Source organism: Apium graveolens, chromosome 11 (assembly GCF_009905375.1).
Source record: "Apium graveolens cultivar Ventura chromosome 11, ASM990537v1, whole genome shotgun sequence".
Lineage (NCBI taxonomy): Eukaryota > Viridiplantae > Streptophyta > Magnoliopsida > Apiales > Apiaceae > Apium > Apium graveolens.
In genome coordinates, this window is record NC_133657.1 from 108,712,410 (window position 1) to 108,784,498 (window position 72,089).

The window sequence follows — 72,089 nt, forward strand, 5'->3', positions numbered from 1 at the left end:
AAATGGGGGTACATTTCTAGCATTGCGCTCTCTAGTTCCCAAGTTGACTCCTCCAAATTATGATTATGCCATAACACTCTCACTAGCTTGATTACCTTATTCCGAAGCACTTGCTCTTTTTTATCCATAATCTTCACCGGTTATACATGGATTCATGCTTTTATTCACAACAAAAATATTCTTATTTGACCGTGCAATGAATGAGGTCCACAAAAGACTTATACAATAATACCCATGTAGCGAGCGTTAGGTTAGTGGATCCCGGACTATAAAAGCGTTAGGTGAATATGCATAAAGTCCCCTAAGAACTTAATAACTCGAGTATTAAAGAGCCCACTCATGATCAATTATGCATAACACACATTTTTTCTATATTTTATTGTTTTTTTATTCTTTTTTTCTTCATAATTTCTGAACGATTGCGTTTCGCTCCATCTCGTTCAACCCTAGACTACTCATATAAAATGAGCCGGCTACTAGCCAATTGACACCTAGCCACAATAACTAGCAATGAAATCCAATGTTTTTCTCCAATTTTTAAATATCCATGTTATTTTATCATTAAGAGAATATCCTAAATTCTAAATATAAACAAGTGATTAAACCTCGACAAACAAACAAACCATGACCATGATCTAGCCCTCAAGCAACCTATAAGACTTAGTGAAATTACAATTGTCTCTAGCATGCAAATCAGCTCGATAGGACTTAATATCACAAACACGACATCACTACACTAGCATCAATATCACAAATCAACCGGAAAAATTATCTAAGGGATCATGTTAAATTGCAAATGCATGAAACTATATGCAACAACCTATAACACAAAAATAATAAAAAAACTACTACATGAAAAATATGCAACTATATGCACTAAACTATCATGAATAAAAAAAACTACTACATGGAAAATCTGCAACTATATGCACTAAACTATCATGAATATGCAACTATATGAGACTCACACATAACATATAATCCTTAACTACTACCGCCAAACATGAAATATTCACTGTCCTCAGTGAAGGTAATAGTAAGGAATCAGGCATACCTACTCAGAATCAGGGTCATCACCCTCAACGGGTGGTGTGTCCGGAGTGTCTGGAGGCGGGTATAGAGAGTCCTCACCGAATACTAGCCACTGGATGTCAACTCCCATGGCTCTGAATGCAGTCCCCAATGCCTGGGTAAGGTCATGTGCAAACCAACTATGGATGTTATGCATCACATCCATCCTCCTTATCAAGCGCCTATACTATGCTAAACTCATACCAGCACTGCCATGTGCTTCCTCCTGCTGGTGTGAACCCGAAGGACCGACCTCCTCACCCAACTGAGCCCTCCAAGCTGCTCTACGGGCCTGCGAAGAACCTCCAACATACGTCTAATCAGCTGGCCTTCCACTTGGCAGATGGTGATATGAATATCCAAGCCCCTTAGGATCGGGCTTCGCACCATACCACTCCTGCATACTCAACAGTGTCGAACTATCAATCGGGGCACTCGGGAGCTGCAGCTACTCGTGTGCGAGCCAATGACCTCCAACCACCATACACAGATTCATCACAATGGACACATAGGGTATAGAACTCGTAGTACTCCCTCGCAAGAACCTCAGAATACCCTGATATATCACCATCCCAAGATCCACATAGTCTCCCTGAAGAATTCCCTACAATAAATGTGCATGCTCCATAGTAACATCATGCACGTGAGAAGATGACATGATGTTGGAATGAATAAAAGAATTCCATGCACGTGCAAACCTATTCATGCATGAGGCAGGGAAAGTGGCATACTCGTTCGTGCCCTTCTTGAACTTCCAGTGAGTCTCAGGCACACACAGGGTAGCAACGATCAAATCCAAGTTAAAATCATCCCTCGTCTTCTTGTTCCAGTTCTCCTGCTCTGGCCTCCTCTCGGGCTGCTCAATCGCCCTACGAATCACCTCAGCACTATAGTCCACCATCATTCCCCTCACCACAGTGAAACCGTTCTTCTCAGCCTTTGCATTCACGTAGAACTCGCGAACCACACTCATAGGCACCGCAGCTGGCGCCTCACAAAAAGCTATCCACCCCATCTCCCGATCATCTCCAACAACCTACCATCTTTCTCCGATGGCAGAAAACCTCGCTCCTTAGCTATAGGCTTCGAAAGCATCCTCGTATACTTCGCCTCAGCCTCCAAAGTTGTAAACCTAGGCCTCATACCACCCACACTCGAAGAATCAGTGCTGCTACTGCTAACTTGGGTTCGTTGTCTTTTAGGTGCCATTGAAATTGAATAAGAGAGAATAAGAGATGTGTGTATAAGAGAGATTTGTGTTTGAGAATTTGAGAAGTGATGGAGAATTTTGTATATAAGTGTGTGTATATATAGGAATTTGGAGAGAATTAGTTATGGAAAAGAAGTGGAAATTGATTATGGGAATAATGGAAATAATGGGGTGATGGAATGTGATTTGGAGAGAGAAATATGGGATGTGGGAGAGTAAAAATCGGGTTTGAATTGATATTGTAATGAAGTCCCCGATTTTCTGTATATTTTGCTGACTTTTTTTTACTAAAGGGACTCAGCGTGGCCGCCTCACCTGGCAGCGCGGGTGTGCCGTGCTTTTGGAATTCCAGCACGGTCGCCCCGCTTGCTAGCGCGGGTGCGGGCAGTTACTGACTTTTCAACGCAACCGCCCCGCTCTTCTGCGCGGGCGCACCGTGCTTTTGTAGTTGAACTTGAATTTTTTTCTTTTTCTGATTTTTTTGTGTTTTTCTCCTTGCTTTCTTATTCCTCTATCTACTAATGTACAACAAACTTGGGTTGCCTCCCAAGAAGCGCTTGGTTAACATTGTTAGCTTGACATAAAAACTCGAGACCAGGTAGACAATAAAACGGCACTAACCACCTCACGGTTTTCTGTATCCCCATAGTAAAGCTTCAACCTCTGTCCATTCACCTTGAACACTTGGCCTGGATCATTCTCAAAAATCTCCACCGCTCCATGTGATAACACAGTTTTGATAATAAACGGCCCTGACCACCTCGACTTCAACTTTCCAGGAAAAAGACAGATACGAGAGTTGAACAAAAGTACTTGTTGCCCTGGCACAAATGATTTGAGCACTAGACCCCTATCGTGCCAGCTCTTGACTTTCTCCTTATACATTTTGTTGTTCTCATATGCTTGAATTTGAAACTCGTCGAGTTCATTCAATTGAAGCATTATTTTCTTACTAGCTGCATCCAAATCAAGGTTCAACTTCTTTAAAGCCCAATACGCTTTGTGCTCGAGCTCCACAAGCAAGTGACAACCTTTACCATAAACCAACTAAAACGGCGACATGCCAAGTGGAGTCTTGTATGCTGTTCTATACGCCCAAATAGCTTCATCAAACTTTAAAGACCAATCCTTCCTTGATGGACATACAACTTTCTCTATAATATACTTGATCTCTCTGTTAGATACCTCAGCTTGACCATTTTTCTGAGGATGATAGGCTGTAGCGATGCGATGATTCATAGTATACCTTTGCATCATAGTAGTGAACTTGCAATTACAAAAATGCGAACCCTCGTCATTGATTATGACTCTTGAAGTCCCAAACCTCGTGAATATCTGCTTATGAAGAATATTAAGCACTACCTTCGCATCATTTGTCGACAAAGCCTTGACTTCAACCCATTTCGAGAAATAATCAACTGTCAACAAGATATACCAATTATTTCAAGACGAGACAAATGGCCCCATGAAGTCGATTCCCAAAACATCGAAGACTTCAACCTCGAGAAGCACATTAAGAGGCATCTCATCCCTCTTAGACATATTACCCACACGCTGGCATCGATCACACTTCAAAACAAATTGATGCGCATCTTTAAACAATATAGGCCAGAAAAATCCTACTTGAAGGATATGAACTACTGTCTTTTCTCCACCATAGTGGCCTCCATCCGCAGTTGAATGACAATCTCGCAAGATCCCCCCCCCCCCCGTTTCGTTGTACGGAATACATCTCCTGATGATTTGGTCAGCTCCTTGCCTAAACAAATATGGCTCATCCCACATGTACCACTTCACCTCATGAAGAAACTTCTTTCTTTGAGCATAAGATCTTGAGGCATGATATTACTCACTAGGTAGTTCACAATGTCTGCGAAGCACGGTTCCTCTTCTTGCACCCTAAACAGCTGCTCATCGGGAAAGGTCTCATTTATCAATATCTTATCCTGTGAAGTTGCACTTGGATCTTCCAAACTAGAGAGATGATCAGCGACTTGATTTTCAGTAGCTTTTCTGTCCTTGATCTCTAACTCAAATTCCTGAAGTAAAAGAACCCATCGAATCAATCTAGGCTTCGAGTCCTTCTTCGAGACGAGATAGCGAATAGCAGCGTGATCAGTAAAAACTGTCACCTTCGTCCCAAGCAAATAAGATCGAAACTACTCAAAACTGTAGATGATGGCTAAGAGCTCTTTCTCAGTAGTAGTATAATGCATTTGAGCACCATTGAGGGTCTTACTAGCATAATAGACCACATGAAATATGTTGTTCTTTCTCTGCCCAAGAACTGCTCCAACTGCATAGTCACTTGCATCGTACATCATCTCAAAAGGTTCATCCCAATTAGGTGCAGTTATGACAGGTGCCGTGATTAAACTCTTCTTCAAGAACTCAAAAGCAGCTAGGAACTCATCATCAAACTTGAACGGGACATTTTTCTCTAGAAGATTGCACAAGGGTTTGGAGATTTTAGAGAAGTCCTTGATGAACTGCCGATAGAAACCCGCATGACCAAGAAAGCTGCGAACTCCCTTAACAGAAATTGGTGAAGGAAGGTTTTCGATAACCCCCACCTTGGCTTTGTCCACCTCAAGTCCTTTATCAGAGACCTTGTGCCCAAGAATAATGCCCTATTGCACCATAAAATGACATTTCTCCCAGTTGAGAACCAGATTGGTCTCAACACACCTTTTAAGAACTGTGCCAAGATTCTGCAAGAACTCATCAAAAGAATCACCAAACATAGAGAAATCATCCATAAACACCTCCAAATTCTGACCAATCATATCAGAGAAGATAGCCATCATGCATCTCTGAAATGTGGCAGGTGTGCCACACAACCCAAAAGAGACTCTTCTAAAGGCAAAAGTTCCAAACAGACAAGTGAAAGTAGTCTTTTCCTGATCTTTTGGAGCGATACAAATCTGATTATAACCCGAATAACCATCCAGAAGACAATAATACTCATGCCCAGCCAATCTGTCAAGCAACTGATCAATCAAAAAAGAGGGAAGTGATCCTTTCTCGTTGCCTTGTTTAGCTTTTTGTAATCCATGCAAACTCTCCACCCCGTGACTGTTCTCGTAAGAATGAGCTCATTCTTCTCATTAACAACAACTGTGATACCTCCCTTCTTCGGTACACACTGAACTGGACTCACCCAAGAACTGTCAGAAATGGGATAGATGATCCCTGCATCTAGCCATTTGAGAATTTCCTTCTTCACAACTTCTTTCATGATTGGATTAAGGCTTTTCTGTTGCTCAACAGTAGGCTTGCTACCTTCCTCTAGCAGAATTTTTTGCATGCAATAAGAAGGGTTGATTCCCTTAATATCTGCTATAGTCCATCCAATTGCTGTTTTGAACTCTCTCAGAATTCTTAAGAGCTTTTCCTCATCACTACCTAAAAGGTCAGATGCAATAATAACAAGAAAAGTAGATACATCACCTAAAAAATCATATCTTAAGTGTTCAGGAAATGGTTTAAGCTCAAGTGTAGGAGCTTCCTCAATAGATAGCTTGAGGCGCTTTGGAGATTTGTTTAGCTCCTCCATTCCAAGGGATTCAAAAGGCATATACAGCCTTCACTTCCAGGAGAAGCATTCAGATACTGCAACTGCACATCCCCTTCGTCATCTTCACTATCTAAATTCCCCAATAAGGCCTTCTCTAAGGCATCAGACCTTAGCATTTCATCAAGTTCTGAAGTAACCACAGAATCAACGAACTCTACTTTTAAGCACTCCTAGTTTTTAGTCGGGAATTTCATGGCATTAAAAAAATTGAACGTCACATCCTGATCTAGCACTCGCATAGTAAGCTCACCCTTCTGTACATCAATCAAGTTTTGGCCAGAAGCCAAGAATGGTCTTACCAAGATTATGTGAATCTTCCTATCCTACTCAAAATCAAGAACTACAAAATCAGCAGGAAAGATGAGTTTATCCACCTTGACCAAGACATCCTCCACAATGCCTCATGGATATGGAATAGAACGATCGGCCAACTACAAGGTCATATAAGTAGGCTTTGGATCAAGTCAGTCCAATTTCTTGAAGATTGACAAGGGCATCAGATTGATGCTAGCTCCCAAGTCACATAAGCATTTGTCAAATGACACTTTTCTGATGGTACAAGGAATAGTGAAGCTTTCAGGATCTTTAAGCTTTGGAGGTAACTTCTGTTGCAGCACATTCATTCCTACATGAGAGCAACTGTCTCTAAGTAATTAAGCTTCACCTTCTGAGAGAGAATACCTTTCATAAACTTTGCGTAACTAGGCATATGTTCAATAGCTTCAATGAAAGATATGTTGATATGAAGTTTCTTAAACACCTCCAGAAACTTCTCAAACTGCTTATCGAGTTTTTTCTTCTGCAGCCTCTTAGGAAAATGAGGTGGATATAGATCTGTTTCTCCCCTGTATTATCCTCAGGAGAAGTGTGTTCAACAGTAGTCTTCCTTGGTTCTACTTCTGCTTTCTTTTGTACTTCTTCTTCAACCACAGCTTCTTCTTCTGAAACTTGAGAGTGTTCGGAATTTGCAACCTTCCCAGACCTCAATGTAATTGCTTTAATCTGCTCCTCAGCTTCCCTCTTTCCTGGAACTTCAGTGTCACTAGGGAGTGTACCAGGTTGATGATTTAGCAAGGCATTGGCAATTTGACAAATTTGATTTTCCAAGGTCTTGATAGAAATTGCTTGACTCTTGCACATGAACCTCAACTCCTCCAATTCATATTTTTCATTAGGCTGTTGCAGCTGGAGTTGTTGTCTTGGTATATATTGCAGTTGCTGAAAACTAGGAGGGTTATATTTCTTTGCTGCATACTGCTTCTAAGGCTGCTGAACCGCATTCTGAGTATTACTCCAGATGAAGTTAGGATGATTGTGGTTGTTGGGATGATAGGTGGCTAGAACATGCTGCTGCGACCTCTGAAAGTTGCTCACGAACTGAGCTGATTCACTAGAAATAGCACACTGCTCCGTCTCATGGGAACCAGCAAAACGCTCACAGATACTAGTGATCTGATTAACTCCATAATTAGCCAAAGAATCTAACTTCATTGTCAAAGCCTTAAGCTGAGCAGCTATCCAGAATTCCTGCTACCTTTCCTTGAGGTAGTCTCTGAGTAGGATTCCGGTATTCATTAGCAGGCATCAATTCGATTAATTTATAAGCTTCATCATAGATTTTAGCCCACAAGGCTCCTCCCCATGCTGCATCGAGCATGGGTCTAGAAGTAGCACCCAAACCATTATAGAAGCAGTTAATGATCATTCAGTCAGGCATCCCATGATGTGGGCACTTCCTAAGCATCTGCTTATAGCGATCCCAAGCCTCACATAAAGATTCTCCAAATTGCTGAGCACATTGAGTAAGTGTGTTTCTGATTGCCGGAGTCTTCGCCATACGAAAGAATTTAGTTAAGAAATTTTGAGCAAGTTCCTCCCCTTTGGTGATAGACCCTGGTGGTAGAGAATGTAACTAGCACATAGCTTTATCCCGTAAAGAGAATGGGAAAAGCCTCAACTTAATAGCATCTTCAGAAACTCCATTGTACTTGAAAGTGTCGCTAATCTCGATGAAATCTCTGATGTGCATGTTAGGGTCTTCTATCGGAAGAACCCCCAAACTGAACTGAGTTATGTATCATCGGAATCGTGCTCGACTTGATCCCAAAGGTGTTAGCTGAGATGGCTGGTCGGACAATGCTAGACTGAATATCATTAATCTTCGGTTGAGAGTAATCCATCAAAGCCTTCGGATTCGCTTCTGGTTCTCCCATTGCAATAAGTGCTTCTTCTTCATTTCTCCTCGACAAGAACTTCCTCGAAAACTTCCTTAGCTACTACAACTTCTTCCGCAGCTTGATTCAGTATTCTCTGACGAGACCGAGAACGCGTATGCATACACGCTCGCTAGAGTACCTGAAACACGACAAGGAAATAGGTAAGTAACAATGTCCGAGTCAATGAACTTTAACGACCACTGATGATAAACACATAAACTAAAAATTAACCCCAAGTCCCCGGCAGCGGCGCCAAAAACTTGTTAGGACGAAAACACACGCTAATATTCACGCAAGTATACGTGATCACAAGTAATATAGAATTATTTCTAGTTCGTTCCCACAGAGACTGGTTTAGGTTAATTTCAATCAATGTACTTATGCAACAATTGTATGGTTATTATCCAATGCTAAGATGATTAACAAATTGAGATTGTTTATAACTATGATTAACTAAGAGATTATACTAAAGAACATTAACTAACAGATTTTAAGAGATTGATTACTATATGACACAAACATAGGATTCTAGTTTCATTACAACTTCATTCAATAGCCTCTTTGTTCTTAACCTTAGCATGCAATCATGATGACACTAATCAGATAACACGGAACTGATAAATGCCAAATTTCGTTGTACGAATACCATACTACCAGACATTCACAAAAGAGATAGAAGCTGAATAGACACCAATTATATTGAGACCCCATATGTCTATAGAATTTGACAATATAACGGTTAAATGCACAAGTTATCTATCATGATTACATAGGGAAAGTAAGATGGTTAGAATTACCTACGAATCATGGATATCAATTACATGAACCTATGCTAGCATGGCAAGTTTTAACCCCTTAAGTTCATTTTTGCTTCATTAGAGATTAACACGCTATCTTATGCTAAGACGATTAATAAATTGAGATTGTTTATAACTATGATTAACTAAGAGATTATACTAAAGAACATTAACTAAAAGATTTTAAGAGATTCATTACTATTTGACACAAACATGGGATTCTAGTTTCATTACTACTTCATTCAATAGCCTCTTTGTTCTTAACCTTAGCATGCAATCATGATGACACTAATCAGATAACAAGGAACTGATAAACGCCAAATTTTTTTGTACGAATACCATACTACCAGACATCCACAAAAGAGATAGAAGCTGAATAGACACCAATTATATTGAGACCCCATATGTCTATAGAATTTGACAACACAACGGTTTAGTGCACAAGTTATCTACATGATTACATAGGGCAAGTAAGATGGTTAGAATTACCTACGAATCATGGATATCAATTACATGAACCTATGCTAGCATGGCAAGTTCTAAACCCCTAAGTTCATTTTCGCTTCATTAGAGATTAACACGCTATCTTATAAGTTTGCGATGCTCATAAGACGAATAAGCACAACCAATACTAGGCTATCATACAATCACCACATACTAAGGCATCGAAACAAATTGAATAAAAAAATCCATAAGTAAATATGCTAGAACCCCACGATAAGGATTAGCCCATAATCGGACTCATCATCAACGTGGGTTCCGATGAAAGCATGGTATAATAAACGTAGTCTTTATACTGAATAAATAATAAAACTAAGTACGTTACACAAGAGTATAGGTTCACAAATAAGAAAACTAGCATCCAAGATTACAACTTAAAACAAAAAATCACAAGAATAAAATAGATCCTTTTCGCCTTGGTTGAATTATGTTATACGGTCTTCTTACGCCTTCTTCTTAAGCTCTGGTATGTCTTGCTATTAAAAACGATCATAAGTTATGTTAATATAGCAGCCCATGCAGATTAGAAGTCCAGCTGATCAAAATTAGAGTAGAATCAGGATTCTGTGATCCCGACCTGGCGCGGCCGCGCGCTTCACCAGCGCGGGCGCGCTGCAAATCTGCATCATGGCGCGGTCGCGCGCTACTACAGCACAGGAGCGCTGACCTTCTATAAAAAAATTTTTTTCTTATTTTCTTGGCTGGTTTGAGTTGACGATCCATGAGCTTTTATTCAAGACACCATCCTAATACCAATTTAGCATCAAAACAATGTTAAATCACCTGAATCCCTGATATAAGCCTGCAATGCAAAAACACTAAAAAACACATCAAAAACACAAATAACTTGATTACAAAATATCAATTCAAGCCTTTATAGAGCATCCCAAGTGGACATAAATGTCATTTAACACCTTTCCTCTGATTGAAATTTGGAAACTTCCCTGCCGGGGACTGTCCTTCACTTCGCTCAAACTTCCTCTTCTTACTATCCCTCTCCTTCTGAGACATTTCACTTTCTGTCTCCGCAATCATAGCTTTCTGCACAACTCCCGCATACGTGTCTAATTCAAATATGGCCACCTTCTCTCAGATTCATGGCTTAAGACCTTGATGAAACCTCCTAGTTTCTTCCTATTAGTGTCCACATATGATAGTACAAACCTTGACAACTCCTTAAACTTACTTTCATAATCTGTCACTGACATATTTCCCTGCTTGAGCTCCAGAAATTTCAATTCCATTTGATCTTGAACAAACTGAGGGAAATACTTTTCTAAAAATAACTCTTTAAATCTATCCCACATAATATCATCTGTACCTTCCAACATCTTAACAGTTTCCCACCAGTAGGTGGCTTCATTCTTTAGATAATTACTCACAAACTCAGTAATCTGCTCTTCTCTCACCTTGACTAAGGCAAATACCTTCTGAATTTCCTTCAACCAGACTCTTGCCTCAATAGGATTTACAGAACCTTTAAATTTTGGTGGATTCACCGCCTAAAAGGTCTTAAAGGTTACCTGAGGATTGGTCTGCCTTTGTTGTTGTTGAGTCAGGTGGACTGTCGGTTGGGCCAAGATCTGAAGAATCTGGGCTACAGTTGGGTCTATGGGACCTGGATTCACATTCTGGTTATTGTTGTTGTTATTGGTTTCTTCATTCTGGTTGGTAGCACGGGTATTTCTTCTAGGAGGCATTTTCTGTAAATAATCAAACAACTTATTTAGCTTTTAAATCAAAACTCTCTTTATGAAAAGATTTTTTAAAATAAAAATATCTCTTTTTGAAAACATTTTCAATCATTGAACTAAGTAAATTGCATGCTTCTTTACCGAATGTAAACAGTTAGGGGAAAAAGGGTACATGTTATCACAACAGTTTTTAACTGGTGCAATAAAATAAAACAGGTATAGTAAAGTAATGACAATGTTGGAAAAGGAAAGGTACTGATATATATATGTCAAATTTTGGTAGTAAAAGCGCAAAATGTTTTATTAAAGGCAAAGGTACAACAGGCATATCCATTATTCAGCAAGTCTAGTTTATTTATATACCCACCAAAAGTCTGATAAAACACATTACACACTATTACACATATATCAGCTGTCGCATTATTTCTTATTGTCTAGTTTCAGAGAAACTCTCCAAGCCTCCAATACCTCTCTGGCCCACCCCATAAGAGCATCTAGGGCTGCATACTCACAAGTAGCCCCATGAAGTCTGGCCTCAAGTATTCTCCGGGTCACCTGAATCTCATTTCAAAGCTCCCCCACATTCCTGTCAACATCTATAGTCCTGATAATGTGTTGTAGCTCTTGAATCTGTGCCAACAGGGCTTCTCGTTCTAAAAGAAGAGCCTCATACTTATGATATGGAACAGGGTATGGAGTAAACTGGAAAGATGCACCCGCCACTGAATGTCCAGTAGAGTCAGAATCAGCAGATGGGGGTCCTCGAATAGGTGGTCTCACTCCAGATGTGGAATAGCTTACACCGGTGCAACCGTCACAACTGGTATTATAGCTGATACTGGTGGAAGAGCAGGATGTGGATCTGATGACGGTCTTCCGACTAAAGGCTCTGAGTGATCAAATGATATCGGGATAAAGGAATCTGCCATCGCCGCTATCTGAAAATCATGTTACTAAATAAGAATTTCGAATCTTATCACGAATCATACCAAAATCTACTATTTAGTCACACTCAACCTCTCGACGTTGTATTTCTTTATTTTCTAATACTATCTTAACCCTCTACCCATTCCCGACAATCTAGGCATGTGGCAGTGACTTTTAAACTATAGCTCTGATGTCAAACCTGTAGCGCTCTCCAAACTCGGGTCAGAAGTTTGGGGTCCACAACAAACAAACACCATATATAACTTGTTTGTGAATATAATAATATATATGCAATGACCCTACTTACCATATTCCACGGATCGAAGCAGTTTAAAGTATGCCCACAAGACACAACCTTATTTATATTATAAACGTTCCAAATCCCAGTTCATTTATCTTAGAACTAAAGTAAACTTTATCACAAACTATTAACACAGACTAGTACGAACATCTTCTACTAGCTTATTCTATTTCAACCTGGAAACCTAGCTCGCACACTTGTCTGGGGATCCTTGCCACCGCCAATTTCCTTTTTCACTGGAAAAGAATATAAACAGATTTGCAAAAGTGAGCTAACTAGCTCAGCAAGTCATAATGACAACACTAAGATTAAATAATGATCAATTGAAATGATGTAAGGAATCAAGTTTTCCTAATAAGTGATGATTAGAATTGGATATTCACTTTTATTTTAAAAACCAAGGTTAGGCTGCTGATCAGTCACACACTAACCCCGAGCAAGGCTCCTAGCTTTGCTCTATATACTATATCCATGGCACACATTAGCCTATTATGACCACAAATCTGGTTCGACCACGAATCTGGTCCATATTTAAAAACAATCCAATTCTATGATATCGATATGATAAGCAATGTAAATCAATAAGCTGAATCATAAATAACATTTATCTCAAAGCATAAGGTGATTCATAATATCATGAAGGTATAACAAAGAAATCATAAAGATTGACTTTCAATCAAGGAAAGAATCAGAAAGTAGAAGAACAAGGGTTGAAGGGTTACAAGAATTAGTCTTCTGTTATACAAGACATAAGATTTGGTATGTTAAGCAATTTCGTATCAAGAATCCGTATGTGATAGATATGTATTTGTGGAGTAGTATCGTATAGGTGTGGTATGTATCCAAGAATTCAACAATTAATAGTTTACAAGAAATCAGGCTTGCGACTCAAGATCAATAAGAATCAGGGTTTAGGTTAAGTACTTCAAAGTACTTGCATTATAGAACAAGTACTATTAGGAATACTTGCAATTATATTACAAGGAAGAGGCAAAACACTTGCATTAACAATCCGCTTTTAGTTTACTCGTACTTATCAATTGGTTCCCACTCACTGACTACTTGCTTTTCCTTTCTACATCTCGCTTCCTCTGTTAAACATCACATGTATGTATTAATACTAATTCTCATCTCATTCTACACATTACGAGCTTCTATCTACCCTTTGTTTCACCCAAATCTGACGTACGGATTGAAAGTTATGATACAAATCGTCAAACAATGTACATACAGTCATATTATACAGCAATCAGATCACATATAACACCTAGCACGCAAGATATTCAATCAAAATAATTTTTCAAAGAAGATTCGGGGTTAAAATGATTTTCCAGGTATTTAATACGAATTTTTGAACATTTTTCGGAATTAAAATGGGTCTCCGAATCATTTTATAATTAAATAACAAAGTTCAAATACCCGAATTTGACTTTAAGAAGATTTAATATTAGTTATCGAGCTTTGAGAATAATTTTAAAGAATATTTGAAAGCTCGAAACTATTTTTGGGAATTTTTAAACCCAAATAAATAATTAAATTTAATTAAATAATCAATTTAAATTAATTAATAACTAATTAAATTAATCAATAAATTAATATTTAAATTAATTGACTAATTAAATAATTAATTATCAACTAATATTAATTAATTAAATAATTAAGATTTATTTTAGAATCAAAAATAATTTTCAGAACTAAAAATATTGATTTTTGAATTTAAAATAATAAAAATCTAATTTCTGAAAATTAAATAAAGATAAAAATAAATTTTTAAAATAACAATCTTTTTTTTGTATGTTTTTAAAATAAAAGTATGAAATTTGTAAACGAAGAAAACCATCAGGGGTCAAATTGCAATTTTCCCCTTCTGGTCGTCTTCTCCGGTGGCCGGCCGCCAATACGGCGGCCACCAACCTTTTCCGGTGACTGAAAAGTTGCCCATAATTTCTTCAAAATATCAACGAACATTCTCTGTGATGTCAGGAACATCTCTGCAAGCATAATTTAGACGAACAACACGGGGTTCGACTTGAAAACTTGGTCGAAGTTTCCGTCGCCGTCGCGGTCAACTTTCTGGCGAGGTCGATACAGGCAGCCAACACAGAAATCAAACACATAAATCGGTTCATTTCAGGACGTTCTATCAGCTGGTACCAGTCGATTTAACCCAAAATCAATAGAATTAAAAATCCCAAATTTGATAAAGAATATTAAAGAGCATAAACCCTAATTTTATGATTCAGAGAATTAAACCTTAATTTCTATATGTTATTAAACTCCAAAATAGTCGTATAATATACCAAAATGACCAGGATAAAATTATGTACAAGATTAAGCCATCAAATCATATCAAGAATATCAAGAACAAAAATTCATATTTTAATTAATAAATAATTCGAATTAAAATAAATAAATAAGATCAAAAGCTTGATTTCTGCACCAAAAGTGATAATTGATTCAGATAGAACTTTTCGAGAGCTTTGATTTGATATATGGCACGCTTGATTCCGAATTCGATAACGCCTTCATTTGTGAGTTTGATTTTCAAGAACGCATCCATTAATTAGGGTTTTCTCTGTAAATTATATATGTTTATTGATTGATTATCATTATACGAATAAAATGAAATAAGAAAATGACTATTTATATTTATGGAATATTAGTACGTATTGGATTGATAAATTAGATGTTTAGCCGCTAAGTAACTGCAAAAATGATCCAATTTGATACCCGTATTGGATAATTATCCAAACCGGGCTTTTAATAAAACACTTTACACGATTATAATGTAATATTATCCCGTCTTTCGAGAATGCGGGTTTTTTTGGTTTATCAAAATGATTATTGTATCGAAAATTTTGTGTCGGGACGCTTACGGGTCAAACCGTAATCCGGATTGAAAAAGTCAAAACACGGAAAATGTTCAGAATGATCAAGTTAAGTTAGGAAGGAGTTTTTCGAAGAGTTTCGGGTTGTAAAAATGTAAAAACGGTTGAGGTTAGACGATTCCCGGTTTTATAAAATAGTTTTGTAATTATTCAGAAATAATTATTAAATCTATAAATCACTTATAAATCATATAACGATCCAAAAATTATCAGAAAAATATCACAATTATCTATATTACATTCTGGACATAATAAAATTCACATAATTATATATTATCATATATAAACATCTAAATATCAATATCAATCAACAGATAATTCACCAAAAATCACATAAGAATCATATAACAATCATTTATTGATAAAATAATTACATGCGATATCCCGGATATTACAATAAGTAATGCGATATTAATTACGCAACCATGGTTTATTTTACTCCCTATTATTTGTTCTCCAACTTCTGGGAAATCGTAAAATATTTCACATAAGTTAAGTTCATTTGTTCCCTTACAGGGTATCGTTTTTAACGCAAAGTGTGGAGCGACCCATACATTTACAACGATTTGCTTTATTCAAAGTTTCGGGATACCTTCTGGAATTTTCATATTTATTTACGGGAATTTTCCTTATTTTCCAGGAATTTTCCTTAATTTTTTGGAATTTTTTAATTTCCAGGAATTTTCTAAGATTTTCCCTAATTTTAAGAAAAATTTATAATTTTTCTGAGACTTTCTTCAATTTTTTAGGAAACTTTTCTAGAATTTCTCATTTTTCTGCATTTTTCCAGAAAATTTCCTTTCATTTCCTCTTTTTTTTATAATTTCGACCAGAAATACCCTTCGACCAGGATCCTGGTCGAATTATGGACCAGTTGCTTTTGGTCGTGGCCATTTCGGTCTGGGTTCATTTCGATCTGAATCCTGACTGAATTCGGTCAAGATTTTTGGTTTGACTTGCGTTCTTACCGAATTAAGGTCCTCAATACCCTGGTCATGATTATTTCAGTTAGGAAGATCTCCGGTCGGAATCCTGACCGAATTTGGTCAGGATTCTTGGTTTGACTTGTCTTCTGACCGAATTAGACACCCATTATCTCTGGTCGTGATGTTTTTGATCAGGAACTTTTTCGGTCAGAATCTAGACCGAATTTGGTCAGAATTTTTGGTTTGACTCAATTCTTGTCCGAATTAGACTTCCAAATATTCCGATCATGGGTTTTTCGGTCAGGAATGTTTCGACCAGGATCCTGACCGAATTTCGGTCTGGATTTCCCTTGGTCTTGATTCTTGCCCGATTTTAGGTCCCAAAAGTTCTGGTCGTTGGTTTTTTGACCTGGGTGTACTCTTGACGGAATTTGGTAAGAATTTTGGCTTTCGACTTGATTTTTGACTGAATTAAGGTCCAATATCTCCTGGTCATGAGTTTTTCGACTAGGAATTTTTCGACCAAGATCCTGACCTATTTTTGGTCAGGATTTCTCCAAATTTTTTAACTTAACCTTTACCAGGCTTCTGCTAACTGGCATTTATGACACTTTATAACGCTCCATTAAGCTTTGAATTGGTGTTTTTTTACTCAAGTTATTGGTGTTTTAATGTGTTTTCTAGTGTTTTTTCATTTCAAGCATTTATCAGGAATTCGGGTGAACTAGCATTGATTTGATGCTAAAATGGTGTTAGGATGGTGTCCAAGGAATAAAGGCTCGTGAAGACCAACTCATTGCAGCAAGAAAAGAAGAAAACAAAGTTTTCACCAAAAGGTCGGCGCGCCCGCGCTGTCATAGCGCCCACCCGCGCCCAAGGAGCAGAAACACAGCGCACCCGCGCTGGCCAAGCACGCGGCCGCGCCGGTCAAGCGCGCGGCCGCGCCGGGTCCTGATTTCAGAATCCTGATTCTTGTGGGCTTTTGATTGGATGGACTTCTACTATGCATGGGTTGCTATATATACATAAATAAAGGTCATTTTCTTAAGGAGATGTACTAGAGCTAAAGAGAAGGCGTAAGAAGACCATATAGCACAATCTGACAAAGGAGAAGAAGATATAGTTTTATAATTGTGATTCTTTGTTCTAAGTTGTAACTTTGGATGCTAGTTTGCTTATTCGTGAAGCTATACTTTTGTTTCGTACATGGTTTATTATTTATTTAGTATATAGACTACGTTTATTATACCATGCTTTCATCGGAACCCACGTTGATGATGAGTCCGATTATGGGCTAATCGTTATCGTGGGGTTCTAGCGGATTTATTTAGTTAATTTATTTCGATGCCTTAGTGTGTGGTGATTGTATGATAACCTAGTATTGGTTGTTCTTATTCATCTTATGAGCGTCACGAACTTATAAGATAGCGTGTTAATCTTTAACGAAGCGATAGTGAATTTAAGGATTTAGAACTTGCCATGCTAGCATAGGTTCATGTGTTATTTTTATGCATGATTCGTAGGTAATTTTAACCATCTTACTTGCCCTATGTAATCAAGATAGATAACTTGTGCATTAAACCATTATGTTGTCAAATTCTATAGACATATAGGGTCTCAATATAATTGGTGTATATTCAGCTTCTATCTCTTTTGTTTATGTCTGATATTATGTTATTTGTGCAACGAAAGTTGGCGTTTAGTAGTTTCGTGTTATCTGGTTAGTGTCATCACCATTACATGCAAAGGTTTAGAATGAAAAGGCTATTGAATGAAGTATTTAATGAAGTTAGAATCCCATGTTTGTGTCATATATTATTAAACTCTCTTTAATTTCGTAGTTAATGTTCTTTAGTATAATTCTCAATAGTTAATTGTAATATAATCAAAACCCAAATTTTTATTCGTCTAAGCATTGAATAATAGCCATATCATTGTTACATAAGTACACAAATCACAAAGTTAACCTAAACCAGTCTCTGTGGGAGGGAAATAGAAATAATTCTATATTACTTGCGAACGCGTATACTTGCGTGAATTATTAGCGCGTGTTTAGCGACTAACAAGTTTTTGGCACCGCTTTCGGGGACTCGGTGTTGACTTTTAGTTTATGTGTTTGTCATCAGTGATCGTTAAAGTTCATTGACTCAGACATTGTTACTTACCTACTCTTTTCCTTGTCGTGTTTTAAGTACTCTAGCGAGCGTGTATGCATACGCGTTCGCGGGATCGTAAGAGAACTCTGGATCAAGCCGAGGAGGAAGCTGTAGTGGTTCGAAGGCAAGTTTTTGAGGACGAAGAGAAAATAGAAGAAGAAGAGAAAGTCGAGGAACCAGTTTTAGTAGTGATGGGAGATCAAGCAGAAATTCCTAAGGCTTTGATGGACTATTCTCAGACTAAGATCAATGATATTCAGTCGAGCATCATCAGACCAGCCATCTCGGATAATACTTTTTAGATCAATTCGAGCACGATTCAGATGATACATAACTCAGTTCAGTTTGGGGGTTCTCCTACAGAAGACCCCAACATGCACATCAGGGATTTCATCGAGATCTGCGACACTTTCAAGTTCAATGGGGTGACTGAAGATGCTATCAAGATGCGACTCTTCTCAATCTCTCTAAGGGATAAAGCAAAGTGTTGGTTACATTCTCTACCACCAGGGTCTTTCACCAAATGGGAGGATCTTGCTCAAAAGTTTCTCGCTAAATTCTTTCCTATGGCGAAGACTGCTGCAATCAGGAATGCTCTTACTCAGTTTGCACAGTAAACTGGAGAATCTCTGTGTGAGGCTTGGGATCAATATAAGGAGATGCTAAGGAAGTGACCACACCATGGCATGCCTGATTGGATGATCATAAAATGTTTCTACAATGGGTTAGGCGCAAAGTCTATACCTATGCTCGATGCAGCGTCTGGTGGAGCCTTATCAGCCAAAAGCTATAATGAAGCTTATGAATTGATTGAGCTAATGACATCTAATGAATACCAGAATTCTACGCAAAGAATGTTGCAAGGAAAGGTAGCAGGAATTCTCGAAGTGGATACAGCTACTGCTATAGCTGCTCAACTTCAAGCTTTGACGATGAAAGTGGACTCTTTGGCTAATTATGGAGTTAATCAAATCTCTAGTGTTTATGAACTTTGTATGGGGCACATGAAACTGGGCAGTGTGCTATTTCTAGTTAATCAGCTCACTTTGTGAGCAATTTCAGAGATCACAGCAGCAAGCTCCAGCCACTTATTATCCCAATAACCACAATCATCCTAACTTCAACTGGAGCAACAATCAGAATGCGGTGTAACAACCTTATCAACCATACACAGAAAAGCAGTATAACCTCCCTAGTTTTCAACAACCGCAATATGCCCCTAGGAAACAACTTCAACTTCAGCAGTTACCGCAAGCTAATGAAAAATCTGAATTGGAGGAGTTGAGGCTCATGTGCAAGAGCCAAGCTGTTTCTATCAAGACCTTGGAGAATCAGATTGGGCAGATTGCTAATGCATTACTGAATCGTCAACCTGACACGCTTCCAAGCGATATTGAAGTTCTAGGCAAGAAGGAAGATAGGGAGCATGTTAAGGCAATTACATTGAGGTCTGGTAAGGTTGCAAATCCTAAAAAAGCTAAGACTCCAGAATCTGAAGTTGAGGCTGAAGAAGAAAAAGTGCAGAAGGAAGTAGAAGTGAAACCAAGGAAGACTATTATCGAGCACACTCCTCCTGAGGGTAATACAGGGGAGAAACAGATCTATCATCCACCTCTATTTCCTAAAAGGCTGCATAAGAAAAAGATGGATAAGCAGTTTGCGAAGTTTATGGAGGTGTTCAAGAAACTTCACATCAACATACCTTTTGTTGAAGCTCTTGAACAAATGCCTAGCTACGCGAAGTTCATGAAATGTATTCTCTCTAGGAAGGTGAAGCTTGATGATTTAGAGACCGTTGCTCTCATGGAGGAATGCAGTACTGTGCTGCAACAGAAGTTGCCTCCGAAGCTTAAAGATCCTGGAAACTTCACTATTCCTTGTACCATTGGAAAAGTGTCAATTGAAAAATGCTTATGTGACCTAGGAGCTAGCATCAATCTGATGCCTCTATCAATTTTCAAGAAGTTAGACTTACATGATCCTAAACCTACTTATATGACTTTGCAGTTGGCCGATCGTTCTATTATATATCCGCGAGGTATTGTGGAGGATGTCTTGGTCAAGGTGGATAAACTCATCTTTCTCGCTGATTTTGTAATTCTTGATTTTGAGGAGGATAAGAAGATTCCCATAATCTTGGGAAGACCTTTCTTGGCTACTGGCCGAACCTTGATAGATGTGCAGAAAGGTGAGCTCACCATGCGAGTGCTGGATCAGGATGTAACTTTTAATGTGTTCAATGCTATAAAATTCCCTACAGAAAATGAGGTGTGTTTTAAGGTGGAGATGGTCGATCCTGTGGTTAATTCTGAACTTGATCGATTACTAAGGTCTGACGCCTTAGAAATGGCCTTGTTGGGGAATTCCGATAGTGAAGATGATGAAGGTGAATAGCACTTGCAATATTTGAATGCTTCTCCTTGGAAGCGAAAGTTGGATATGCCTTTTGAATCTCTTAGATTTGAGGAGCTGAAAAGTTCTCCAAAGTGTTGGATTTTAATCGCAGCGGGGGCATGGCAAAACACTTTTACACACATAAAATCCTAATAAAAGCATACAGATCATGAATAAAAATTCGAGGGATCGAATCTAACCTTTAAAATAATTCGGAGACAACGATCAGAGATCCTTTATAGTTGCTCCTCAAGTGTGAAGCACTCCACCGGTATCCACCAAGAAAATGATGTTAAGGAGGAGGAAGGAGGTGGAGAGAATTGGGTTTTCCAAACTTTTTGGGTTTTGGGGTTCTTATGTTCGAATAAAAATAGGGTCTATAATAGTATATTTATAGGAAAAATTTTCAGCTGAAATTTTCCCATAAATAATATTATTATTATCCCATTTATTATTCTCATTAATAATTAAAACACCTTTTAATTATTAATCCTTTTTCTAAACACTTTAGAAATAATTCTCTCTCTTGATTTAATTTCCAAAAATTAAATCCTTAATTAATAATATTAAGAACTTTTCTTAATTAATTTATAATCAATTAAATCTTATTTAATCAATTATTAAATTTGCCAATTAATTATTTATTTCACAAATAAATAATTATTAGCCATTATTAATTAATTCCTCCACCATTAAATCATTCTCTTTTTATGGTGTGACCCTGTAGGTTCAATATTAAGCCGGTAGTAGAAATAAATAATAATAAAACTATTTTATCATTATTTATATAAATTCTCTAATTTATTAAATATGATTAATTAACTATCACATTTATTCTACATCGGAGGGATACTTCTCAGCATATCGCGACTATCCGGATAATATGAATTCACTGCTTAGAATACCAAGAACCTATTCAGTGAATAGTTACCGTACAATAAACTCCTTCTACCCTACAATGTCCCGATTAAATACAAGGCATGGATCTCGTGTCAAGCCTATCTAATTTAATCACTTGCTTACCATTTACTATGCGTAGTTCTATGCAAATTAGAAACTTCTTTCTAATTTCATTTACTCTGGCCAGAGATTCCTGAACTAGCATAAGTGGATCAGCCTTGAACATTCGCTTCCTTCACTGGAAGGGGTAGATCCTTTATTGATCATACACTATCTTCGTGTACAAATTCCTATACCCAGTAGAGCCCTAATAATTGTCCCTGGAGACTAAGAACTAAACCAAAGCATAGTTCAGTGTACACAAGATGACTATGATGACCTCAAGTCTAAGGATACTTGTACAACTATCACTATGTGAACAACTACTGACACGTGAGTGAACTCCATCAGTTGTTCAGCTGTGCGAGTCATGTTCAGTGAACTTATTCTATAATAAGCACCTACATACTAGCTATAGTGTCACCACACAAATGTCTATGAGAACAGACATCCTTCATAATAAAGCAAGCATAGTATGTACCGATCTTTGGGGATTATTAATTACCAGTTAGTAATCCTACGACCAGGAACTATTTAAGTTTAGAGTTATCATCTTTTAGGTCTCACTATTATGATCTCATCATAATCCATAAAAAGCTTTACTCTAAACTATGGTATATCTTATTTAAACACTTAAATAGATAGAGCCCGTAATAAAAACAAAACAAGTCTTTTATTAATATCAATGAAATCAAAACAGATTACACAGGAAGTTATTCCTAAATCCTAATTCATGATTGGACTTAGGACATATTCCTTTCAATCTCCCACTTGTACTAAAGTCAATCACTCTGGTATCTAATACCCATCTAGTCTTTATGACGATCAAAGTGACTTTCAGAAAGTAGCTTTATGAGTGGGTCTGTTATATTGTTATGTGTGTCAACTCTATTTCAATACAATATAAGAAATTTTACTGCGCTCCCACTTACCCTTTTATAAACGCATGGTTCATCTACGTTTTTGATAAAATCAAACTCTTTGATTGTCTCATCAAAACGAATGTTCCATCTACGAGAAGCTTGCTTTAAACCACATATGGTTCGCAGTAGCTTACACACTAGGTTTTCATTTCCCTTGGAAAGAAAACCATCTGGCTATATGCCAAATCTCATAGTCGTAGTAAGCAGCAATCGCAAGCAAAATCCGAACTGATTTTAACAGGGCTACAGGTAAAAGGTTTCATCAAAGTCAATCCATTGCCTTTGTTTGAATCCTTCTGCCACAAGCCTGGCCTTATAGGTCTCCACCTGGCCATCTGCTATAATCTATCTTTTATATACCGTATACATAGATTCCATTCTGGATTTCATGGCACTATGCCATTTCTCTGAGTCAACACTACTCACAGCCTCATTATAGGTTACAGGGTCGTCATCATCAATGATCGACAACTCATTGTCATTCTCAATGACAAGGCCATATTTCCTCTCAGGTTGGCGAGACACTCTCCCTGATCTATGAATGGGCTGTTCCACAAAAGGTTGTTCAGTCAGAACAGGTGTTTCCACTTGATCCGTAGTAGTTTGTGCTTCTTGAACTTCATCAAATTCAATTTCGCTCCCACTGTTTCCTTCAAGGATAAACTCCTTTTCCAAGAAGGTAGCATGTCTGGAGACAAACACCCGATGATCGGTGTAAAAGTAATACCCTAAAATCTCTTTAGGATATCCCATAAAACTACATTTTACGGATCGAGATTCCAGCTTATCTGGGTCAACTTTCTTGACATAAGCTGGACATCCCCAAATCTTAAAGTGTTTAAGACTCGGTTTCCTTTCTTTACATATCTCATACGAAGTTTGAGGAACAGATTTGGAAAGCACCTTATTCAGTAAATATGCTGAGGTTTCCAATGCATAACCCCATAGGAATACTGGAAGATTTGCATAGCTCATCATGGACCGAACTATATCTAACAAAGTTCGATTTCTCCTTTCAGATACCAATTTGGAGGAGTCCACTGGGAGACTATACCATTTACTTTGAGATAATCTAGAAACACTCCATTAAAGTATTCACCACCTCGATCTGATCGAAGAGTTATAATACTATGTTTGGTTGTTTCTCCACTTCATACTTATATTCTTTGAACTTTTCAAAGGCCTCAGACTTGTGTTTCATCAAACACATATCCGAATCCAGATCTATCATCTATGAAAGTAATGAAGTATGAAAATCCACCCATGGCTTGCATAGACATTGGTCCACATACATCTGTGTGTACCATTCCTAGCAAATTTGCAGCCCTCTCTCCATGTCTACTAAATGGAGACTGCAGTGCCACTATAAAGTGAGATTTTCATCATCCCTTTTCTTTTATTAGTTTGTTCAATCTGAAGTAAATTATGTCACATATATACAGACCATTATTTAAAGCACCACGTCCATAAAGAATATTATCTCTAAGAATAGAACATTCATTATTCTCAATAATAAATGAAAATTCAGCCAAGTCTAACATGGGAATAATATTCCTCACAATCGAGGGAACAAAATAACAATTATTTAAAACAATACTCTTACCCGTAGGCATATGTAAATAAAATGATTCTACATCTTCAGCAACAACTCTTGCTCCATTTCCCATCAGTAGAATCACCTCCTCTTCCTCAAGAGTCCTACTTCTCCTTGGTCCCTGCAACAAATGGCAGGTTTGAGAACCACAGGCGGTATCTAATACCCAAGTAGAAATTTGATTTAATGACATATTCACTTTTATCATGAACATACCTGAATCAGAAATGGTAGTCTCACTACCCTTCTTCTTCTTCAATTCTGCAAGGTAAACCTTGCAGTTCCTCTTCCAGTGCCCCACCTTGTTACAGTGAAAGCAAACAACTTTGCTCTTGGGGTCTTCAGCTTTTGGGGGAACCGGCTTTTCTTCACCTACTTTCTTCTTCTTGGAAGAGTTCCTCTTCCTTTTCTTAGGGGGAAAATTTGATTCCGCAGTCTTCAACATGTTGTGGAGTTCAGGCAGGCTGACATCCAACTTATTCATGTGAAAGTTCACAACAAACTGCGAGAACGAACTCGGAAGCGATTGTAAGACCAAGTCTTGGCTCAGCTCCCCATCCATGGCAAAACCAAGTTGTCCAAGATGTTCAATCAAATTGATCATCTTAAGTACATGGTCATTCACAGATGATCCCTCAGACATCCTACAACCGAACAACTCCCTCGATATCTCATATCGAGCTGTCCTCCCCGCCACATCATACAACTCTTATAGATGCATTAGGATAGTGTGAGCATCCATATGCTCATGTTGATTCTGTAGCTCAATGTTCATGGAAGCTAGCATGATGCATTGAGCAACATTTGCATCATCTATCCACTTATGATACACAACATGTTCATCATTATGTGCATCACTAGCAGGTTCAGTAGGCTTAGGTGAGTCAATCACGTATTCCAGCTTCTCAATCCTGAGAACAATTCTCAAGTTTCGAAGCCAGTCAGCATAATTAGGACCAGTCAATTTGTGAGCATCCAGTAAGCTCCCGAGTGATAGTGCAGAAGACATAACGTATAAAGTAAATCTGTAAATGATAAACACATAACAACACTTAGCAAATATTCGATTTCATTTTAAAAACACTATATGAATCGGGTCTTTATTCATAAGTGGCTTCCACTAGTTTATCTAATTTATTCAACCCCCTACGTAAAAAATTAAGCATTCATAATGCTAGTGGGAATAGGGATCCTACATTCCATTACACAACCCCGGCTGTAGCACGAACCGCCATGTAATGTTCAATAGGCAGACAACTCTTGTCAATTACATCTTATGTTATTCCCTAATCAAACTTTAGCCTCTTGAATAATTGAGTCTCGGCTGTAGCACGACAAACTCAATATTCTAAGTCAAGTCCAACCCAACATTCCGTACAGTTGAATCAGTCCCCAAAGGCCCACGGCTGTAGCACGTACCGACCTTTAGATTCTTATTCAATATACACATCTCTATGTAATAGACAAGTATTTCTTATTTCGAAATCAAAGCCCTCGGCTGTAGCATGAACCGACAATGATTCAAAAATAAGAACTACTTTTCTATCATGTTGGAAGGCTATGACCGACACAAGCCCGTTGTATCATTGGCCAATTACTACTTGATATTATTTAATTTTAGAGGGATTATATTACGTTACAATCATAATCATATTATAAAGAGATTCTTCCTTTTAAATTAAATATTTCAAATCAATAATCAATAATCAGATGATTCCCAGATTGGGTGGAGCATTGTCAAGAGGCGTCACTTAATAACCCTTTCTTACAGATAGAAATCTGTTGTTGACAGAATCATCCTTTCTCTCAAATCGAAAATTCATATTCAATTACGTGTTTCACAAACACAAGAATCTCATGATTGTATTCATAATATTGTTCTTAAGGTTATGAAACAATTTCACTATACTAGGTTGTCTAACAAACGCCTTATGTTCATTTAAGTTCACCTAAATCTATCATCGCATGATAAACTAAGCATATATCACATATATAAACATGAATAAACATCAAGGTAGGCATGTTACAATATCTAGCACATTAGTCTAAGCATTATACATCTCTATGTATCACATGAAGCATTTAAAAGCAATTAAAACAGTTAAAAATAGCTTTAAAACACTTCATGGAAATATAAACAGTTCAAAACTTTTATATAAACTAAAATTGATCACTCCATTAGATCCGTCTCGGAAAAACGAATCCAACGGTATATTGCACGCCCAAAACGGAGTTACGAAACTCCCAGAAAATCAATTTTAATATGGACAGTCGGGCTGTAACGCATTACAGGAACGCGTTACAAGCCCTGTAACGCATTCCGGTGATGCGTTATGTAACACCCCCAAATCCGGGGTCGGGGATCCGGGTTGTCACGAGTTCCATTTCCCTTAATAACACCCAATCTTAATAAATAATCAACTACTCTGTACTGTGACCCCACAATAAACACACACACCACAAGTTATAGTCTCAGAGATGAATATCCAAAAATAATCACAAGTCATTTTATTCCACAATTATCTGTCAATACACCTTAAAAGGGTTTCTGAATAAATTACATTTCTTTGCCATTATTAAAATTCATAAATATACATAAATCTGGTACATCAAAAGTTGAAAGCCTAGACTATTGGTAGCTCCTACCTCAGCTACAGCGACATCAACGCCTATAGGAAACTGCAGAACATTTCCTATCCGCTCGCGAATTGGGAGCTTGGTCCTGTTCATCTTGTCTATCTGATGTTGTGTGATGAAAGAAGAAAGCAAGGGTGAGCAACAAGCCCACCAAAATAATATGTATACTGATTAACAATATATGAGCATACTCATAGTACTCATGAAAGTCTTGGTCAAAAGAAATAAACCAAGCTGATATCTTAACGCGACCAAGTCGCAAAATATTTAGTATATATATATACATATATATATATATACTTTTCACAATCTTTGAAATCCTTTGACATGTATAATATACACAGAGTTCCAATTTATAACTGTATAAAAATATCGTTGCAAGGTGATCTCATATATCTAACCTTGTCTCAACTTATAATCATTTACTAGATATAAGTTTAAAAGATGAAGTTACAAGATACTCCAATATACTTATATCTTTTCCAAATACTACTTGAACTACCACCGTTCAAGTTATAATGAGCTTTCAACAGTTCATCACATAGATGAGACTACAAGACAAGATTTGAATAGATTAAATCTTTGAATATCACTATAAATAATGAAGTTATGAGATACTTCACTAAGTCCCGATATATATATACACCTATATATATACATACGTTTCCTGAAAACCTCTGTCATGTAAAGTATGAACAAAATTGCAATATCTAATAAATTTGGAAAGGAAAGAATTTTGGCATAAACCTGATATCTTGCTGATCAGGCAAAGATACCAATAAGTAACCTTTTCTACTAGTAGATGGATGAATTCCCCACTGGTCATCACCCTGGTCGCAATAGGACCTTATGCTGGACTGCCACTCAGCCACTTACGCATTTGAAGGACTCCCACTGAGCCACTTACACTATCATGGACGCCCACTGAGCCCATGTTGCTTATGCCGACTCGATAGATGGACTTACTTCCCGAATGTTGGGTAAGTAATCAATTCATTTATCAAAACAGCAACCTCGTTGTGAATATAAAATACACCACAGAGCCGGATCCCTCAGGTTTTGAGCGAGTATTTAAATCCCCTTTAAAAGGAAGATCCTAAATACAAAAAGGAGTTTTGGGATCCGCTCTAACTTTTAAAAATCATTTTGAAGACTCGAAAACACTTTAAAGAGTGTTTGGAGTAATGCTGATTTAATGAAGTAAATCAGTCCCAATGCATTTAGAAAATATCTGAATATTATTATTTAAATAATATTCCCATAAAGAATAATTGAGGTAGAAGTTGGAAAACTTATAATTGAAATGAATAGTAAATAATCAAAGATATACTTATACGAAAGTAATATCTTTATTTGAATAATCAAAAGTAAGTTTGATTATCGAACATTATTCTTTAATAAAATAAAGAATATTAAATAATACACGGAGTCATAATACCTCGAATGAATATTATAAATAATATTCATTAAATAAATAAAGGAGTCATACATCCTCAAATGAATATCCAATTAATAATCATTAATAATATAAACTGAGTCATAAGCCCTCGAATGAATATTCGAAATAATATTCAATAATAAAATAAACGGAGTCATTAACCCTCGAATGAATATTCAAAAATAATATTCATTAATAAAATAAACAGAGTCATTAACCCTCGAATAAATATTCAAAAATAATATTCATTAATAAAATAAAGTTATCGAATAAACCTTATTCGATTAATAGTTTTGAAAACTGTATCCATATATATATAAATATATATATATATATATATATATATATATATATACTCGGGAACATCGACTCCCGGTTTAGAAATATGTTCACCTTTTATCCCCTATACTAAGGGTAAACTCAAATATCGCTTATCTCTAGCATATGTATTATGCAACTATAAGCATTTGAACCAACAGATATATAAATCAAGAATATGAAATATGCATGCATATATACCATATCACATGCTACAATGTATCACAATAGTTTGCTAATAACAAATATGCATTTATCGCAAGATCATGCATATACACATATACATCACAACAACAGTTATACGGGTAGAAAACTTGCTTGAGCGACTCGGGGTTACGAATGGCTCGGGACGAGTCTGGTAACCTATAAACAACAAGTAAGTTGGAATTAAACCAAAGTCACTTGTAAATCTATACTCTAACCAACTCAGACTCTAACGCTCGTTTTGCGCTTACTGATTCTCTTAAGTCACTCGAGTACCCTCGGCTCCACCATTTTTAATAATTTAACCATTACGAGTTTTAAGGCGATTCCTTCGCGAGTGTCTTACCAACTGCCTAACACACTTAACATAATTGTTTCATACATTAATTAACTCTTTAAGGTCTTTAACCTATGTTTCAAAGTAAGGCGAGGGCTAATGGTTCGTTCGCGAAACGTCGTTACTTAAAACAGCCGTTTCTCCTAAACCGTACATCGGAATCAAACGAACCACATATCAAAACGAAGCTCGTAACATGAACTATCTAAACATGGAAATGGTAAAAACCTAACAGTGAGTTCAAGGGTTCTGATGTTAAGAATAAAAACAGTCTACAACAAATCGGGCATTACGACGGCTATGTTTACGCGATTTCCCAAATTTTATACCATTCCAATTCAACCCACAATCAATCCACAATCAAAACTCCATCCATACCATACCACAACAGCCCCAACAACTCAATATTACCAATTCATACTTATTTCTCAATTATGAACTAAGAGTTTACTTAAGTTCATTAACTAATAACCAAGACTTCCAACTTCAAAAATATCACAAAACCAACCAATCTCTAAACACACAATAATCATGCCTCTCATCAACTAAACTACTCATAACAAGCTTTAAACATGATTACACACCCATTACACTAACCCATCATCTATACCTTAGGAAATCTAAACAACAAAGCTTAAGACTAAGATCATGAAGAGTTATACCTTCCTTGAAGCTTTTAATCCATGAAAGATCCTTGGAATGCCCATGGAAGCCTTAATCTAACCTCCTACAAGCTTGATCTTTCAAAGAAATCAAGAACACAAAAATTAATTTCAAGAAGTACTATTCACCATCTTCTTCCTTGATTTATAAATAAAGATTGGCTTGGAATTAGAAGCTTAAACTTATAGGAAGTATGTAACTATCCATGGGGAAGCTTAGATAAATACCTTGCCAAATAGTAAGTGGTGGAGCTTGGATCTTCATTTTTTAAGAAAAGGGTCGAGAGCTTCAAGAAGAAAAAGAAAGGAAATGAATTTTTTGCTTGCTTGGTGTGTTTGTGATTTGTTTTTCTTGCCTTGGTTGCTTTTGATTTGTTTTTGGGTAATTACTTTTCTAACCTTGACTTTGTGTGGTTCTAAATCAACCACATCTCTTTCCCCTTATGTCATGCTTACATAATCAAGTGATGTCACCCTCCCTCCTTTGTCGTCTTCCTATTGGTTTGATGACATCATCCCCACTAATCCCTTTGATTAGCTTCTAATTATTTGCCTAATGACCGCTGATCTGTTATACGGTTCGCTTAACTTTCGCTTTCGTTTATCGTTTGAGGGATCATACCCGGGATCTTATTACTTGGGTTTCCTTAACCTATCTCAATACATTATATTCCTTTTATGATCCTCTCTTATAATCCTTTAATTTAAATCCTTTTTATCATGTTACCTTATACTCAATTCTTTCCGTATCTAGTGGATTTCCGGGAAAATTCAAAGTGTTCGGAATTGGATTCTGACGATCTTTACATACACTTATATACCACATAGAGTACTAATAATATCCCAGAAGATCAATAACAGAACCCCTACATAGTGTGGCATGAAAAGTTTTCTCATTCAGCATAATCTGCAAAATCACTATTCATAAGGGTTTCAAAAATTTCCAAAAATTGGGGTTATTACAGTCTCCCCTCCTTAAAAGGATTCCGTCCCGGAATCAGATAGAAAATGAATAGGGATACTCTCTTAGCATTGCACTTTCTAACTCTCGAGTAAATTTTCTCACATTGTGGTCCTACCACCACACTCTGCCTAGTTTGATAACCCTTCTCCTAAGCACTTGTTCCTTTTCGATCTATAACCCTTTCTGGTTGCTCCCTATAGGTTATGTCTGGTTGCATGCCTATGCGCTCATATGCCCCTATTTATCTGGCATCCGAATTATACTTCCTTAACATTGATACGCGAAACACATTATGACTTGCTACATGTTCGGGGGTAGGGCTAGCTCATATGCTAACTTCCCAAAACGTCTTAATATATCCAAGGGTCCAACAAATTGTAGACTTAGCTTTCCTTTCTCTCTGAACCTCATCAATCCTTTCCAAGGGATACCTATAACATTACTAGGTCCCCTATTTCATACTCTTTGTCCTTTTGAGTCAAATCAGCATACCTCGTATGTCCATCTTGGGTTACTACCAGCCGTCCTCTGATTAGATCTATTATATCCCTGGTCCTTTGGACTACTGCGGGTCCGAGCATCTTGCGCTCTACAACTTCATCCTAACATAAGGGAGATCGACATTGTCTTCCCTCAAGGATCTCATAAGGCGATACCTCAATACTGACATATGATCTATTATCGTAAGAAAACTCAATCCGTGTTAAGTGATCATTCCAATTTCTTTCAAGTCTATTGCACAGACTCTCATTATAGCTTTTAGCATTAGAGCTTTTGCTTCTCAATACCCATTCTTTTCCAGTTCGTAATCGCTACTACCTTCCGTTCCTAATATTATACTGGTTATACTTTTCCTCGTTAGCGTTCTATAACCTTTTAATAACCTCGTCAACCTTAGTATCACGAATGTGTTTCCATTCCGAATACCACCACAACTTTACTACTCCTTTTTCAGCTGCTTCTATCTTCGAAAGCTTAATCCTTCATATAGAAGTAAAAGAATTTATTGAGAGATCACTATGATCATGAACACTTGTTATATCGCATAGTTAGTACAGAAGGTGGCCAGCCTTTAGTACTTGACAAGTAATTAAACAACATGTGGTATCCTACTAGGCTTCTATCACACAGATAGATAGTCATTCAGCAATACCTCCCCTTCTGGAAGGGTTGTTCTTCTGAACTTACATGAAATGAAAATGAGAGAAAATAACGAATTGAAGAGAATTGTACATATAAAAAAAATATACTGCCACAAAATATCTGGCTTGGAACCTACCTCTGAACTATAGAGGTTTGTCATAGGAGAACAAAACATATATGTATTTATATCAACATCAAGTATTATAGCATCATATTTCACATGCCTAAATATTTTTGCTATTCCGTCCATCATTCTATGGACCCATGCTCTTCCTCGAGCTTATACTCAATCACCTTTGAAACTCCCTCGACATCGAAAATCGAATCTGGAATCTCATTTTATACATCATCGATACTAGAATTCTGTGCTTGCACCGCAACCTTCCTCGTATAGTAATATGACTCTCTATTGATAAGAGGGAATAAATATTCAATAGGTAGATACTCTACTTAATTAGTCTATCAATGATAACTTATACACTACCACGACCCGATTAGTGGTACACAACCTCAACATCTATTCCAATACAACTCTCACGGGTGTAATCAGCTCATTACTCGTAGAATCATTGCTGCATTACTATGGTCCACCACTGACTTACTGTCATCATTCATTTTCCATGAAATCTTAATATCTAACCATACGGAGTCCATACGTGTTGTATATAATACTTCTAAGGAGTTAACATAATCACCAATCATAATTCATGAAGAACAATCCAAACTATGACATACTTTCATGACATGAAGTAGATAAAATTGCAGAAGAGTTTCAGTCAAAGCAACGATAGCAGGTGAATACCATTCTTAATCGTATGCCTTAAATAGAAGACTTAACTCAAGGTTCGTTTAGTCCTTTTTGAAATATGGTCCTGGATTATTCTCAAGATAGTACCTTCTGAGATAGATAGCCCGCTCATGGCGATTGCACGAATTAAACCTTTACCAACTACTATTACGGTTGGGTATTGCACAGTCATCAGAAGGAATATCAATCTTCCAAACCATAATACAACCTGCATAGCTTTAACCATCATCACTGTATTCCTTTGGCACAAGCGCCTATAATTATCCTCTTACCTTTAAAGTGTCGGCCACCTCTTTGGCCTTTCCTGATAGTAAAATTTCCTTACAGTCAATGTCATTTTAACCACCTCCAAATAAATTTTCTACCTTATTTCAATCACAGCTTATGTGAAGATGTTTTCCTTAAAATCTGATGAGTAAAAAAAAATTACCATTTTTCCATAAGTTATTGCCTCAGTCTTTAGAGGTAATCACTGTCATGACTGACTCTCAATCATAATTAGAACATCTTTTATCTTAAGTCCTAATTGCCCTGAACAATTTCGACCATTACTGGTTCGATCCATACCTTCTCGTGGTTTAACACGTGCCTCACTTGGCATCATTATAATTACATCATATTTCCTTTATCAACATTTCTATTCTTGAGAATTTTGAATTTTACCTTTCTCCTTGTAAAACCTCTAAGGTTATCCTTGAATCGTTCCTCCTGTATTCCCTAGATACAGGGCATATCAAAATACCATATACTAATACTAGAATCATTGTCTATATACTTTTGAAAAAAAATTCTCCACTTTTTCTTTAAAGGTTGTTGTTACCTTAATCCTTTCCAATTCATACTGTCAAAACTCATGATGTCCCTATTAAGGGTGAAATGCCAACCTTTATGCATTCCCCTATGATTCGTTTTAAGTTACCGATGTTCTATCCTTAATTCCACCTTTAAAAAGGTACATGCATCCTTCCATGGATAAATCAAGTCATATATCTGTAACACCCCCAGATCCGGGGTCGGGGATCCGGGTCGTCACGGTCTTTCTTTCCACAATATCACTTCACTTAATTAATAATAAATAACCTTATGCTGTGACCCCACGCTAACACACACCACCACAACCCGTTATAGTCTCAGAGATGAAATTTGAATAAGTACAAGTCTTTGAATCCACAATTTAAAAGTTATTACAACCCGAAATGATTACTTGATAAATTTACAGTTAATTGCCATTATCTGCCACAAGTTATAATTATACATAATTGATTCTCAAAAGAAGATGGTCTGATCTACAATAGATCTACCTCTGCAGCTATAGCAGCTACAACATCAACGGGAAGACGCGGGACGCTTCCCACGCGCTTGCGCTGGGTCTGCTGGAGTCTGGCCATCTTTCCTAACTGTTGTTGTGTGATGAAGAAATAAAGCAAGGGTGAGCAGCAAGCCCACCAAAATAATATGTATAATGATTTACAATATATGAGCCTACTCATAATACTCATGAAAGTCTTGGTCAAAAGAAATGAACCAAGTTGATAACTTAATGCGATGAAGTCGCAAAATATTCAGTATATATACATATATACTTTTCAAAATATTGGAAGTCCTCTTCCATGCATAATATACACAAAGTCCTAGTGTGTAACTGTATGAAAAAAATATCGTTTCAAGGTGATCTCATATATCTAACCTTGTCTCAACGTTTTTCTGAAAATCTTTGTCATACATAAGACAATTATTAATTAGATATAAGTTTAAAAGATGAGGTTACCAAATACCCCAATATACTTATATCTTTCCCAATACTACTTGAACTACCACCGTTCAAGTTATAATCAGTTTCAAAAGTTCATCACATAGATGAGACTACAAGACAAGATTTGAATAGATTCAATCTTTGAAATATTATTGAATGAAATAAAGTTACGAGATACTTTATTTAGTCCCGATATATATATATCCACATATATATATCTCTTAAACATTTCCTGGAACCTCTGTTATGTAAAGTATGAACAGAGTTTAAAACATCCAATGAATTTTGGAAAGGAAGAGAATTTTGGCATAAACCCGATATCTCGCTGATCAGGCAAAGATACCAATAAGTAACCTTTTCTACTAGTAGATGGACGAATTCCCCACTGGTCATCACCCTGGTCATAATTAAGACCTATGCTGGACTGCCACTCAGCCACCTATGCATTTGATGGACTCCCACTGAGCCACTTACACAATAATAGACCGTACCTCGGCCTGTCGCTTATGCCGACTCAATGAGAGGGGCTTACTTCCCGAACTTTGGGCAAGTAATCAATTCATTTACCAAATCTGCAACCTTGTTGCGAATATAAAATACACCACAGAGCCGGATTTCCCAGGTTTTGAGCGGGTATTTAAATCCCCTTTAAAAAGGAAGATCTTAAATATAAAAATGAGTTTTGGGATCCGCTCTGACTTTTAAAAACCATTTTGAAGACTCGAAAACACTTTAAAGAGTGTTTGGAGTAAGGCTGATTTAATGAAGTAAATCAGTCCCCAGAATATTAGAAAATATCTGAATATTATTAATTAAATAATATTCCCATCAAGAATAATCTTTATAAAAATAATTGAAGTAGAAGTATTAAAATTTATACTTGAAACGAGTATTAAATAACCAAAGATATACTTATATGAAAGTATTATCTTTATTTGAATAATCGAAAATAAGTTTGATTATTAACACCTTATTCTTTAATAAAATAAAGAATATACCTCAGCAAATAATCGGAGTCATAGATCCTCAAATGAATATTCAAATAATAATCATTAAATAATATAAACTGAGTCATACGCCCTCGAATGAATATTCAAATAATATTCAATAAATAATATAAAAGAGTCATAAGCCCTCGAATGAATATTCAAATAATATTCAATAAATAATATAAAAGAGTCATAAGCCCTCGAATGAATATTCAAATAATATTCAGATAAATAAATAAAAGGAGTCATAAGCCCTCGAATGAATATTCAAATAATATTCAGATAAATAAATAAAAGGAGTCATACGCCTTCGAATAATATTCAAAATAATATTCAATAATAAAATAAAGTTAAAGTTATCGAATAAACCTTATTCGATTAATAGTTTTAAAAACTATATCCATATATATATATAAATAAATATATATATATATATAATATATTCGGGAACATCGACTCCCGGTTTAGAAATATGTTCACCTTTTATCCCCTATACTAAGGGTATACGCAACTACTTGCTTATTTCTAGCATAGGTATTATGCAACTATAAGCATTGAAATCAACAGATAGATAACCAGATTACGAAACAGACATGCATATATACCATATTAGCATGCTCCAATATATCGCAAAATTTGCTAATAACAATCATGCAATATCACAAGATAATGCATATACATATATTTACATCACAACAACAGTATAACGGGTAGAAAACTTGCCTGAGCGACTGGGGGTTACGAATGGCTCGGGACGAGTCTGGTAACCTATAAACAACAAGTAAGTTGGAATTAAACCAAAGTCACTTGTGAATCTATACTTTAACTAACTTAGACTCTAACGCTTGTTTTGCGCTCACTGATTCGCTTAAGTCACTCGGGTACCCTCGGCTCCACCATTTTTAATAATTTAACCTTTACGAGTTTTAAAGCGATTCCTTCGCGAGTGACTTACCAACTGCCTAAAACACTTACCATAAATGTTTCATGCATTAATTAACCCTTTTTGGTCTTTAACCTACATTTCAAAGTAAGGCGAGGGAAAAAGTTTCGTTCGCGAAACGCCGTTACTTGAAACGGTCGTTTCTCCTAAACCGTAAATCGGAATCGAACGAACTACATATCAAAACGAAGCTCGTAACATGAACTATCTAAACATGACAATGGTCAAAACCTAGCAGTGAGTTCAAGGGTTCTGATGTTAAGAACAAAAAAAACAGTCTACGGTAAATCGGACATTACGACGGCTATGTTTACGCGATTTCCCAAATTTAAACCACTCGATACCAACCACAATTCAACCCCAAATCAATCATACAACCAATATCCATCCTTATCACATCATAACAACCCCAACAAATCCATATTAACCATTTATACTTATTCCTCACATGAACTAAAAGCTTTACTTAGGTTCTTTAACTAATTACCAAGATTTACAACTCCAACAATACAACAAAACCAACTAATCTCTACAAACTCAACCAAACTTCAACCAATCAAGCATCATGCCTCACATATGCTATATCAAACACATTCAATCCTAATTACTCAAAACTAAAGCTAGGGTTTGTAGTTTATACCTTCCTTGGAGAGTGGAGAATCAAGAGGATGGCTTGGAATCACCTTTAAAGCCCTTAACCAAGCTTAATCTAAACAAAACTTCAAGAACACAAATTTTAGTTCTTGAAAACACTATTCACCATCTTCTTTGATGATTTATAGAAAAAGATTGGCTTGGAATTAGAAGCTTAAACTTATAGGAAGTATGTAACTTAACTAGGAGGAGCTAGGATAATTACCTTGGAAAATAACAAGTGGAGGAGCTTGGACTTCCCATTTCTTAAGAAACCACCCGAGAGCTTCATGAACAAGCCTTGGTTGCTTTTGATTTTTGATGAAAATGGTTTTTGCTTGGCTTGGTTGCTTGGTTTTTGTGCTTGCTTTAGTCAATTACCTTCTTGCCCTTGAATTTGTGTGGTTCTCATTCAACCACACCTCCTTCCTTCCCATGTCATGCTTATACCATCCTCATGATGTCATCCTCCCTTCCTTGTCCTCTTTCTATTGGTTGGATGACATCATTCCCACTAATCCCTTTGATTAACTTCCTAATCGTTTGCCTAATGACCGCTGATCTGTTATACGGTTCGCTTAACTTTCGTTCTCGTTTATCGTTTGAAGGATCATACCCGGGATCTTATTACTTAGGTTCCCTTAACCTTTCTCAATACATTATATTCCTTTTTATGATCCTCCGTTATAATCCTTTAATTTAAATCCTTTTTATCCTGTTACCTCATACTCAATTCTCTCCGTATCTTGTGGATTTCCGGGAAAAACCAAAGTGTTCGGAATTGGATTCTGACGATCTTTACATACACTTATATACTTCATAGAGTACTAATAATATCCCAGAATATCCATAACAGAACCCCTACATAGTGTGGCATGAAAAGTTTTCTCATTCAGCAAAAACACTATTCATAAGGGTTTCAAAATTTTCCAAAAATTGGGGTTATTACAGTCTCCCCTCCTTAAAAGGATTCCGTCCCGGAATCAGATAGAAAACAAATGGGGATACTTTCTTAGCATTACACTTTCTAACTCCCGAGTCAATTTTCCACATTGTGGTTCTACCATCAAACTCTGACTAGTTTGATAACCCTTCTCCAAAGCACTTGTTCCCTTTTTACCCTATAACCCTTCCTGGTTGCTCCATATAGGTTACGTCGGGTTACATATCTATGCGCTCATATGCCTCTATTTGTCTGGCATCTGAATTACACTTCCTTAATATTAATACGTGGAACACGTTATGAACTTGCTACAGGTTCGGGGGTAGGGCTAGCTCATATGCTAACTTCCCAAACGTCTTAATATATCCAAGGGTCCAACAATTGGTGGACTTAGCTTTCCTTTCTTTCCGAATCTCATCAATCCTTTCCAAGGGATACCTATAACATTTCTAGGTCCCCTATTTCGTACTCTTTATCCTTTCGTGTCAAATCAACATACTTATCATGTCCATCTTGGGCTACTACCAGCCGTCCTCTGATTAGATCTATCATATCCTTGGTCCTTTGGACTACTGCGGGTCCGAGCATCTTGCGCTCTACAACTTCATCCTAACATAAGGGAGATCGACATTGTCTTCCTTCAAGGATCTCCTAAGGCGACATCTCGATAATGACATATGATCTATTGTCGTAAGATAACTCAATCCGAATTAAGTGATCATTCCAAATTCTTTCAAGTCTATTACACAGACTCTCATCATAGCTTCCAATCATTAGAGCTCTTGCTTCTCAATACCCATTCTTTTCCAGTTCGTAATCGCTACTACCTTCCGTTCCTAATATTATACGGGTTATACTTTTGCTTGTTAGCGTTCTATAACCTTTTAATAACCACGTCAACCTTAGTATCACGAATGTGTTCCCATTCCGCATACTACCACCACTTTATTACTCCTTTTTCAGTTGTTTCCATTTTCCAAAATTTGATCAATCAAATAGAAGTAAAGGAATTTGTTGAGAGATCACTATGATCATGAACACTTGTTATATTGCATAGTTAGTACAGAAGGTGGCCAGCCTTTAGTACTTGACAAGCAATTAAACAACATGTGGTATCCTACTAGGCTTCTATCACAAAGATAGATAGTCATTCGGCAATACCTCCCCTTCTGGAAGGGTTGTTCTTCTCAGCTTACATGAAATGAAAAGAAGAGAAAAGAACGAACTGAAGAGAATTGTATATATGAAAAAAATATACTGCCACAAAATATCTGGCTTGGAACCTACCTCTGAACTATAGAGGTTTGTCATAGAAGAACAAAACATTTATGTATTTATATCAACATCAAGTATTATAGCATCGCATTTCACGTGCCTAAATATTTTCGCTATCCCGTCCATCATTCTATGGACCCATGCTCTTCCTCGAGCTTATACACAATTACCTTTGAAACTCCCTCGACATCGAAAATCGAATCTGGGATCTCATTCTAGACATCATCGTCACTTGAATTCTATGCTTGCACCGCAACCTTCCTTGTATAATAATACGACTCTCTATTGATAAGAAAGAATAATTATTCACTAGGTAGATACTCTACTTAATTAGTCTATCAATGATAACTTATACACTACCACTACCCGATTAGTGGTACTCAATCTCAACACCCATTCCAATACAACTCTCACGGTTGTAATCAGCTCATTACTCGCAGAATCATTGCTGCCTTACTAAGGTCCACCACTGACCTACTGTAGTCATTCATTTTCCATGAAGTCTTAATAACTAACCATACGGAGTCCATCCATCTCGTATCTAATTCTCCTAAGGAGTTAACATAACCACCAATCACAATTCATGAAGAACACTCTAAACTCTGACGTACTTTCATGACATGAAGCAGATAAAAGTGCAGAAGAGTTTCAATCAAAGCAACGATAGCAGGTTAATACCATTCTTAATCATACGCCCTAAATAGAAGAATTAACTCAAGGGTTCATCTAGTCCTTTTTGAAACATGGTCCTGGCTTATCTCAAGATAGGACCTTCTAAGATAGATAGCCCGTTCATGGCGATTACACGAATTAAACATTTACCAACTACTATTACGGTTGGGTATTGCACAGTCATCAGAAGGAATGTCAGTCTTCCAAACCATAATTCAACCTTCACATTTTTTTAACCATCATCACTGTATTCTTTTGGCACACGCGCCTATAATTATCCACTTACCTTTAAAGTGTCGGCCACCTCTTTGGCCTTTCCTGATAGTAAAATTTCCTTACAGTCAATGTCGTTTTAACCACCTCCAAATAAATTTTCTACCTTATTTCAATCACAGCTTGTGTGAAGATGTTTTCCTTAAAATCTGATGAGTAAAAAAAAATATCACCATTTTTCCATAAGTTATTGCCTCAATCCTTAGAGGTTAATCACTGTCACGACTGACTCTCAATCATACTTAGAACATCTTTTATCCTAGGCCCTAATTGCCCTGACAATTTCAACCTTTACTGGTTCGATCCATACTTTCTCGTGGTTTAACACGTGCCCCACTTGGCAACATCATAATTACGTCATATTTCCTTTATCAACATTTCTATTCTTGAGAATTTTGAATATTACCTTTCTCCTTGTAAAACCTCTAAGGTTATCCTTGAATCGTTCCTCCTGTATTCCCTAGATACAGGGCATATCAAAATACCATATACTAATACTAGAATCATTGTCTATATACTTTTGAAAAAAAAAAAAAAAAAAAAAAAAAATTCTCCACTGATTCTTTAAAGGTTGTTATTACCTTAATCCTTTCCAATTCATACTGTCAAATTTCATATTATCCCTATTAAGGGTGAAATGCCAACCTTTATGCATTCCCCTAGGATTCATTTTAAGTTACCGATGTTCTATCCTTAATTCCACCTTTGAAAAGGTACATGCATCCATCCATGGATAAATAAAGTCATATATCCCTGATAAGGGTATCTTATTCAACATTCCCCATCTCGATAGTCTATACCTCACTTCATAATAGCATCCTTATTCAAATCGAGGTCAATCCATATGGCCTCCAAAAGATAACAATGGTCATCCGCTTGTCTTGCCTAATTTGGTAACGATAACAAGGATGTTCTGGAAGATATTGGTCGTGTTCAACGTGAACTTCTTCTTAATAATTCCTTATTTACTTTTGTTGTTTCTCAACAGTCACCTCAATGTTGGGATATCTCTCATATCTGGCGTCTCCCTTTCTGGGTATCAAGCCACCGCTCTTACACTTCACATTCTTGAAGGTCACTTCCTTCATCCAATTTTCCTAGTTTCTTACTTTCTTGTCTCCTCAGTCTATTCGCGTCTCATTGTCTATCCTTCGAATTATCTCAAGGTTTCCTCGAATCTTTCCAACTTACAGGGGATAAAATATATGTATCTCTTATACCTTCAACCATCAATTTAACTCATGGTGAATCACTCTCATCCGGACGATTACATACTTTTCTATTTCTATTTCTACGAGTCTTTAGGGTTTCCTCATACCCAACTCCTTTATCATTCCTCAAACTTTCTTGCCTTTATATTCCTTTCCACTTCATTTTCCTTTTTATTTTCCTTTCTCTTATCATTATTTCATGAACCAACATAACATAAGCATTGATTTCATACATCCCGTCATTCTGGATTCGTGTCCTCAGAACGAATCTTGACAACTTTTACAACTTAGATTCATACTTCATCATACTCGTCTGCCTTTGTTCTGACTCTAAAGCTTTTACACTATCTCCATAACCTTGGGAATTACTTTCCCGAAAACAATTGACTGAACTTTAATCAGTTTATTCTAACCTCTGGCTCCGTGCCTTTCTTGGTCTTTCACCAGTAGTGGCCCTTCTCTTAGGAGGGTAAGTGACAAAAATAGTCTTTTGTGATCCGTCCATCATTTAGAATCTAAAATGATTCCTATATTTCCTTTAGCCAGGCCCTTGCCTCGACTGGGTCAGCTTGTTCCTTGGAACTCTAAGAGCTTAGCGACTTAAAGAACCTGAAAGAATTTCTCACCGCATTGTTTCCTCAAGGTGGTGGTTGGGAATAATAGTCTAAGTTCTTTTTAGACAGGTCCATGAATTGCCGTATAGGAGTACCGTCTTGGGTCTCCTTATCTCGCTCGACTTTTGTTTCCTCAGTCTAAATGTTTCTTCCTACTCCCTATACTTGGAGTCATCTTTTAATTTAAAATCTTCATTTTCCACTTTATTATTTTCCGGGTTCTTTATATCTTAATTGCGACCTCCCTGATTATCACGTTCAGGGTTTGCTCTAAATCTTATTCCTCAAACTAGCTTTCATCTAAGATTTCATCTTTAGGCTCTTGAACATTTGGAACCCAATTTCTATAGGAATGCCTCATTATTCCTTTATCATCTTTCTCGGTATTAATCTCATATCTATTTGTTGGCTCTCTGCCTTCATTCATCACTTTTACTGGCACAATATTTTCTTTTCCAATAATTCGGGCTGTATTGCAATCTCAAACAGCTTTTCGGTACCGGCTCCGGTTACCTTCACTTCTATTTCCATTTTCTCAAAATCTCTTATAAACTCCCCAAAAGACATTATCATCTTGAGTCTCTCCTTTTTACTAAGGGCATCAGCCACCACATTGGCTTTCCCCCGAATGATAAAGAATCTCATAATCGTAATCCTTGATTAGCTCTAACCGCCTCCTCTGGCGTATGTTGAGCTCTTTCTACGCAAAAATGTACTAGAGCTCCTATGGTTTGTGTAAATCTTGCACTCCTCTCCATACAAGTAGTGCCTCCAATCTTTAGGGAAAAACTATTGCCACGAGCCCAAGCTCATGGGTGGGGATATCGAATTTTATACTTCCTTAATTGTCTTGACGCAGACGCGATTATCTTGCTGTGCTATATAAGAAGCACCCTAATTCCTTATGCGAAGCGTCACTTACAAATCACAAAATCTCCTTTTCCATCCGGCAACGCCATCATAGGGGCCGTCACCAATCTTTGCTTCAGTTCTTAAAATCTTTTCTCGTATTTCTCTGTCCATTCGAACTTCTCAGTCTTACGAGTAAGCCGCGTTAAAGGGGCTACTATCTTTACATCTTGAACGAACCTCCGGTAGTGACCGGCCAATCCTACCTCTGGTAGTTTCCCTAACCATGGTCATCAATTCCTCAGTGGTCCTTTATTCATTCTTGTCAGGATCCTCCATGGGATCCTCCTCAATAACTATCCCTTCTAGGACAACATCATCAACCGCTACATCCTCACTATCAACATCATCCGGTCCTGCATTAGGACACTCTATCGGATCCGCAATCCGATCTCCAATTAGTAATAAAATATCATCGCGATGTTGCTCCTCAACCTCAGGGTTCGGAGTCCCGCTACCATATACGATAACGAACTACGCTCCTATCACGATATTTATAAGGGTTCCCATAAGGGTTTTAACTGTCAGTGCTACGTTAGGTAGCCCGACTATGAACTTGGCAAGAGTTCTTATTATCTTAGTTAACTTATTATCTTAACGTCCCATCATCTCTGAGGTTTATAACGCTTGGCTCTGATACCATTTATGTAACACCCCCAGATCCGGGGTCGGGGATCCGGGTCGTCACGGTCTTTCTTTCCACAATATCACTTCACTTAATTAATAATAAATAACCTTATGCTGTGACCCCACGCTAACACACACCACCACAACCCGTTATAGTCTCAGAGATGAAATTTGAATAAGTACAAGTCTTTGAATCCACAATTTAAAAGTTATTACAACCCGAAATGATTACTTGATAAATTTACAGTTAATTGCCATTATCTGCCACAAGTTATAATTATACATAATTGATTCTCAAAAGAAGATGGTCTGATCTACAATAGATCTACCTCTGCAGCTATAGCAGCTACAACATCAACGGGAAGACGCGGGACGCTTCCCACGCGCTTGCGCTGGGTCTGCTGGAGTCTGGCCATCTTTCCTAACTGTTGTTGTGTGATGAAGAAATAAAGCAAGGGTGAGCAGCAAGCCCACCAAAATAATATGTATAATGATTTACAATATATGAGCCTACTCATAATACTCATGAAAGTCTTGGTCAAAAGAAATGAACCAAGTTGATAACTTAATGCGATGAAGTCGCAAAATATTCAGTATATATACATATATACTTTTCAAAATATTGGAAGTCCTCTTCCATGCATAATATACACAAAGTCCTAGTGTGTAACTGTATGAAAAAAATATCGTTGCAAGGTGATCTCATATATCTAACCTTGTCTCAACGTTTTTCTGAAAATCTTTGTCATACATAAGACAATTATTAATTAGATATAAGTTTAAAAGATGAGGTTACCAAATACCCCAATATACTTATATCTTTCCCAATACTACTTGAACTACCACCGTTCAAGTTATAATCAGTTTCAAAAGTTCATCACATAGATGAGACTACAAGACAAGATTTGAATAGATTCAATCTTTGAAATATTATTGAATGAAATAAAGTTACGAGATACTTTATTTAGTCCCGATATATATATATCCACATATATATATCTCTTAAACATTTCCTGGAACCTCTGTTATGTAAAGTATGAACAGAGTTTAAAACATCCAATGAATTTTGGAAAGGAAGAGAATTTTGGCATAAACCCGATATCTCGCTGATCAGGCAAAGATACCAATAAGTAACCTTTTCTACTAGTAGATGGACGAATTCCCCACTGGTCATCACCCTGGTCATAATTAAGACCTATGCTGGACTGCCACTCAGCCACCTATGCATTTGATGGACTCCCACTGAGCCACTTACACAATAATAGACCGTACCTCGGCCTGTCGCTTATGCCGACTCAATGAGAGGGGCTTACTTCCCGAACTTTGGGCAAGTAATCAATTCATTTACCAAATCTGCAACCTTGTTGCGAATATAAAATACACCACAGAGCCGGATTTCCCAGGTTTTGAGCGGGTATTTAAATCCCCTTTAAAAAGGAAGATCTTAAATATAAAAATGAGTTTTGGGATCCGCTCTGACTTTTAAAAACCATTTTGAAGACTCGAAAACACTTTAAAGAGTGTTTGGAGTAAGGCTGATTTAATGAAGTAAATCAGTCCCCAGAATATTAGAAAATATCTGAATATTATTAATTAAATAATATTCCCATCAAGAATAATCTTTATAAAAATAATTGAAGTAGAAGTATTAAAATTTATACTTGAAACGAGTATTAAATAACCAAAGATATACTTATATGAAAGTATTATCTTTATTTGAATAATCGAAAATAAGTTTGATTATTAACACCTTATTCTTTAATAAAATAAAGAATATACCTCAGCAAATAATCGGAGTCATAGATCCTCAAATGAATATTCAAATAATAATCATTAAATAATATAAACTGAGTCATACGCCCTCGAATGAATATTCAAATAATATTCAATAAATAATATAAAAGAGTCATAAGCCCTCGAATGAATATTCAAATAATATTCAATAAATAATATAAAAGAGTCATAAGCCCTCGAATGAATATTCAAATAATATTCAGATAAATAAATAAAAGGAGTCATAAGCCCTCGAATGAATATTCAAATAATATTCAGATAAATAAATAAAAGGAGTCATACGCCTTCGAATAATATTCAAAATAATATTCAATAATAAAATAAAGTTAAAGTTATCGAATAAACCTTATTCGATTAATAGTTTTAAAAACTATATCCATATATATATATAAATAAATATATATATATATAATATACTCGGGAACATCGACTCCCGGTTTAGAAATATGTTCACCTTTTATCCCCTATACTAAGGGTATACGCAACTACTTGCTTATTTCTAGCATAGGTATTATGCAACTATAAGCATTGAAATCAACAGATAGATAACCAGATTACGAAACAGACATGCATATATACCATATTAGCATGCTCCAATATATCGCAAAATTTGCTAATAACAATCATGCAATATCTCAAGATAATGCATATACATATATTTACATCACAACAACAGTATAACGGGTAGAAAACTTGCCTGAGCGACTGGGGGTTACGAATGGCTCGGGACGAGTCTGGTAACCTATAAACAACAAGTAAGTTGGAATTAAACCAAAGTCACTTGTGAATCTATACTTTAACTAACTTAGACTCTAACGCTTGTTTTGCGCTCACTGATTCGCTTAAGTCACTCGGGTACCCTCGGCTCCACCATTTTTAATAATTTAACCTTTACGAGTTTTAAAGCGATTCCTTCGCGAGTGACTTACCAACTGCCTAAAACACTTACCATAAATGTTTCATGCATTAATTAACCCTTTTTGGTCTTTAACCTACATTTCAAAGTAAGGCGAGGGAAAAAGTTTCGTTCGCGAAACGCCGTTACTTGAAACGGTCGTTTCTCCTAAACCGTAAATCGGAATCGAACGAACTACATATCAAAACGAAGCTCGTAACATGAACTATCTAAACATGACAATGGTCAAAACCTATCAGTGAGTTCAAGGGTTCTGATGTTAAGAACAAAAAAAACAGTCTACGGTAAATCGGACATTACGACGGCTATGTTTACGCGATTTCCCAAATTTAAACCACTCGATACCAACCACAATTCAACCCCAAATCAATCATACAACCAATATCCATCCTTATCACATCATAACAACCCCAACAAATCCATATTAACCATTTATACTTATTCCTCACATGAACTAAAAGCTTTACTTAGGTTCTTTAACTAATTACCAAGATTTACAACTCCAACAATACAACAAAACCAACTAATCTCTACAAACTCAACCAAACTTCAACCAATCAAGCATCATGCCTCACATATGCTATATCAAACACATTCAATCCTAATTACTCAAAACTAAAGCTAGGGTTTGTAGTTTATACCTTCCTTGGAGAGTGGAGAATCAAGAGGATGGCTTGGAATCACCTTTAAAGCCCTTAACCAAGCTTAATCTAAACAAAACTTCAAGAACACAAATTTTAGTTCTTGAAAACACTATTCACCATCTTCTTTGATGATTTATAGAAAAAGATTGGCTTGGAATTAGAAGCTTAAACTTATAGGAAGTATGTAACTTAACTAGGAGGAGCTAGGATAATTACCTTGGAAAATAACAAGTGGAGGAGCTTGGACTTCCCATTTCTTAAGAAACCACCCGAGAGCTTCATGAACAAGCCTTGGTTGCTTTTGATTTTTGATGAAAATGGTTTTTGCTTGGCTTGGTTGCTTGGTTTTTGTGCTTGCTTTAGTCAATTACCTTCTTGCCCTTGAATTTGTGTGGTTCTCATTCAACCACACCTCCTTCCTTCCCATGTCATGCTTATACCATCCTCATGATGTCATCCTCCCTTCCTTGTCCTCTTTCTATTGGTTGGATGACATCATTCCCACTAATCCCTTTGATTAACTTCCTAATTGTTTGCCTAATGACCGCTGATCTGTTATACGGTTCGCTTAACTTTCGTTCTCGTTTATCGTTTAAAGGATCATACCCGGGATCTTATTACTTAGGTTCCCTTAACCTTTCTCAATACATTATATTCCTTTTTATGATCCTCCGTTATAATCCTTTAATTTAAATCCTTTTTATCCTGTTACCTCATACTCAATTCTCTCCGTATCTTGTGGATTTCCGGGAAAAACCAAAGTGTTCGGAATTGGATTCTGACGATCTTTACATACACTTATATACTTCATAGAGTACTAATAATATCCCAGAATATCCATAACAGAACCCCTACATAGTGTGGCATGAAAAGTTTTCTCATTCAGCAAAAACACTATTCATAAGGGTTTCAAAATTTTCCAAAAATTGGGGTTATTACAATATCCCTGATAAGGGTGTCTTATTCAATCATTCCCACCTCGATAGTATATGCCTAATTTTCACAATAACATCTGTATTCAAAATGAGGTCAATCAATATGGCCGCCAAAAGATAACAACGGTTATCCGCTTTTCTTGCCTAATTTGGTAATGATAACAAGGATGTTCTGGAAGATATTGGTCGTGTTCTACGTGAACCTCTTCTTAATAATTCCTTATTTACTTTTGTTGTTTATCTCAACAGTCACCTCAATGTTGGGATATCTTTCATATCTGGCGTCTCCCTTTCTGGGTATCATGCCACCGGTCTTACACTTCACCTTCTTGAAGGTCACTTCCTTCATCCAATTTTCTTAATTTCTTACTTTCTTGTCTCCTCAGTCTATCCGCGTCTCATTATTTATCCTTCGAATTATCTCAAGGTTTCCTCGAATCTTCCCAACTTACAGGGGATAAAATATATGTATCTCTTATGCCCTCAACCATCAATTTTAACTCATGGTGAATCACCCTCATCCTGACGAATGCATACTTTTCTATTTCTATTGCTACGAGTCTTTAGGGTTTCCTCATACCTAACTCCCTTATCATACCTCAAACTCCATTGCCTTTATATTCCTTTCCACTTCAGTTTCTTTTTATTTTCCTTTCTCTTATCCTTATTTCATGAACCAACACAACATAAGTATTGATTTCAAACATCCCGTCATTCTGGATTCGTGTCCTCAGAACGAATCTTGATAACTTTTACAAATTAGATTCATAATTCATCATACTCATCCGCTTTTGTTCTAGCTCCAAAGCTTTTACACTATCTCCTTATCTTTGGGAATTACTTTCCCGAAAACAATTGACTGAACTTAAATCAGTTTATTATAATCTCTTGCTTCGTGCCTTCCTTGGCCTTTCACCAGCGGGTGGTCTCTCTCTTAGGAGGCTAAGTGACAAAAACAGTCTTTTGTGATTCGTCAATCATTTAGAATCTCAAATGATTCCTATATTTCCTTTAGCCAGGCTCTTGCCTCGACTGGTTCAGCTTGTTCCTTGGAACTCTAAGGGCTTAGCGACTTAAAAGCCCTGAAAGAATTTCTCATCGCATTGTTTCCTCAGGGTGATGGTTGGGGATAATAGTCTAAGTTCTGTCTAGACAGGTCCATAAATTGCCGTATAGGAGTACCGTCTCGGGTCTCCTTTCCTTACTCGACCATCTGTTACCTAAGTATGAAATGTTTCAACCTTCTCCCATAATCGGGGTTATCTTATACATTAAAAACCTTGTTTTCCACTCTATTATGTTATGGGTTCTTTCTTTCTTGATGGCAACCTCCCTGACTATCACATTCAGGGTTTGCCCTAAATCTTATTCCTCAAACTATGGCTCTCATCTAAGTTCTCATCCTTAAGCTCTTGAACTTTTGGAACCCAATTTCTGTAGGAACACCTCACTATCCCCTTATCATCTTTCTCGGTATGGATCTCTTCTCCAGTCATTGACTCTCTGCCTTCATTCATCACTTTTTCTGGCACAATATGTTCTTTTCCAAAAATTCGGTCTGTATTGAAATCTCAAACAGCTTTTTGGTACCGGCTCCGGTTACCTTCACTTCTATTTCCATTTTCTCAAAATCTCTTATAAACTCTCCCAAAGACATTATTATCTTGAGTCTCTCCTTTTTACTAAGGGCATCAGCCACCACATTGGCTTTCCCTGAATGATAAAGAATCTTCCAATCATAATTCTTGATTAGCTCTAACCACCTCATTTGGCGCATGTTGAGCACTTTCTGCGTGAAAATGTACTAGAGCACTTATGGCTTGTGTAAATCTCGCACTTTTCTCCATACAAGTAGTGCCTCCCATCTTTAGGGCAAAACTATTGCCACGAGCCCAAGCTCATGGGTGGGGATATCGAATTTTATATTCCCTTAATTTTCTTGACGCGTACGCGATTACCTTGCTGTGTTGTATGAGAAGCACCCTAATTCCTTATGCGAAGCGTCACTACACTTCACAAAATCTCATTTTCCATCCGGCAACGCCAACATAGGGAACGTCACCAACCTTTGCTTCGGTTCTTAAAAGTTATTCTCGCATTTCTCTGTCCATTCGAACTTCTCAGTCTTACGAGTAAGCCGCGTTAAAGGGGCTACTATCTTTACAAACTTGAACGAACCTCTGGTAGTGACCGGCCAATCCTACCTCTGGGAGTTGCCCTAACCATGGTCATCGATTCCTCAGTGGCCCTTTATTCATTCTTGTCAGGATCCTTTACGGGATCCTCCTCAGCAACAATCCCTTCTAGGACAACATCATCAACCGCTACATCCTCAATATCAACATCATCCGGTCCTGCGTTAGGACGCTCTATCGGATCCACAATCTGATCTCCAATTAGTAATAAAACATCATCGCACTGTTACTCCTCAACCTCAGGGTTCGGAGTCCCGCTACCATATACGATAACGAACTACACTTCTATCACGATATTTATAAGGGTTCCCATAAGGGTTTTAACTGTCAGTACTACATTAGGTAGTCCGACTATGAACTTGGCAAGAGTTCTTATTTATCTTAGTGTACTTATTATCTTAACGTCACTTCATCTCTGAGGTTTATAACGCTTAGCTCTGATACCACTTCTGTAACACCCCCAAATCCGGGGTCGGGGATCCGGGTTGTCACGAGTTCCATTTCCCTTAATAACACCCAATCTTAATAAATAATCAACTACTCTGTACTGTGACCCCACAATAAACACACACACCACAAGTTATAGTCTCAGAGATGAATATCCAAAAATAATCACAAGTCATTTTATTCCACAATTATCTGTCAATACACCTTAAAAGGGTTTCTGAATAAATTACATTTCTTTGCCATTATTAAAATTCATAAATATACATAAATCTGGTACATCAAAAGTTGAAAGCCTAGACTATTGGTAGCTCCTACCTCAGCTACAGCGACATCAACGCCTATAGGAAACTGCGGAACATTTCCTATCCGCTCGCGAATTGGGAGCTTGGTCCTGTTCATCTTGTCTATCTGATGTTGTGTGATGAAAGAAGAAAGCAAGGGTGAGCAACAAGCCCACCAAAATAATATGTATACTGATTAACAATATATGAGCATACTCATAGCACTCATGAAAGTCTTGGTCAAAAGAAATGAACCAAGCTGATATCTTAACGCGACCAAGTCGTAAAATATTCAGTATATATATATACATATATATATATACTTTTCACAATCTTTGAAATCCTCTGACATGTATAATATACACAGAGTTCCAGTTTATAACTGTATAAAAATATCGTTGCAAGGTGATCTCATATATCTAACCTTGTCTCAACGTTTGGGCGCGCTTAAATCATCTAAATTTTAATAATCATCGATTCAGTGTTCGTTTTCGGAAAAATACATATACTTTTTATTTTACGGAATTAGGGTTATCAATTTGGCAAAATATTGCATCACCTCGTACAACCAGGTTTCGTATAAAACATACACGTATATATATAGTTTCTCGATGTCCTGATATTCATCAGATACGTTCCCGTATTTACATAATTCAATTTCCCGGAAATCGGGAAGCGTCTCCTTTGTTTATCGGACTACCCATCGAAACATCAGTCGACGTCAATTCAATAACAACAATCCAATCACAATTCGTCAACTAAATTACGTACTCGACTTTAATGTAAAATCAAATTCTTGGTTCAAATATAATTTCACGGATTAATTTATTTTAAAATATTAGGACTCAGAATTATATCATCACCGTCCACCGTCAGCTCATCGAAATTCATCGCCGACGGCGGTAAAATTCGCGGGTTTCCGTTTATCGGACGTCCTATGCGAATTTTCCCGAATAATACAATTTATTCCCACATGAATTTATTTATATCACGAAACGATAATCAAATAAACCCTGCAGAAAATAAAACATATCCATAAATAAAATCAGTCCAAAATAATCAAGTGAACAGTAACACGTATACTCGGCCCAAATCAGGGCCCAATAGAGGAAAAATACAGTCCAGGAACACAGCCTACACTGTTGCGTTATACACAAACGAACCCGCATAGACACACACACACAACTGCACGCATCAACACAGATATATACAAGGATATACAAATTCGTAACGGTATAAACACAGAGCCAGGGTAGCCAGACACCAGCCGGCTGGAACTCACCGGAGGAACGCGGCGGCGACGGCAGAACCTCGCCGGAAAAGAACAACGGCGACCGGAGATTTCTGAAACAAAGAAAAGAACAAGGAGGAAGGAAATGAAATAGAGAGGGAGAGATAAGAGAGGAGAGAGACGCGTGAGAGATTGAGAGAGATGAGAGGAGAGTAGGGAGATTAGATTAGATTAGGAAAAAAATTAAAGTGTAGAATTGATATTAGGAGTTGCAGCCACCTATCACAAAATCATTGACACGTATCAACATATAAAACCATAGCTAAACACGTGTCTTGGTTTCATTTCTTTTCTGATTTGATCCCATTTTTGCAATTTAATGAACCATTACGCGGATAAAAATAATCCCAAAAAATTTCAAATTAATTTTAAAATATCACAAATAATTCAAATTTATTAAAAATAAATTTTCCCATAGTTAAAAGTATGTTTGAAACGTAACTCGTACCCGTATTTAACAATTAACGATCCGAGCTGCACTTAAAACAATTTCAGAAAATCACGAAAATAATCTTAAAATGTTAGAAATATCCCAAAGTTCATAAAAACATAATTTTCAAAAATTTAAAATAATTTTTGAAAAGCAATTTATACCCGCTTTTCTCAAATAAATAAATCAACGCACGGGTAAAATTAATCCCAAAAATTCCCAAAATAATTTTAAAATTCTCGGAATATTCCAAACTTGAATAAAAATGAGTTTCATAATTTTTGAAGAATTCTTAGATTAAATATGGATTTTACAAATAAAAGCAATCAGAAAATCATTTAAAGATAAATAATTAATAAAATATTGATTTCTAAATTTTATAAAATCCCAAAAATAACTATTTTAATTATAGAACCATAAATATAATTTTAAAGACATTCCAAATATTTATGCAATTAAATTTTCACTAAATTCACTTTTGAAAATGAAAACAATTCAATACGACTCCATAATTAGTCACGCAGACAACCCGGTACTTTATAAATCACACATTAATAATCAAACAACACATAGCAGTCAAAACCAATACACATATTTTATTCATTCAATAATTCCCATAATCACATTTTTAAATAATTCAAAAGTACACGAGTCGTTATATTAATTACATCCAATCCTTTCTGTCGGCATAAGGCATCTGTTACCATACAGCTTTACTTTGGTAGTTGTTAATGGATTAATTCAGAATCTTTTATTAACCTTAGTCAAAATTTCATTCTTAAAGACTTAACGTATAGTTTCTTTCCTTTTGATCTTTGGAGAAAAATCCTTGGACATTCCATACATACTTTCTTATTCCTTGAATAGCCGAGGATGCTATTAATAAATACAATTTACTTATCCAAGTACTCCTTATACGCCACGTTCCTTAATTCCTTATAGTCACCTGATACACTTGTTAATCGTAATCTCTGATATATTCTCAGGTCGGTTCTTAAGTTAATTCTCGAGATATAACATACTTCTTGAATTAGGTCTCGTAAGTAATCAATTCTTTACAGGGGTCACTTATTCTTATTCATTGTTTCGTTAAACTCCCGATAATCAGTACATACTCTCATAATTTCATTCCTTTTCTCCCTTAACATCACTGATACACTTCACAATTCACTTTTTATAAAACCACTCCCTGGGTCTGCCTTATCCACTAGGCCTCCAATACTTCGTCTTAATCCTTTGACATGTCCAACACTTCCTAATCCATCTTGAAATTTCCTACTTATACCCGGTTATCACTATTTTTCTTTAAATTTTTGTATATCTTGGCATTTCTTCAATAAATTAAATACTTTATATTGTGAATTCCCCATGGGATCTCATTTCTTAATCCTTCTATTTGTAGCATCCAAGTGCTGGAAGAAAACCTGGGGATATCGTGATCGTTATCCTGGACGCATAAATTTCCTCTTACTAACTGCTAACATCGTGATCCATTATCTTCTCTTGACATCTCCTTATCCTTCCCTTAACAACTTCGACTGAAAGGTCATACTACCCATCCTTGTTTCCATGGGATTATATATCTAACTTCCAACTCCAACTTCTTAAATTCCATAGATAATTCTTCTGGTACAGTTTCCATGTTCGTTCTCACCCTTTTTTTTCTTATAGCGTGCCTCTACATTTTCTTTTCCTCGTGGATACATATTTCAAATACTTATGGTCCATATAGATCTTACACCTTTCTCCATATATATCATGTTTCCCCTAATCTTTCAAAGCGAATATTATTACTACTAGTCCCAAGTTGTGAGTAGGATACTTCTGCTCATGAGGTTTCAGTTATTTGGATGCGTATACAATAATTTTATTGTGCTGCATCAACACACATCCTATTCCCTTATAAGAAGTATCACCATAACTACCAAATTTCCTTAATACTTTCAAAGTGATAAAGCAGGTGTTGTAACCATTCTTTACTTTAACTCCGCAAAACGTTCTTCACCATTCTCTATTTTATATAACTTCTTGCTTTTCCTGGTTAGCTTCTTCAGAGGTATTGTGACTTTCAAGAAATCTTGCATAGATTTTCGATAATAACCAGCCCATGGTAACACTTCTTACTTTTGTTGGTGCTTTTGGTCTTCCTTTATTTATAGTAATTTTAATTCTTGTTAGATCCCCTTTTACCTCTTCCTCACTGACTATTTATGCTAAGAATTATGCTTCCTGCTATTAAAGCTTTCATCTTGTAAACTTACACACAACCTCTTTCTTCTCCGACTTCCCAATTGTCATTAAATGCTTCGCATGGTCCTCTGTTGAATTTAAGTAATACAACTACAACTTATCCAGATATTCCTTAAAGATTCCGTCCATCAAGTTCAAATATATCTGGTATATTGGTTACTCCAAATGGCAATACGAAAATTTTATAACACAATACTTGGTTCTGAAAATTATCTTTGATATGTCCATAGGTTTAATCTTCAATTGGTGAAATACCAAGTCTTAAATAAATCTTATAAAAGTACTTTGCTTCTTTCGTTTTATCAAACAAAATATTGGTTCGAGGTAACAAATACTTGCTCCTGATAGTAAACTTATTGAGCTTTCTTTAGTCGATGCATGATCTCATACTTCCATTTTCTTATTAATACTTAGTACCAGTGTACCTCATGGGAGACACTGGGTTTAATCGCTTCTTCTTTTAGCATCTCTTGTATATGCTTTGCTAACTTCCCCATTTTAACTGGTGCCATTTTGTATAAGGCCTTGATTACTGGCTTCGTCTCAGGTGTTAAATAAATCGCGAGCTTCATTTCTCTATCTGGAGGAAATATTGATAACTCATCTGGAAACATATCTTGAAACTCCTTAATTGCTATAAAACCTTCAAATTTTGTTTGCTTCTGACTTTTATTTATCTCATAATCACCATAATGCTCACATCTTGATCACTGTAATCATCGTTAACAAATTCTTTACCTTCCTTCTTCCTTTATACCTCATCATATTCTCGTTTGACGTTTTCAGGACTATCTCTTCATCACGACGGTTCGTCTGGGCATCATGATTAAATAGTTAATCCATTCCTTAGAATAATGTCAAATCCTCTTATCTCAAATGATATCAATTCTTCACAACTTATTTCAAAAAACCTCAATCCCATCATAGGTATTCACCTATTTAACAATTACACGCTTCTTACTTGCTAGTCCATTAATCATAATCTTATCACTTCAACAGGGTAATTCATGTTATCAACAAAACATTGGGAGCTAAACAATCAAGTTGCTCCCACATCATTCAATTTTGTAACGTATAAGGTATTCACGATAATCATTCACGTCCCCACATCCGTATTCTGAATAACATATTCCACATGAAATTCATAATTTCTCATTCTCAGATACGTATTCTTTATCGGGGTAGATTCCCTTGACTCTTAGTGCATCCCTGACCGGGGCTTAGTGATTTGCAATCCTCGCCATGTGTTCTTGTTTCCTTCCCATACATTTAAGGTAGCTGGAACTTTGTCCGCTTGGTTCATGATACGTTGATTTGTTGGAATTTTTTTTATTTTTTTTTGCAAAGAACAACGATATAACGAAATAACTAAAAGGATTTATAATTCAATAAACTTGAAGTTGAAAAGAAAGAAGAAATAATGATTTGGATATGAATGAGACAACCACATTGGTACTTAAGATGGCCAGTCTTTCATACCATATGGCATACAGCACATGATTAGGTGGCGTCCCACCCGACTCTTCGTCATTCTGACAAAGTGTCTCACCATAACACTGTTGGCCCCAATCAGAAAATAAAACTTGAGGGAAACAATTAAATTTGAGAGGAATGCAATATCCTCCTTTTTGATATCATCATACGGAGTATATTAAGAAAAGAAATTCATATATTTTTAGGAATTAAAAAGGAATATACGCTGTAATATTGAAGACAAGAACGACACCATTGGTCACCATCCACATTTCACTTGTATTCATCTTTTGAGCTTGTTCGATAATATTCCCATTGTTCCACATAACAACTTTAGAAAGTACATTGAAATGCCTTCACAAATTAAGCATTATGGTAAAGTCTTACTTGTCACGTCTTGCGTCTTTAACATCGCACCTACACGTATAATACTTTAATAATTCGATCATAATTTGCGTCCCTACCAGATAACCTCGAGTTTCCTCCTTTCAATATAGAATAACCAAGAATCATTCAACATAGCGATCCTTTTGTTAATAATATTCTTCTTTTGGAAATCTTCTCAATCTCCTTCAGTCATACTCAGGCTTCTGTTAGATCAATGGATTTTTTGAACTTTGATAGTCCTAGTAATTGGATGAATAATTGCTCTACACGCTGATTCTATTGTTAATCTTATCAAACAATATTTGTACCTTCCTGTTAGGAATAATCAACTTCTTCATAATCGCGGATCACTTTATTCTCTGAATTAACAATACTAAATCTGAACAAACATCCTTCCAGGTACCCGGGTCTTTTAACAAACAAGAAACTAAAGTAGTAACTTGACAACCAATGTTTAAAATTCATTTTATTCAAAAAGGCTTTTAGAACTTTGTAAGGAAATATCTTTTTCGAAAACTTGTTTAAAAATTTTGAAAATCATAAATCTGGTTGTCCTTACTAAATGAGTTGGTTGTTGTATTTCCTTCTTATAACAAGTTACCAAATTAAAGAAAAGATCACATAAAGGTCCATTCACTTCCATTTATCTTCTCTCCTTCATTGAGTCTATTTTCCTTCCTTAATCGACGAAAACTTCAGTTGTCATTGCATGCTATCTTCTTCATAGCTTCACATCAAAGCTTCCATGCTGGTAATACTCCCCACATTATCGTTGCAGTAGCTAAGTATAACAGGCTATCCAATTGTCAACAAATCAGCTAATGTCACATCATCTTGCTAAAATATATATCACATCATCATAAAACCATTATCTAACTTTAAGAAATCTCCAGATCCATAATCTCCTCTAATTCTCTTTTCAATACTTATCTAATCCATTCCACAAGCTAGTCATGGGTGGTCTAATCACTAACAGCTTCTTTTAAATTTGGTAACAACTATCCTTCGGAACACCTGAATCTTCTTTCTAGACTTCTCCTCACCTTTATTTATATCTCAAGTACTTACGATTTGCTGTAACTCCCAAATCCATCCTCGTAGGTACTGTTGCTTTATAGGACAAGTTTTAAACCGAGGGTATAAAACAGGATGTAGGGTAAACTGAAAAGTTACATTCACAGCTGAAAGTCTAGTAAAATAAGAATAATCGGATGGAGGTTCTTAAATAGGTAGTCTCATAACAAAAGGTAGTAGAATAGCGTAGAATAACTTGAAGAGATGCAACTGTTATAACAGAAGGTAGTACCATTAATACTGATGGAGGAACAAGGTGTAAATCAAATCTGAGGGAAGATGACGGTCCTTGAACGGAAAGCTCCAAATGATCGGATGGTACAGGGAAATCAGGATCTGCCATTGCCGTTACCTGGAAATCACGTCACAAATTAAGAATCCCAAATCGCAATATGAACCGTGCCGGAGACCTACTATACAATCGCACTCAACCTCACAATGTCTTATCTTTCTATTTCCTATTCCTAATCCTAACCCTCTACCCAATCCCGACAATCTAGGCTTGTTTTAGTGACTTATAACCTGTAGCTCTGATACCAACCTGTGGCGCCCTCCAAATCCGGGTTAGAAGTTTGGGGTCCACAACACATACCCAACATATAAACTTGTGTATAAGATACTATTTGAAATGACCCTGCTTAACACAAATACGGATCGCAACAGGTTAAAGTATGAAAATAAGCCACAACCTTAACTTTTATTATAACACACCAAATCCCAACTAATTTAACTTACAACTGATAATAAAATTATTCTTACAATCTTACTATCTCACTACCGTAATAAGCTCCTGCTAGCTCGATCTAACTCAATCTAGAATCCTAGCTCGTACATTGAACTGGGAAACCTCGTTATCAACCGTATCCTTCTTAATTGTAGAATATATAAAAAGATTCACAAGTGTGAGCTAACTAGCTCAGCAAGTCACAATGTCAATAATTGAGGTTAATCAATGATCAAACGAGATGATTTAGAGGAATCAAGTTTATTGCTAAACAATCATTAGAATTGGATATTCATTTTAAGTTTGAAAACCAAGGTCAGGCTGCTGATCAGTCACGCACTAACCCCGAGCAAAGCACACAGCACTGCTCTAATTACTGGATCCAAGGCACACATTGGCCTAACTTGACCATTGATATGGCCTGACCACGAATCTGGTCTGTATATATCTAAAAAAACTATCCAATTCTAAAGCAGTTCAATATGATAAACAATATAATTCGATAATAAGATCATAATCAATGATGATTAAACACTTGAATAAAAACGTAAGGAAACTCATGGATATCGCAAGGGTATATCAGGGTATGTATAAGAAACGGGGTTTAGTCTGTAAAAAGATCAGGTATTAGACAAATAATGATTTTTCAAGGTATAGTTCTTTGATGTTATAAAGAATGGTTGGAGTATAAGAGTTTCTGTGTTTTCAAACAATTTTTTCCCAGTGTTTGTATTTGGTAGTTATACATTTGGGAAGTAGTATCATATTTGTGTGGTTTGGTATTTGAAAATCAACAAAAGATGGTTTATAAAGAATAAGGCTTGTGGTTCAAAGATCAAAAGATGTGATTCGGGTTCAAAGTTGCATGATTCAAGCTACTTTTAATATAAAACAGAACTATTTTGAATACTTAATAATGTCACGAGAGAATTTAAAAATATTTGCATTATATTTCGGAAAAGGTTTAGAATACTTTCCTTACAAGGCTTTACAACTATTACTGATCGACTCTGAGCCAACTCTCTCGCTCAGGCTTTATTGTCTATTCACTAGATCACTCTAGATTCGACCTCAACCTTAAGTCCTCTGATTGGGACCTTACTAAGTTTTTTGACTAACCACCAACTATCTTTCGTCCAATGCCAAATCTCGGGCATTCTAACAAGAACCTACAAGGTCGAAACACCCTAACTTAGACATTCAATTATGCTTGACATATCCTCGCTAACAATTTACCCATGCGTTAACAAAACCCGACTCGTAACACATACATTATTGTAATACATGCATCAGTTAGGGTTCGCGTCCTCAAAATCAATTCGGTGTTCCTTTTCAGAAAATACGTATACTCGTCGTTGTATGAAATTAGGGTTATTGGTTTTGACAACACGTTTCACTACAACATATAATCAGGTTTTGTATAAAACAAACGTATATGTATTTATTTATACTCGTTCGACGTCCCAATAATCCTCGGATACGCTCCCGTATTTCCGTAGTTCGATTTTCTGGAAATCGGACAGCGTCCCCTTTGTTTACCAGACTACCCGTCGAAACATCATCGACATCAAAATCAACCAATCAACCCATCAAACTCACAATCAATCCAACTTCACAATCAAAATATTCCCGAAATATGTTATTTAACTCCTACTTTTTATTTTGACTAATATTATACGAACTAAATTATTTATTTTAAAGTGTTAGGACTCAGAATAAAATCATCACCGTCCATTATTGACTCGTTTTAAAATTCATTGTCAATGGCGGTAAAATTTATTGGTGCCTGCATTTCGGGTTTCCAAATAAATTCCACCGATTTAGATAACTTTTGCCGCGAAAAAGATTTTATTTCACAAATAGTAATCAAATAATTCCTGCAATTAAATCATAAAAATGCACATTTAGAACAAATCGATTTCAAGGCACAACATACACAATCGAACTGCACAACCCCGAACACCCAAACATACGGCCCAACTCGACCAAACACCACAAAACACACATACCCACACTCACACTAACACACGCACACACTCACACACACAGCCACACCAGCACACACCAACACACACACAAAACGCCCACACACATACACGATATACACATTTATGAACACAATGGAGCCAGAAGAATAGGGCAGGGGAAAATCGAAGGAATCCCCGGAAACAATCGGCCGAAACTCACCGAAATTTACCGAGGAAACAAAAATAAAGGAAGAAAGTTCAAGGAATTAGTTAGACAGAGATATATGAGAGATTAAAAGGAGAAACAAGGAGGTCGAGAGACAGGCAGAGATCGAGCGAGATGGAGGAGAGGAGAGAGATTGAGATGTTTTATAAAAAAAATGAAGTTGTAATTCTCTGATTTGCACACATATCAACTGGACCAATTAAAACAAATATGTGTCCCATTTGGTTGATTAGTTGCACGACACGTGCAGTGCTTCTCTGTATATCCCCTTTTTCGTAACGATTTATTTGATATAACGAAATAAAGTGTGAATTAATAGTAACCAAAACAATTTCAAATTAATTTTAAAATGATAAAAATATCCCGAAATTAATTAAAATGTAAATTTCATTATTTTGAAATCATTTCTAAAACGCAATTTATACCCGCTTTTATCAATTAAACGAAACAACGAGCGCGTGAAATTAATCTCGAAAATTTCCAAAATAATTTTAAAACCCTCAAAATATTCCAAACTTAAATAAATATGAATTTCATAATTTTTGAAGAATTCTAAAATTAAATATGGATTTTTCAAATAAAAATAATCAGAAAATCATTTAAAGATAAATAAATAATTAATAAAGTATTGATTTTTCAATTTTATAAAATCCTAAAAATCATTATTGTAATTATAAAACCATAAAAACAATTTTAGAGGCATTCTAAATATTTATGTAAATAAATTTGCACTAAATCCACTTTTGAAAGTGAAAACGATTCAATACGACCACATAATTAATCACGCGGACAACCCGGTACACCATAAATCACACATAGATAATAATCAAACAACATATAGCGGTCAAAACCAATACACATATTTTATTTATTTAATAATTTCTATAATCACATATTTAAATAATTCCAAAAATACACGAGTCATTATATCCTTCCCCCCTTAAAAAGATTCTGTCCTCAGAATCTGGTCTAACTAAACAAGTGAGGATATTTGTCAAGCATATCTGACTCTAGTTCCCAAGTCGACTCTTCTACTCGAGGGTTTCAAACGTACTTACTATGGATATACTTTTATTTCTAAGGATTCGTCTTTAACGATCAAGAATTTGGATCGATCACTATATGAAGAATAAACTTAGACAAGAGCCCATTGGCTCCTAACCAATCGCTTAATTCAAATCAGATACTTATCTCTTTAACATTGACAAGAAAAGCACATTATGTGTACATACTGGTGTGACGGTCATATCAACTCATGAACAACTTTATCTATATTTATCAATACCTCGAGTGGTTCATTAATTTTAGAACTTAACCTGTCCCTTCTACTTAGACTTATCCAGTCTCTTTCAAGGTGAAATTTTTACTAACACTACTGGTCCTATTTCTATATTCATACTCTCTCTCGATACAATTTCGCCTTATTTCTTTGTCAACTTCGAGCTGATTCAATCAATATCACTACGCTCTTGGTGTACTGAAATAACTTAGAATTTGACAACTTTCTTTTTCCCACTTTATTTTAAATAAAAGTGGGGACCTACACTTGCCTTCACATGAAGCTTGGTAAAGTGGTATTCCAAAGCTGACATCGTTGATAAATGATCCTTCCCATGTTTCCTTAAAACTCAACCTCTCAACATGTCTTACATTTCTTGAATCACTTCCGTACTTTGACTCTTCGTTTAAGGATGATAGGCGGTGCTCGTTTTCAACTTGGTTTCCAAACATTTAAACATCTCTTACTCTTTTTCATCAGTTAGGGCTGAAAAGTAATCTCATATATTCACGTATTATTACCTTTTACTATTTGAACTTCAGATTCTACCCTTTCCAATTTGTTTATTAATTCCTCGGTGGTCTTAATTACATCCAATCCTTTCCGTCGGAATAAGACATCTGTTACCATACGGCTTTGCTTTGGTAGTTGTTAATGGATTAATTCAGAATCTTTTATTAACCTTAGTCAAAATTTCATTCTTGAAAACTTAACGTATAGTTGCTTTCCTTTTAATCTTTGGAGAAAAATCCTTGGGCATTCCATACATACTTTCTTATTCCTTGAATAGCCGAGGATGTTATTAATAAATACAATTTTCTTATCCAAGTACTCCTTATACACCACGTTCCTTAATTCCTTGTAGTCACCTGATACACTTGTTATTTCATGTAATATCACCAGAGCTTGCAATGCTCTTAACTCACTTTAATCGTAATCTCTGATATGTTCTCAGGTCAGTTCTTAAGTTAATTCCCGAGATATAACATACTTCTTGAATTAGGTCTCGTAAGTAATCAATTCTTTACAGGGGTCACTTATTCTTATTCATTGTTTCGTTAAACTCCCGATAATCAGTACATACTCTCATAATTTCATTCCTTTTCTCCCTTAACATCACTGATACACTTCACAATTCGCTTTTTATAAAACCACTCCCTGGGTCTGCCTTATCCACTAGGCCTCCAATACTTCGTCTTAATCCTTTGACATGTCCAACACTTCCTAATCCATCTTGAAATTTCCTACTTATACCCGGTTATCACTATTTTTCTTTAAATTTTTGTATATCTTGGCATTTCTTCAATAAATTAAATACTTTATATTGTGAATTCCCTGTGGGATCTCATTTCTTAATCCTTCTCTTTGTAGCATCCAAGTGCTGGAAGAAAACTTGGGGATATCGTGATCATTATCCTGAACACATAAATTTCCTCTTACTAACTGCTAACATCATGATCCATTGTCTTCTCTTGACATCTCCTTATCCTTCCCTTAACAACTTCGACTGAAAGGTCATACTACCCATCCTTGTTTCCTTCGGATTATATATCTAACTTCCAACTCCAACTTCTAAAATTCCATAGATAATTCTTCTGGTACAGTTTCCATGTTCGTTCTCACCCTTTTTTTTCTTATCGCCTGCCTCTACATTTGTTTTTCCTCGTGGATACATATTTCAAATACTTATGGTACATAAAGATCTTACACATTTCTCCATACATATCATGTTTCCCCTAATCTTTCAAAGCGAATATTATTACTACTAGTCCCAAATTATGAGTAGGATACTTCTACTCATGAGGTTTCGGTTGTTTGGATGCGTATACAATAATTTTATTATGCTGCATCAACACACATCCTATTCCCTTATGAGAAGTATCACCATAACTACCAAATTTCCTTGATACTTTCAAAGTGATAAAGCAGGTGCTGTAACCATTCTTTACTTTAACTCCGCAAAACTTTCTTCACCCTTCTCTATTTTATATAACTTCTTGCTTTTCCTAGTTAGCTTCTTCAGAGGTATTGCGACTTTCAAGAAATCTTGCATAGATTTTTGATAATAACCAGCCCATGGTAACACTTCTTACTTTTGTTGGTGCTTTTGGTCTTCCTTTATTTATAGTAACTTTAATTCCTATTAGATCCCCTTTTACCTCTTCCTCACTGACTATTTATGCTAAGAATTATGCTTCCTGCTATTAAAGATTTCGTCTTGTAAACTTACATACAACCTCTTTCTTCTCCGACTTCCCAATTGTCATTAAATGCTTCGCATGGTCCTCTATTGAATTGAAGTAATACAACTACAGCTTATCCAGATATTCCTTAAAGATTCTGTCCATCAAGTTCAAATATCACTGGTATATTGGTTACTCCAAATGGCAATACGAAAATTTTATAACACAATATTTGGTTCTGAAAATTATCTTTGATATGTTCATAGGTTTAATCTTCAATTGGTGAAATACCAAGTCTTAAATCAATCTTATAAAAGTACTTTGCTTCTTTCCTTTGATCAAACAAATCATTGGTTCGAGGTAACAAATACTTGCTCCTGATAGTAAACTTGTTGAGCTTTCTTTAGTTGATGCATGATCTCATACTTCCATTTTCTTATTAATACTTAGTACCAATGCACCTCATGGGAGACACTGGGTTTAATCGCTTCTTCTTCTAGCATCTCTTGTACCTGCTTTGCTAACTTCCCCATTTTAACTTGTGCCATTTTGTATAAGGCCTTGAATATTGGCTTTGTCTCAGGTGTTAAATCAATCACGAACTTCATTTCTCTATCTGGAGGAAATATTGATAACTCATCTGGAAACATATCTTGAAACTCCTTAATTGCTATAAAACCTTTAAATTTTGTTTGCTTCTGACTTTTATTTATCTTATAATCACCATAATGCTTACATCTTGATCACCGTAATCATCGTTAACAAATTCTTTACCTACCTTCTTCCTTTATACCTCATCATATTCTTGTTTGACGTCTTCAAGACTATCTCTTCATCACGACGGTTCGTCTGGGCATCATGATTAAATAGTTAATCCATTCCTTAGAATAATGTCAAATCCTCTTATCTCAAATGATATCAATACTTCATAACTTATTGCCAAAAATCTCAATCCCATCATTGGTATTCACCTATTTAACAATTACACGCTTCTTACTTGCTAGTCCATTAATCATAATCTTATCACTTCAACAGGGTAATTCATGTTATCAATAAAACATTGGGAGCTAAACAATCAAGTTGCTCCCACATCATTCAATATTATAACGCATAAGGTATTCACGATAATCATTTACGTCCCCATATCTGTATTCTGAATAACATATTCCGTAGGAAAATCGCAATTTCTCGTTCTCAGAGACATATTCTTTATCGGGGTAGATTCCCTTGACTCTTAGTGCATCCCTGACCGGGGCTTAGTGATTTGCAATCCTCGCCATGTGTTCTTGTTTCCTTCCCATACATATAAGGTAGCTGGAACTTTGTCCACTTGGTTCATGATACGTTGATTTGTTTGATTTTTTTTTTTGCAAAGAACAACGATATAACGAAATAACTAGAAGGATTCATAATTCAATAAACTTGAAGTTGAAAAGAAAGAAGAACTAATGATTTGGATATGAATGAGCAACCACATTGGTACTTAAGATGGCCAGTCTTTCATACCATATGGCATACTTCACATGATTAGGTGGCGTCCCACCCGACTCTTCATCATTCTGACAAAGTATCTCACCATAACACTGTTTGCCCCAATCAGAAAGCAAAACTTGAGGGAAACAATTCAATTTGAAAGGAATGCAATATCCTCCTTTTTGATATCATCATAAGGAGTTTATTAAGAAAAGAAGTTCATATATTTTTAGGAATTAAAAAGGAATATACGCTGTAATATTGAAGACAAGAACGACACCATTGGTCACCATCCACCTTTCACTTGTATTCATCTTTTGAGCTTGTTCGATCATATTCCCATTGTTCCATATAACAACTTTAGAAAGTACATTGAAATGCCTTCACAAATTAAGTATTATGGTAAATTCTTACTTGTCACGTCTTGCATCTTTAACATCGAACCTACATGTATAATACTTTAAAAATTCGATCATAATGGCGACCCTACCAGATAACCTCGAGTTTCCTCCTTTCAATTTAGAATAACCATGAATCATTCAACATAGCGATCCTTTTGTTAATAATATTCTTCTTTTGGAAATCTTCTCAATCTCCTTAGTCATACTCAAGCTTCTGTTAGATCAATGGATTCTTTGAACTTTGATAGTCCTAGTAATTGGATGAGTAATTGCTCCGCACGGTGATTCTGTTGTTAATCTTATCAAACAATATTAGTACCATCCTGTTAGGAATAATCAACTTCTTCATAATCGCGGATCACTTTATTCTCTGAATTAACAATACTAAGTCTGAACAAACATCCTTCCAGGTAATCCGGGTCTTTTAACAAACAAGAAACTAAAGTAGTAACTTGACAACCAATGTTTAAAATTCATTTTATTCAAAAAGGCTTTTAGAACTTTGTAAGGAAATACCTTCTTCGAAAACTTGTTTAAAAATTTTGAAAATCATAAATCTGGTTGTCCTTACTATATGAGTTGGTTTTTGTATTTCCTTCTTATAATAAGGTACCAAATTAAAGAAAAGATCACATAAAGGTCCATTCACTTCCATTTATCTTCTCTCCTTCATTGAGTCCATTTGCCTTCCTTAATCGACGAAAACTTCAGTTGTCATTGCATGTTATCTTCTTCGTAGCTTCACACCAAAGCTTCCATGCTGGTAATACTCCCGACATTATCGTTGTAGTAGCTAAGTAGAACAGGCTATCCAATTGTCAACAAATCGACTAATGTCACATCATCTTGCTAAAATATATATCACATCATCATAATACCATTATCTAACTTCAAGAAATCTCCAGATCCATAATCTCCTCTAATTCTCTTTTCAATACTTATTTAATCCATTCCACAAGCTAGTCATGGGTGGTCTAATCACTAATAGCTTCTTTTAAATTTGGTAACAACTATCCTTCGGAACACCTGAATCTTCTTTCTAGACTTCTCCTCACCTTTATTTATATCTCAAGTACTTACTATTTGCTGTAACTCCCGAATCCATCCTCGTAGGTACTCTTGCATTATAGGACAAGTTTTAAACCGAGGGTATAGAACATGATGTAGGGTAAACTGAAAAGATACATTCACAGCTGAAAGTCTAGTAAAATAAGAATAATCGGATGGAGGTTCTTAAATAGGTAGTCTCATAACAAAAGGTAGTAGAATAGCGTAGAATAACTTGAAGAGATGCAACTGTCATAACAGAAGGTAGTACCATTAATACTGATGGAGGAACAAGGTGTAAATCAAATCTGAGGGAAGAAGACGGTCCTTGAACGGAAAGCTCCAAATGATCGGATGGTACAGGGAAATCAGGATCTGCCATTGCCATTACCTGGAAATCACGTCGCAAATTAAGAATACCAAATCACAATACGAACCGTGCCGAAGACCTACCATACAATCGCACTCAACCTCACAACGTCTTATCTTTCTATTTCCTATTCCTAATCCTAACCCTCTACCCAATCCCGACAATCTAGGCTTGTTTCAGTGACTTATAACCTGTAGCTCTGATACCAACCTGTGGCGCCCTCCAAACCCTGGTCAGGGTTTGGGGTCCACAACACATACCCAACATATAAACCTATAGATAAGATACTATTTAAAATGACACTGCTTAACACAAACACGGATCGCAACAGGTTAAAGTATGAAAATAAGCCACAACCTTAACTTTTATTACAACACACCAAATCCCAACTAATTTAACTTACAACTAATAATAAAATTATTCTTACTATCTCACTACCGGAATAAGCTCCTGCTAGCTCGATCCATCTCAATCTGGAATCCTAGCACGTACAATGAACTAGGAAACCTCGCAAATCAATCGTATCCTTCTTAACTGTAGAATACATAAAAAGATTTGCAAGTGTGAGCTAACTAGCTCAGCAAGTCACAATGTCAATAATTGAGGTTAATCAATGATCAAACGAGATGATTCATAGGAATCAAGTTTATTGCTAAACAATCATTAGAATTGGATAATCATTTTAAGTTTGAAAACCAAGGTTAGGCTGCTGATCAGTCACGCACTAACCCCAAGCAAAGCACACAACACTGCTCTAATTACTGGATCCAAGGCACACATTGGCCTAACTTGACCATTGATATGGTCTGACCACGAATCTGGTCCATATATATCTAAAAAAAACTATCCAATTCTAAAGCAGTTCAATATGATAAATAATATAATTCGATAACAAGATCATAATCAATGATGATTAAACACTTGAATAAAAACGTAAGAAAACTCATGGATATCGCAAGGGTATACCAGGGTATGTATAAGAAACGGGTTTTAGTCTGTAAAAATATCAGTTATTAGACAAATAATGATTTTTCAAGGTATAGTTCTTTGATGTTATAAAGAATGGTTGGAGTATAAAAGTTTTTGTGTTTTTAAACAATTTTGTCCCAGTGTTTGTATTTGGTAGTTATACATTTGGGAAGTAGTATCATATTTGTGCGGTTCGGTATTTGAAAATCAACTAAGGATGAGTTACAAAGAATAAGGCTTGTGGTTCAAAGATAAAATGATGTGATTGAGGTTCAAAGTTGCATGATTCAAGGTACTTTTAATATAAAACAGAACTATTTTGAATACTTAACAATATGTCACGAGAGAATTTAAAAATATTTGCATTGTATTTCGGAAAAGGTTTAGAAGTACTTTCCTTACAGGGCTTTACAACTATTACTGATCGACTCTGAGCCGACTCTGTCGCTCAGGCTTTATTGTCTATTCACTAGATCACTCTGGATTCGACCTCAACCTTAAGTCCTTTGATTGGGACCTTACTAAGCTTTTCGACTGACCACCAACTATCTTTCGTCCAATGCCAAATCTCGGGTATTCTGACTAAAACCTACAAGGTCGAAGCACCCTAACTTAGACATTCGATTATGCTTGACATATCCTCGCTAACAATTTACCCATACGTTAACAAAACTCGACTAGTAACACATACATTATTGCTATACAGGCATCAGTTAGGGTTCGCGTCCTCAAAATCAATTCGGTGTTCCTTTTCAGAAAATACGTATACTCGTCATTGTATGAAATTAGGGTTATTGGTTTTGGCAAAACGTTTCACTACAACATATAATTAGGTTTTGTATAAAATATACGTATATGTATTTATTTATACTCGTTCGACGTCCCGATAATCCTCGGATACGCTCCCTTATTTCCGTAGTTCGATTTTCCGGAAATCGGACAGCGTCCCCTTTGTTTACCAGACTACCCGTCAAAACATCATCGACGTCAAAATCAACCAATTAACCCATCAAAAACACAATCAATCCAACTTCACAATCAAAATATTCCCGAAATGTGTTATTTAACTACTACTTTTTATTTCGACTAATATTATACGAACTAAATTATTTATTTTAAAGTGTTAGGACTCAGAATAAAATCATCACCGTCCACCATTGACTCGTTTTAAAATTCATTGTCAATGGCGGTAAAATTTATTGGTGCCCGTATTTCAGGTTTCCAAATAAATTCCACCGATTTAGATAACTTTTGCCGCAAAAAAGATTTTATTTCACACATAGTAATCAAATAATTCCTGTAATTAAATCATAAAAATGCACATTTAGAACAAATCGATTTCAAGGCACAACATACACAATCGAACTGCACAACACCTGAACATCCAAACATACGTCCCAACTCGGCCAAACACCACAAAACACACATACCCACCCTCACAGTAACACATGCACATACTCACACACACAGCCACACCATCACACACCAACACACACACAAAACGCCCACACACATACTCGATATACACATATATGAACATAATCGAGCAAGAAGAACAGGGCAGGGGAAAATCGTAGGAATCCCCGGAAACAACCGGCCGAAACTCACCGAAATTTGACGAGGAAACAAAAAGAAAGGAAGAAAGTTCAGGGAATTAGTTAGACAGAGATATATGAGAGATTAAAGGGAGAAACAAGGGGGTCGAGAGACAGGGAGAGATCGAGCGAGATGAAGGAGAGGAGAGAGATTGAGATGTTTTATAAAAAAATGAAGTTTTAATTCTCTGATTTGCACACATATCAACTGGACCAAATAAAACAAATATGTGTCCCGTTTGGTTGATTAGTTGCACGACACGTGCAGTGCTTCTCTGTATATCCCCATTTTCGTAACGATTTATTTGATATAATGAAATAAAGTGTGAATTAATAGTAACCAAAACAATTTCAAATTAATTTTAAAATGATAGAAATATCCTGAAGTTAATTAAAATGTAAATTTCATTATTTTGAAATCATTTCTAAAACGCAATTTATACCCGCTTTTATCAATTAAAAGAAACAACGAGTGCGTGAAATTAATCCTGAAAATTTCCAAAATAATTTTAAAATTCTCGAAATATTCCAAACTTCTATAAATATGAATTTCATAATTTTTGAAGAATTCTAAAATTAAATATGGATTTTTCAAATAAAAATAATCAGAAAATCATTTAAAGATAAATAATTAATAAAGTATTGATTTCTCAATTTTATAAAATCCTAAAAATAATTATTGTAATTATAAAACCATAAAAACAATTTTAGAAGAATTCTAAATATTTATGTATATAAATTTACACTAATACACATATTTTATTTATTTAATAATTTCTATAATCACATATTTAAATAATTCCAAAAATACACGAGTCGTTATATCTGAGTTCTCGAATGGATATAGACTTGTCGATAACTCTGAGTTCTTAGTGAAGGAATGACTTGTCGATATCTTTTTGAGTTCTCGAGTAGCTTTCCTGACTTCTCTACTCCTGGTGGATATTGCTTATTCGTTGAGTAGATATTGCTCATCCGTCGAGTAGATATATAGCTTATCCGTCGAGTAGATATTGCTCATCCGTCGAGTAGATGTTATTCATCCATCGAGTGGATATATAGCTCATCCGTCGAGTAGATATTGCTTATCCATCGATACTCTCTGGAGTTTGAATGACTTCTCGATAAGTCATTCTGGACTTCTCGAATGACTTCTCTATAACATTAAATCTATGACTTGTAGAGATCTTGACTTGGAACATTTTTCTCCAAACAGATTTATTCAACTCCAAGCTTCTTCAAAATTCTTCTGAGGCATGATCTTCTTGATCTTCTTCCAGATAGAATCCTATTCTTCTGAGGCATGATCTTCTTGATCTTCTTCCAGATAGAATCTTTAGGCTTGATACTGTTTTAGGAAAAAGACTCCAGTCTACTCCCTTGCATTTTTACAGACTTTAAGTGTTACAAGTACAAAATACAAATTTAGATAACAATACAACTTACTTAGGGTTGACAAGTTGTCTTAGTCTTGTTAAAGTACAGGCATGTATTTTACAACAATTACTCCTAAGGACTTCATAGATGTTGTGGTCGGCCAGGATCTGGAGCGTGTGAAGCTTATGGGAGCTCAGTCCATTGCCTCGGTATGTTCTTTACTCTCTAATTTTAAACATCTTTTTTTTTTCTTTTTTAAAGGATGAAGCTTGTCCAGCCTTATCTCATGTTTTCTTTTCTTATTTCAGACCAACTTTCATTTCCAAGCGGCTGTGAGACATGTCGAGTCTTCGAAGAAGGCTTCGGAGAAATTCGACAGGGTCTTGATGAAGTAGAAGGTCAAGCATACGGCCTTGGAACTGAAGATGAAGCGGAAAAAGGAGGAGCTTTCTGAGGCCATTGCGGAGTTGGTGAAGCTTAAAGCTGAGAAATATAGAATTATCGATGCTTATTTGGACACAGAAGAGTCCACTCAAACCATGCGGGTTAGGGATGATTTGGTTTTTCTGGGGGTTTTCAGGACTGGTTGGGATATGGCCCATGGGACTGTGAACGATGCTTGTCCGGATATTAACCTGGCAGACTATCCTTATCTAGATGACGAGACTTTGCTACAAAGGTTTCGTACCCGGATAGTTGTCTCTGAGGATATTTCTCATACTCAGCTGGTTTCGGCTCCAGAGTCATCTTTTAGGCCTGCCGCAGAGGATCTCAGCTCTTCTTCCTCCGAGACCGGTACTGCTAAGACATCGAGTGAGCGCGGAGGAGACGATA

At 36.2% G+C, this 72,089-nt stretch overlaps 2 non-coding genes across 2 annotated transcripts; one reads left to right on the forward strand and one right to left on the reverse strand.

Annotated features, from left to right (window-relative positions):
• Positions 1-7,573: 7,573 nt before the first annotated feature.
• On the forward strand, positions 7,574-7,680 carry LOC141699019 (small nucleolar RNA R71). The gene has a single exon (XR_012565510.1). It is a non-coding gene; the product is annotated as a small nucleolar RNA R71 (small nucleolar RNA).
• An 11,165-nt stretch (positions 7,681-18,845) lies between these two features.
• On the reverse strand, positions 18,846-18,952 carry LOC141699481 (small nucleolar RNA R71). The gene has a single exon (XR_012565942.1). It is a non-coding gene; the product is annotated as a small nucleolar RNA R71 (small nucleolar RNA).
• Between the last annotated feature and the right edge of the window lie 53,137 nt (positions 18,953-72,089).